Below are 72089 nucleotides of genomic sequence, written 5' to 3'. Positions count from 1 at the left end.
CTCCAGGGATAGCCCCACCAAAATCTGGGGCAAAGGGGATGAGAAAATACAAACTAAACAATCTCATGTGTAAGCAAAATCTAACACTGCAACCAAAGAAGGTGTGCCTAACGATAAGGTCAGAGATATGGGACTGGTCAAGCTTAGAAGGAGCTAAAATTGCCCTAAGTAAAATCCTGAGAATAAGCATAGTCCATATCTGTCAGGGGCTCAGGAACAGAGGTACAGGGGAGAGAGGAAATGGAGAGCGAAGGGGAAGAATCTGAGGGCAGCGTAGGGGAGTATGACAGTGGCCCGAGAGATTCCATGAGCTTCTCCAGCGAATCGGAAGATTCCCAGAAGGAGGCGCCAATGGTCAGGGCAAGGGGGGTCCCAGGGGAGACACACCAGAAACAAGGGGCCAGCGGGGACTCCCAAAGCAGCAGCGGGAGATCAGAACCAGCTTCCCCACCAGAGCGTAGTGGGGGGGAAGAGTCCCATGTGTCAGGGCCAGCGTCTCCTCCAGCAGGGAAAGAAGATGAGGCAGGGCTGACCACGCCTCTATCGGAGAGTGGGGGAACGGAGGGGAGGTCAGGTCCAGCTAGCCTCCCCGAAGGGGGAAGCAGTGACAGGAGCAGTGTAACGGTCAGGAGGAAGGTTGCCGGCTGGGCGCGCGCGCCAAGTTCGAATGTACAGGCGCGTGGGACAGCAGAAAACCCGGATTGGGAACCAGGTCCTAAAGCCCGCCGGAGGCAGGGGGAAGACTCAGGGGACTCAGCGTCAGAAGAGTCTAGGAAGGGTGAGACCCCAGCTGACAGGCGGAACCAGAGGAGGAAAGAGCAGAGGAAGAGGTGGAGCAAGGCTAGAGTCTTAAACTGGTGTCTGGGGGGAGGAGATTCAGACGGAGCTTCGGCGGTCTAGAGTTTCAGACGTAGAGCTGCACGCTGCCGCTGTGAAAGCGAAAGTGAACTTCAATAAAGACTTTTGTATATAACAACGAACTGGCGTTGGTCCTTTGTGAGCTGGGACCTCGGGCAGCTCTGACAATATCGATCTTCATGCCTTACTTCCGCTAACTCAATCAAATGGCCCTTACAAAGTTCTTTTAGCCTTCCGTTCGCTGAGATTACCCTTACTAATAATAAGACAAAAATGGAAATTCATAAAAACAAAAATCTTACCCACAAGGGCTTTTGCGGACAGCATAGTAAAACCACTACTTGTGGAAAAAGAAAAAGAGATATTAGATTCAGAAACAAGCTCTATAAAATCACCAGACAAAGAGAGGTTGCTTTCCCCACAGAGAACGGAGGAGATTGCCTGCAGTCCACAACCAGGAATGAATTTGGGTAGTTCCAGAATATCCAGTGATGAAAGCGCCCTTACGAATTCATTTGACGAATTACAATCACAAGAAAAAGAAAAAATAATAAATAAATTAGACAAATTAAGAGAGAAGATGGTTCAGGCCAAAAGTAAAATAGGAAACAAAGAAATTCAAACAAACAGGGCCATTGAAGGCTCAGTGGACCTTCTCAAATTTAGCCCACAGCCCCAAAATAGGTCTATAAAATCCAATGCAATGATACAGACAATCTCTGTTCCCTTAGGTGATAAGCTCTCTGATAAAACAAGGGATTTCAGAGAGGAGACCAGACCAAACCAGGACACTACCCCTATAGGATTGGGCGAGCAGAGCATAATTATAAACAACTCAAGAGGCACACCTGCGTCAAAAGGAGAGAAGTCATCTACTATTAGTCAAAGGAAAATTACTGACTTCTTTAAATCTGACATCCCAAGATCAGCGTTCCTCCCTTCTCCATTGTGACTACCCAAACCCCAGTCAAATCTCCCCCCCCCCCCCGTTCTCCTTTTTAAGCTGGAACATAGCAGGTTGGAAGGGGAAAAAATCCGACCCGGACTTTGTAAAACTAATAAACTTACACCAAGTAATTCTTTTACAAGAAACATGGGAAGAGGGGAGAGTAGATATTAATGGTTTTGATGTTACATCATTACCGGCATGCCCGTCTACTAAAGGAGGCCGGCCTAGTGGAGGATTAGTTATAGCAATTTCCTTGAAAATACAGGCAAAACTCACGCTTGTAAATGCATCCACCTTTGCAATTACAGCCCTGATTACGGGGAAAATTTTTGAACTTGTTATAACAAATGTCTATCTTCCTCCTGGAGGCAACACTGCAGACTTATACAATAAATGGGGAATTTTGGAGGAACATCTTACTCTTTGTCTCTCCAAATACCCCAATATACCCAATGTTATAGCAGGGGACTTCAATGCTCACATTGCAACAAGCTGGGAGTCTTTAATCAAAGCCAAATGGTGGATAACCCCAGAATTCATTAATGACCTCGCCCTCCATACTCAAAGACTCTCCAAAGACAAAAGGGTAAATGAAGCAGGAACCCTTCTTTACCAATTGGTACTACGTCTAAACTTAGTGATTCTAAACGGGAACTGCCCGCCAGACGTACCAGGTGATTTTACACACATAAGCACCTCTGCAAAGAGTGTCCTGGATTATATGTTAGTATCTCATGACATATTCCCCAAATTTTCCCATTTCAAAGTTGAAAATATTCAACTGAGCGACCACCTACCGTTGGTCGCCACAATGACTATAGACTGGACCCCAGATGGAGACAGGCACCCAACACATCTGATTACGGACTCAGTACTGCAAATCAAAAGTGTTAAATGGTTCGAATTACAGGCCCAAAAATACTCAACATATTTCCAACAAGAGCTAAAACAAGCATATTCAGGCTTAATCGAAGATTATTACGATTATGACCAAACTCTAAGACTATTCTCGAATCTGTCAGAAGATCTAACGTCCTTTTTCTCTGTTCCGACGCATAAAATAAATCAAACACAAAGGAAGATAGGTGCATTGTGGTTCAATAGTGCTTGTAAACAGGCTAGACAACTTCTTGGTAACATCTACAAAGAGTATAAAGCCTCCGGGGCAACGGTCCTGCCAAAAGAATATTTCCAAGCAAAATCGGCCTACAAGCAAATTCAAAAGGGAGCTAGACATGAATGGCAAGTGAATCAATGGCGGGCAATCATAGAAGCCTCATCATTACGGAACTCCAGACAATTTTGGCTCCTGGTAAATAAAAGAACTAAAAGATACTGTCAGAGTTGCTCCCCGATCCTAGCTCACAGAGGATCACGCTAGCCAGCGATCATTTAGTAAAAGTCTTTATTGAGTTACAGTTCCCATTCTCAAGCTGCTGCGTGCAACTCTACGTCTTATGGTTAGATCGGCGAAGCTCTGTCTGGGTCCCCGCCTCCTGTACACCAACTTAATATCCTAGCCTTACTCCACCTTTTCCGCCTGACTGTTCTTCTCTGGGTCCCTCTGCCCCCCGGGGTCTCTTCCTTCCGGGACTCTTCTGACGCTGACCCCCCGGACCCTTCTGTCTCCTTGCGCCGGGCTTTAGGACCTGGCTCCCTTTCCGGGCTGCTTACTGCGCCACCTTCCTGTGCATTTGAACTTGGCGCGCGCGCCCAACCTTCCACTTTCCGTCTGACCGTTTCTTCGCTCCCTGATGGAGGTGTGGCCACTCCTGACTCGTGCCCTCCCTCCTGTTGTGAGCTGCCAGCGCTTGATACCTGACTCCCTTCCTCTCCCCTGCTCTCTGTTGGTGACGCTGGTCCCGATTTCCAACTGCTCCCCTCTGAGCTCCCTCTGGCCCTTTCCTCCTGGGGTGTCCCCCTAGGCTCCCCCCTTGCCCTGGCCACTGGTGCTCCTTTCTGTGAATCTTCCGATTCACTGGAAAGACTCGGAGATCTCGGGTCGTCGTCATCACTCATCCTTTCTTCTGCCTCCTCCCCCTCGCTCTCTGTTTCCTCCCTTGCCCTTGCCTCTGCTCCTGAACCCCTGACATCCATCCCCCCCTCGAAGCCCCCTCTTCCCCCCTCCCCTCCTTCCGGTGCGGGAGCTGGGTGCTGCCGTGTCATGGGGACGAATGTCGGATACAGTTCGCTTCCCGTGGCGGGCCTGCATCTGAAGTCTTCCGGTTCTTCCTCCCTGCTCTCGTCGACGACGGTCACTTCCGCTTCCATCTCTGTGCCGCCGTGCTCGAAACCCGGGTCGTCCCCAAATACGTCCATGTCCGTCTCTCCCTCGCTTCCTCCTGGGGGCGTTGCTCGGCCTGGACCCTCCAGCCACTTCCTGCGCCACTGCTCCTCTGGTCTATCGTCCCACCAATACGAAGGTTCTGAGGCAGATCCCGAGGGTGACCCCTCCGGGGAACGTGCGTCGCGTGTCGGTTCCTCATCCGAGTCGAACCCCCGGAACGTGCTGGCTGAAAGCGTGGGCGTGAAAAGCCAGTCGTCGAAAAAGTCTGCTGGCATGGGCCTGTGTGGGAAGAGGGCATGAAACTCTTCTTTGAGCAGAGGTTCGTCTAGAGCGTAGCCTGGCACCCAGCTGTTGGCACTGGCCGAGGTGCCCTCCTTGGCGAGAAAGTATTCTACCCCCTCTTCCCCCCATCTAGAGTCCAAAATCTCTGTGACTTCGTTGATGCGCTCCTCCTGTGCCACTCCCCCTTGCTCGGTTCTCTCTCGGAGTGGACTTGGTGCCGTGCCTGGTTCCTGAAATCTGTGAGGTGCCTTGTAGGGAGTGAGCACCGATCTGTGGAACACCGGATGCATCCTGGAACCCTCCGGAAGCGCCAGCCTGAAAGCCACCGGATTGACCTGCTCTTCGACTTGGTAGGGCCCCAGTTGCTTATGCCCTAGTTTCTTCTTCGCCAACGACCTGGCCGGCACTGCGTGGGCTGCTAACCAGACCCAGTCTCCCACATGGATCTCTTCGCCAACCCTTCTGTGTTTGTCCGCTTGTACCTTGTATGCGTGTTTGGCCAGCTCCAGGTGCCGCCGCAGCTGATCGTGGACCTCCTGCAACTCTGACGCGAACGCATCTGCTGTCTGCGGCTCCCCCTCCCCCATTCTTTCCAGTCCCGGGAAGGTTCTGGGGTGCCTCCCGTTGTTGGCGAAGAACGGCGTGACCCCCGTGGACACGTGCTTCGTGTTGTTGTAGGCGAACTCGGCGAGAGGCAGGTAATCCACCCACGTCGCAGGCTGTTGATTCGCATAACATCTCAGGTACTGCTGCATGATGGCATTGACCCGCTCCGCTTGCCCGTTGGTCTGCGGGTGTCTAGCCGACGCCAGGTTGATCTTGACGTTCAGGAAGCCCATCAGCTTCTGCCAGAAATTCGAGATGAACTGTCGCCCTCGGTCGGACAGAATAGACCGCGGCAGACCGTGAACCTTGAACACGTGGTCTATGAACAGTTTGGCGGTTTGTTCCGCCGTGGCCACCTTAGCACACGGAATGAAATGTGCCATCTTGGAGAACAAGTCCACCACCACCAGCACGGCCGTCTTGCCCCTCGAGCTGGGCAGATCCGTGACAAAGTCCAGGGCCACTCTCTCCCATGGTTCGAACGGAGTTTGCAGCGGTTCCAACAGTCCGGCCGGCGGTCTGTGCACTGGTTTGGCCCTCTGGCAGGTGTCACACCTCGCCACATAGTCCGCGACTTCCCCTCTCATTCCGGGCCACCAGAAGTCTCTGGCGACTAATTCCATCGTCTTCTCCTTGCCAAAGTGCCCGGCAGTGGGCGCGTCGTGCAGCTGCTGCAGTACCTTGGCGCGAAGTTCGTCTCCCGGCACGTAGATGGCCCCTTTATGGATGAGCAATCCATCTCGCAGCTGGAACTCGTCGGTCGCTGCCGTGCCCCTGTGCACCTCTGCCATCTTTGCTTGCGCGAAGGAGTCATCCTGCAACGCTCGTCGCACCGCCTCCAGGTCAACTGTTGCCGCAGCGCACGCCCACACTGTTGGTGCGAAGATGTGCATGGCGGCCGCTGGCGTTGCCTCCTCCAGATACTGCGGCTTACGGGAGAGAGCATCCGCCATGATGTTGGTGTCCCCTGGGACATACTCTATTCGGAAGTCGAAGTTCGCAAAGAACTCAGCCCAACGTATCTGCCTCTGGTTCAGGAACTGTGCCGTGCGCCAGTGCGCCAGATTCTTGTGGTCCGTGCAGACCTGCACCGTGTGCTTGGCGCCGATCAGGAAGTGCCTCCACGCTTTGAACGCTGCATGAATGGCCAGCAACTCCCTGTCCCAGATGGTGTAGTTCTGTTCGGACTTGCTGAGCTTCCTGGAGTAAAACGCTCCCGGCCTCCAAGCCCCCTGCGGGTCTTTCTGCAGCAGGACTGCTCCCACGGCTCTGTCCGAGGCGTCTGTCTCCACCCTCATCGGCCTGCTGGGGTTGACATGAAGCAGCTGCTCTTCCGACGCGAAGAGCCTGAAAGGACTGCTCCGCCTGCTCTGTCCAGATGAACTTCTTTTTCTTGGAGCTGAGCGTGTCCGTGATGGCCGCCGTCTGCATAGCAAAGCCTTTGATAAACTTGCGATAGAAGTTCGCGAAGCCGACAAACCGTTGGACCTCCTTCCGGTTGCGTGGGCTTTTCCAATCCAACACTGCTCGAACCTTGGCGCTGTCCATGGCGAGCCCCTTGTCAGACAACTTGTAGCCCAGGAAATCCACCTCCGTCACGTCGAACTGGCACTTCTCCAGCTTGGCGTAAAGCCTATGCTGCTGTAGCCTGCTCAGCACTTCCTTGACGTGTCTGTCATGCTCCTGCTGCGATTCCGAAAAGATCAGGATGTCATCCAAGAAACAGACGCACGTCTTGTAGAGGAGCCCCGCCAACACGTGATGCATGAACGCTTGAAACACGTGGGAGCCATTTTGCAATCCAAAAGGCATAACTCTATATTCGTAGGTACCCAGGGGCGTGAACATGGCTGTCTTCCACTCATCTCCTTCCCGCATGCGAATGAGGTTGTACGCCCCTCGCAGGTCCAACTTGGTGAACACGCTGCCCTTCCGTACCTTTGCGAGGAGGTCGTCGATTCGGGGCATGGGGAAGTCCGATGGCTTGGTCACACTGTTTAAGATGCGATAGTCCATGACCAGCCTTTTTTGGGGCGTGTCCCGCTTCTTAACAAAGAATACAGGACTGCCCCCCGCTGCCTTGGACTCTCGGATGAAACCGCGCTCCAAATTATGATCTATGAACTCTTTGAGTTCCTGCAGTTCGTCCTCAGACATGGAATACAGCTTCCCTTTGGGCAGCGCCGCCCCCGGCAGCAGGTCAATTGTGCAGTCATATGGTCTGTGGGGGGGTAGCCTGTCTGCCTCCTTCTCGCAGAAAACCTCCAAAAATTCTGTGTACTTGTGGGGAACCACTTGCAGCGTGCCTAGCTGCAGCTGTGACTCCTCTTCCTCTCCTTCCTGCCGGGGCACGATGCAGTGTTCAGCACAAAAGGAAGAGCCGAAGGTCAGCTGCCTCTGGTACCAAGCCAGCGTCGGGCTGTGCTTGTCCAGCCAACTCATGCCCAATACAATGGGCGTGTCCGATAGTTGAGTGACGTTGAAGCTGATGATTTCCCTGTGATTCCCAAGTCGCATCACCATTGGTGGCGTCTGCTTCACCACTTGCCCCCCTAGCAGCTCCCTGCCATCCACCGTGACAACCTGCAGGGGCAGCGTGGCAGGCAGCAACTGTATGGCGTGCCGGTCGACAAAGTCCTGCCCTATAAAGTCTGCATTGCTGCCTGAGTCGATGGTAATTGGCACGTCCATGGTGATTCCATTGGGCAGCTGGAGCGATGCGGTGAGCCTCACTACTGGCTTGGGCGGGAGGGGGTCCATGGGCTGTAAAATCTCTGGGGACTGCTTCACTGACACGTCTGGCTGGGCCCCAGTGCCTCTTCCTCCAGCCAGACTGCGTCGTTTCCCTGCTGTGGTTCTCCGTGGTGCGTTGCTGCAGTTACCATTGCTGAGGCTGCAGTGTGCTTGTGGAGCCTCCGGGGACACTCTTTCGCCATATGCTGTGGATCATCGCAGATATAACACTTCCTGTTCCCTCTAGGAGGCTTCGCTTTCACTGCTCCCGGTGCTAGGGCTCTGGCTGCTGACTGAGCCCTTGCACCTCCAACCTCCATAGGTTCCGCTCCTCCTCCTGGCGGAGGCGTGGATTGCGCACGCGCTGCTTCTCTGGGAAGGAAGGAGGAGCCCCTGGCTGGTTCGCGCCCTCCACGCCCTTCGTCCCTGCTCCACGGACGTTCTTCCAGCCGCACCCCCACCGCCAGCGCCCTCTGAACGATCTCCTGCGTGGTCCGGGGTCTCTCCCCCCTCGCAATTTCATCTTTAACCGAGCCGTGCAATCCCTCCCAAAACAGGTCTCTTACAGGAGCCGAATCTCTGTCCCATTCCAGGGCACTGACCAAAGCGAAAAAGCGGGCATGGTACTGCCTTACGCTGGCCCTCCCTTGCTTCAGTCCATGTATCTGCTGCCGAGCAAGATCCACGTCAATGCTTGATAAAAAAACACCCATCCATCGCTTTAATAAAGGCATCCGCATTTTGGAGCGCCGGATCCTTATCCCTCCACAAATTGCGCAGCCATGCTTTAGCATCTCCATGCAAATGGGACATGATGAACCCCACTTTCTCTTGCTCATCTCTAAAGTCTTTGTTCAGCAGTTGCAGTGCACACATTACATCTGCTCTAAAGTTGGGGTACTGTTGCAGATTCCCATCGAAGTGAGAGACCAGACGGCCTGTTCTTCTTCCCAATCCAATCCCCTCCCGTCTGGGTGTCAGTTCCCCTTGCTTCGTAAGCACTTCCAACCTGACCTGGAGATCCCTGTAGGCGGCAGCTGCGTCCTCCTCTCTCTTCCTGGATGCAAGTGCCTCGGCATTCAGTCGTGTCACTGCTTCTCTGAGTTCCGCTATCTGCTGTTCAGCCGTCATGTTGTCTGCCGTTCGTGAGCTCGCTAGTAGGCACCCGCTTTCTCTCCTCTCCGTGAGGCCGTAGATGCCCACAATTTAAGAGACAGAGCTTACTGTCAGAGCTGCTTCCAGATCCTAGCTCACAGAGGATCACGCTAGCCAGCGATCATTTAGTAAAAGTCTTTATTGAGTTACAGTTCCCATTCTCAAGCTGCTGCGTGCAACTCTACGTCTTATGGTTAGATCGGCGAAGCTCTGTCTGGGTCCCCGCCTCCTGTACACCAACTTAATATCCTAGCCTTACTCCACCTTTTCCGCCTGACTGTTCTTCTCTGGGTCCCTCTGCCCCCCGGGGTCTCTTCCTTCCGGGACTCTTCTGACGCTGACCCCCCGGACCCTTCTGTCTCCTTGCGCCGGGCTTTAGGACCTGGCTCCCTTTCCGGGCTGCTTACTGCGCCACCTTCTTGTGCATTTGAACTTGGCGCGCGCGCCCAACCTTCCACTTCCCGTCTGACCGTTTCTTCGCTCCCTGATGGAGGTGTGGCCACTCCTGACTCGTGCCCTCCCTCCTGTTGTGAGCTGCCAGCGCTTGATACCTGACTCCCTTCCTCTCCCCTGCTCTCTGTTGGTGACGCTGGTCCCGATTTCCAACTGCTCCCCTATGAGCTCCCTCTGGCCCTTTCCTCCTGGGGTGTCCCCCTAGGCTCCCCCCTTGCCCTGGCCACTGGTGCTCCTTTCTGTGAATCTTCCGATTCACTGGAAAGACTCGGAGATCTCGGGTCGTCGTCATCACTCATCCTTTCTTCTGCCTCCTCCCCCTCGCTCTCTGTTTCCTCCCTTGCCCTTGCCTCTGCTCCTGAACCCCTGACAGATACCCTTTAACTATTATTCCTGCCCCGGTTTGGGAATCTTAATTTAAAAATTATTTTGCCACAACTGACTGTATTGCTAACACAAGAGATGAATTCCAAGAACAGCTTCCCCTCTGGCCCCCCACCGATCCGGAGGACATCCATGATTTGATCGTTAAACTCAAAACAGGGAAAGCGCCTGGGCCAGACCTGATCCCGGCAGAAGCTATAAAATACCATGCGGACTGGTGGGCTAAAGTCCTGGCGACTATTTTCGATGCCGTTAGCAACTCTGGAATGATCCCGGAAGTATGGAAGGACGCTATTATTGTTCCAATCCACAAAAAGGGCTCACCAGACGACCCAGGAAATTATAGAAACATCAGTCTGCTCTCAATAGTGGGGAAACTGTATGCCCGCTCCCTGTTGAACAGACTTATCCAATGGGCCGAAGAGAAAAAATTAATTGGGCCCGAACAAGCTGGATTTCGCCCAAAACAGTCAACAATTAATCATATTCTAATTTTACAGCATCTCGCCTGGAAATACTCCACCCCAAAGGGTGGCCAACTCTGTGTGGCATTCATTGACCTAAAGGCAGCATTCGATAGTATCCCCAGGAGCATCCTCTGGGAAAAACTCACCCGCTGGGGCATCGACAGAAGGCTTCTCTGGCTAATAATCAAACTCCATGAGAACTCAGTGGCCAGGGGGACTTCCGGTGCTGCGCGATCTCGCTACAAGCGGGGGTTTTACCGAGAGGGAAACCCCGGGCTATTTTGGAGGATTAGGGGGTGCTTCAGGGCGCGGAAGCCCCCCGAAAACACCTCTGGAGGGTGTCCAGAGGAGCTGGTTCCCGTAGCGACCAAAAGCGAGCGGCTCAGCTGTCAGGTAGCTCCAAAAACGGAGCGAAGAGTACGGCGGTGTTGTTCAGCGGTCGAGGGAAGCCATTGCCGACCTCCACTTAGCGAAGCCCCGAGCTTGTCTGGAAAGCGTAGCGCTCTCACATCAAAGAGTGCAGAGAGTCCTTGAGGAAACGGCGGTTGAAGTAGACGAGAGCACTTCTCCCTTTTTTTTTGGAATGTAGAAAGAAGGGAAACCGGAAGAGAAGGCTCCATCGCCATTAAAATTTTCGGAGCGTGGCAGACTGAGAAAAAGTCTAAGGTGGAAGGAAGAAAGAAAGGAACACAACTACATTCACTCCTGTGGCGGGGAAATATATATATACATTGGACTTACTGCAAATACTTCCCCCCCCTCTTTTTTTTGCTCTTTGAGACGGTTTGACATGCGGAGAGACTGTATGCTTTTGGGACAGGATATTGCTATACCTCGCTATTGCTACACCTCGGGGAGCTAATTGGAAGAGACTTGGTGACCTCTAGTGGCGAGACTAAAATTAATTGACTTACAACTCACCCTCTCCCCCCTCCTGTTCCTCTGTTTCTTCTCTTTTTTTTCTTATGACACCCTACCTTTCTCCCAACTAATTGTGGATTGTCTGTGTATCTGACTGGGGGTGTTCTGAATGGAAAAAGGTCCCGCTGGGGAGTATTATATGATTGTTAAATACTTGAGCGGGGAATAGCGACCTTATACAGATTAAATAACAAAAAAGGGAGGTAAGGAGGAGGGAGGTATAAGCGAAAGGGCTATATAGAAACGGGGTGAACGGGGAAAATATAAGAATATAAGAATATAAGATGTCGCATACGGTAAAGAAAGGCACGAACGGGGGGACCCCTGGAGAAAGGAGGGGATCGAAACAAGAAACAGATTCTAAGGCAGATATTATGAAGATGCTAGTGGAAATAAAACAAAGTCAGAATAATTTAGAGCATAAGTTAGAACAAGTAGATAACAAAATCGGAAATATGGATAAAAAGATTGAGGAAACAGTAAACGAACTTAAAGGCCAGATAAAAGAGGTATTTAGAAGAACGCAAAATGTAGAGGAAGGGATGAAGAAGACAAGATTAGAATTAAAGGATATTAAACGGGATAAGGAAAGGATTAAAGCTGAAGTGTCGGACTTAAACAAAGCACAAGAGGAGATAAAAGATGTTATAGCCATGAATGAACTCCGGCAGAGAGAGACGAACCTTAGGCTGAGAGCCATCCCGGAATTACAAAATGAAAATATTAAGGAAAGACTGATAAAAGAGCTTGCGGCCTGGATGGATGTACCAATAGAAGAAATGGCCAGAAATGTTCAGAGTGCATTCAGAATGCGTGTAAAAACAACAAAAATGAAAAAATTTCCAGGAGACTGTCTGATTACCTTTAGGGATAAGGAAGTAAGAAATAGGATACTACAAATGAATAGAGAAAAAAGACTGAATATAGGGGGAAATTATATAATCATCTTCAAAGATGTTCCAATTAGATTACTTAAACGAAGAGACTTTTATAAACCACTAGCGCAGACTCTGAAGAGGAACAGAATTGAATTCAGATGGGAGTTCCCTGAAGGAATATCATTTGAATACAGAGGTAAAAGGCACAGATTATCAAATCCAGAAGAAACTGGGAAATTCTTGAGGAAATATAAGGAGCTGAAATCAGAGGAAGGTGGAACAAGAGAAGCAGAGGGAGGATCACCTAGAGACATAAGAACAGAGGACGAACAAGAAGCGAACGGAGGTGGATCGGAAGAGGAGGAAGAAGAAGAGGAGGAGGAAGAAAACACAGAAAACTAACAAGGGGAAAAGAGAGGAAAAAGAGAGGGGAAAAAGGGGGGGAGAGAAAAAGAAAGAGAAAAGTTAGGTGAATGTCAGGCATTATGGGATTAAAAATTTTGAGTTGGAATATTAATGGAATGAACGAGAAAAAAAAGAGGAATAAAATTGAGCAATTCTTGAAAAAGAAAAACCTGGATATTATTTGCCTCCAAGAGACGCATGTAGCTAAAAAACACAAAAAATTGCTAATTAACAAAAGATTGGGAATTGAATTCGAATCCTCCGACAGAGAAAAGAAAAAAGGGGTTGTGTTGTATATTAAAAAAAAGATTGAAGCTAAACAAATATTTAAAGATGAAGAGGGGAGGATGGTAGCTGTTCGGATTAATTGGCAAGGGGAGAGTATGGTTGTGATTGGGATCTATGCACCAAATAGCAACAAGACTGATTTCTTTAAATACCTTGAGGGGAAAATCTCGGATTATATGGATCAGAAAATCATTTTAATGGGGGACATGAATGGTGTGGTCTCCCTAGAAGCGGATAGACTCAGAGAAGGAGTAAGTAAAGAAGGGAAATTGCCAAAATCATTTTTCTCAATGGTGAAAAACTGCAATTTGATAGACATTTGGCGTCTTAGGCACCCATTGGATAAACAATATACATTTCACTCTGAACCACACCAGTCGATGTCACGGATAGATCAGGTCTGGATATCAAGCGAACTATGTCCGAGGGTTAAACAAATCGAAATAAAACCAAGAGTAATCTCTGATCACAGTCCGATAGAATGGGAACTGGAGAGTTACGAGAGAAGAACTTTTAGATGGAGACTGAAAGAATATCTCCTAAATGACCAGGGAATCGTAGAAAACGCATACAAAAAATTAACAGAATACTTTACGGATAATTGTGATAAAGGTACAAACATCAACATAGTCTGGGACGCAAGCAAAGCCGTAATAAGAGGATATTTTATCCAACAGAATGCGATTAAAAATAAGAATAGAGAGAAAGGAAAAGAAGAAATTCTAAGGCAGATTATGGATAATGAACAAAAATTAATTCGGAAACCTAACTGTCAGAAAACGAAAGAAAACATCAAAATTCTGCAGGCTCAATTCGCTGCAATATTAAATAGAGAAGTGGAGTGGAATATTAAAAAACTAAGACAAAAGAATTTCGAATTCTCAAATAAATCTGGCAAGTGGCTTGCGTGGCAGATTAAGAAGAGGAAGGAACAAGGTACAATAAATAGAATTATAATAGAAGGAGAAGAGGTTACTGACCCAAAAGGAATTAGGAAAGAGTTTCTAGAGTATTATAGAGGCCTCTATAAAAACAAAGAAAGAAACAACTCAAGGAGGATAGAAAGATTTTTGAAAGACAAAATGGTGCAGAAAATTCCAATGGATAAGAAACAACGATTAAATGAGCCAATTGAAATAGAAGAGATAGAGGAGGCAATTAAAGACTTAAAAAGAGGGAAGGCTCCGGGACCTGATGGATTCACAGCGGGTTACTATAAAGAGATGAAATCTGTACTTGTGAATCCTTTAAAGGAAATTATGAATAACATCTTAAGAAAAGGGGAAATCCCGGAGACCTGGAAAGAGGCGTATATTACCTTTATTCCGAAACAGGATGCAGATTTAACCCAGGTTAAAAATTATAGGCCAATCTCGCTATTGAATACGGACTACAAAATCTTTGCAGGAATTCTGGCGAGAAGACTGAAATCCCTATTGGCAGAAATTATCCACAAAGACCAGGCCGGGTTCCTCCCGGGCAGATATATGAGGGACAACATAAGATATATAATTAATATGCTAGAATTCCTATCGACCAGGATTGACAAGCAAGCAATAATGATGTTCGTAGATGCGGAAAAAGCATTTGATAATGTGGCGTGGGACTTTATGTTGAAGAACTTGGAACACATGGAAGTGGGTAGAAATTTCTTCAATGGTGTGAATGCAATATATAGAGAACAAAAAGCTAAATTGATTATAAACAACATCGTGACGGAAGAAATAAAGATACAGAAAGGCACAAGACAGGGATGCCCACTCTCCCCGCTGCTATTCATAATGGTATTAGAAGTTCTCTTGAATTCAATCAGGCAAAATGGGAAAATTAAAGGAATAACAATTGGGCAACATGCTTATAAGACCAAAGCATTTGCAGACGACCTAGTAATAATGACGGAGGATCCAATAATTACAACAGAAGAAATCCTAAAGGAAATAGACCAATTTGGGGAAATAGCAGGCTTCAAATTAAATAAAAGGAAAACAAAGATGATGGTAAAGAATATGGACCAAAGTGCAATAGAAATAATCCAAAACCAGTCACAGATACAGGCGGTCAAGAAAGTGAAATATCTGGGGATTTGGCTCACGCCTAAAAATATAGATCTATTCAAAAACAACTACGAGCCAGTGTGGAAAGAAATAAGAAAAGATTTGGAAGTATGGGGAGGACTGAGATTGTCCCTTTGGGGAAGGATTAATACTATTAAGATGAACGTGCTACTGAGGGTACTATTTCTATTCCAGACTATCCCCATAATTAAGGGGAGCCGAACGTTTAAAGAATGGCAAAGAGTGCTATCAAGATTTATCTGGCAGGGCAAAAAACCTCGAATAAAATTTAAACTGTTGACAGACAGAAGGGAAAGGGGAGGGTTTGCTCTGCCGGACCTGAGACTATACTATGAGGCATCATGCCTCTGTTGGATAAAAGACTGGGCCAAATTAGAGAATAAGGAGCTACTCGATTTAGAGGGCTTCGACAACAGATTCGGTTGGCACGCCTATCTATGGTGTGGCAAGAGCAAAACACACAAGGAGTTTGGAAATCATATTTTTAGAGGCCCACTTATCGAAATATGGGAAAGGTATAAAAACATCTTAGAACCTAAAATCCCGCATTGGCTCTCACCTCTTGAAGTGATGAGTGTTAAGAAAATTAATATGAGAAGTGACTGGGCAACATATGGCCAATTGTTAATGAAAGAAGATGGGAAATGGAAAGTAAAACCATATGAGCAAGTTAAGGAGTATGTGTATGACTGGCTACATCACTTTCAAGTTAGTGAGATGTTCAGAAAAGAGGCCAAAGACAGAGGGTATGCAGATAAAGACTCAAAATTTCAGACGGAAATTATAAATAATGAGGTGAAAACAATATCTAAAATGTATAAGATGTTGCTGGATTGGAATTTGGCAGATGAAGAAGTTAAGACAGTAATGATTCGATGGGCTAGTGATGTAGGCCATGCTATACAATTTGAGGACTGGGAGAATTTATGGAAAGAAGGTCTGGATTTTACTGCGTGTATGACGGTTAAAGAGAACGTCATGAAGATGTTTTACAGGTGGTACATAACACCTGCGAAACTATCGAAAATGTACAAAGTAGACAGGAAATGTTGGAAATGTGAAAAGAAGGAGGGCTCCTTTTACCACATGTGGTGGGAGTGTGGGAGGGTGAGAGAATTCTGGGAAGAAGTCTATGTCGAATTAAAGAAGGTGCTAAAGTATACGTTTATTAAAAAACCTGAAATCTTTCTGTTAGGGATGTTAGGGAATGAAATAAAAAAGAAAGACCATAAATTTGTTTATTACGCAGTCACAGCAGCAAGGATAGTTCTTGCCCAGAAGTGGAAAAAAAAGGAAATGCCAACAATAGAGGAGTGGAGATTGAAGTTATTAGACTACGCGGATTTAGATAGATTAACAGGGAAGATCAGACACCTAAGAGACCAAAAGTTCATTAAGGATTGGGGGAAATATGTAGACTATCTGGAATATATTAGTAAAGGTCAAATAACGTTAAGGGGATTTAGAGAAGCACTGTGAAAGACTAAGAGGTATTGTTTAAGGAAAATAGAGGAAGAGGAATGCGTAATGACAATACAAACCAGGCAATGTGTAATTTTGATTTTGACTATGGAAGATTTACGGGCGAGCTGAAGGAAGTCCAGAAAGAGATGACAGAGATGACAATGTTAATTTGATAGGTAAAAAATTCTTTTTTATTGTGTATATTGTACACTTGTTTTGTGCTTTGTTGCTATTTTTCTTTTTTTCTTATTCTGCTGTTGTGGTCTTTTTTTCTTTTTATTTTTCTTTTCTTCTTTTTGGAAAACTAATAAATATCTATATTAAAAAAAAAAAAAGAGAACTCAGTGGCCAGAGTGAGACTCACCCCGGAGGGCGATCTCACCAATTCAATTCCCATTAACAGAGGTGTCCGACAGGGTTGTATATTGGCTCCATTCCTGTTCAATTTGTTCATAAGTGACATGAGGACTCCCCTAATAGAGGCTCAAGAAAGGATTCATGCACCCCGCCTAGCACTTTATCGCTGCCCTTTGTTACTATATGCGGATGACGCAGTCATCCTTTCCTTTTCTGGAGTAGGTCTCAGGAGGGCCTTAAATTTTTTTGGATCATATTGTAATACAAACTCCCTTACAATTAATCATGGAAAATCCAAGATTCTAGTTTTCTCAAAGAGCCGGAAACTCCACAATTGGAGAATTGATGGGAGAGTCATCTAACAAGTTTATAGATTCCAATACTTGGGAGTTTGGTTACAACATAACCTCAGATGGAAGGCCCATGTAGCTTATGTTACAAACAGAGCCAAAGCTATCTCCTTGGCGATCTTGCGATTCTTCGTCACCGATGGAGCCCTCCACATCCCATCGGCATGGAAAGTGTTCAAGGCCAAGGTGATCCCGACAATTGCTTATGCCATCTCAACTTGGGGGACTTTTGTCAACCTATCTCACCTAGAGGTTATTCAAAATCAGTTTTTAAGAGGGATATTGAAACTGCCCAACTGTGTAAGTAATACAGCGTTACGCATGGAACTTAATATTGTATCCCTGGAAAACGCCCTGTGGAAGCACATACTCTGTCACTGGTTATTTCTATGGCACAATCTCCCAAACTTGTATTTGATACAATGTATGTGGAGAGAGGATTTCCAGAGCCCATGTGTAAAAAAATTACAACTGAAAATTACGGCAATGGGAATCTCCCCATCTAAATTACTAGAGCAGGACATAGTTCCAGCTAAAAGAACAGTAACCTGTAAACTAGAGGAGATAGACTTGCAGCAGAAAATGGTGTTGGGCAATGGTACCTGCTCACCTCAAAACCTCGGTTTATTACCCCTCTTAAGGATCCCAAATTATTTGAATTCCTTAACTTCTTCGGCTCATAGATACGCCTTCATAAAGGCAAGATTCAACACCTTCCCATCGAACGTGCTGAGAAATAGATTTTCCAATGGACAGATATCGCTTTTATGTGATTGTAATTGTGGGACACCGGAATTGTTGCACCACATAATCTTGGACTGTGCTTTTCACTCATCGGCCAGGAGCAAGTTTCTTGATCCATATCTAAAGGGAATTCCTGATGATTCGAATGAAGCCAAACTGAGATATCTACTAAATGATGAAGACCCCCTAAGATCACTCACGGTTGCCAGATTTTTGATCAGCGTCCTATCCCTAAAGAAGAAAAACGGACTCCTGTGTGGCTCGGATAACCCTTTTAAACCATGATCTATGTTTTAGGATGTAACTAGGTGATATCACCTCTGATGTCTTTTATTAATTTATGAGCAGAGGGCGATGTTTATGTTGCAAATTTATTGTAATGTATGTGTTGGTCTTTTGCTTATTTTGCTTTGGTTCTTGTCTGTTTTTTGTAAGTTTTTGGCTGCTTTTAAATTTGGAGGTTTAAGTATATATATGTTGGTGGGAAACTGTCGTGTGACGGGCCAATGGCCGTAATAAATATCAATCAATCAATCAATCAATCAATCAGCTCCAGTACGTTTGTCTCTTGCTGGGTCACGAACTGGGAATAAAGCTGGTGCATATCTCAGTGTTAGTACTGAACTGCATTGTTTCCAATATGATGTGCTTCTGAATGGGTACTCCTCTTCATCTTTTAGCTCATCAAGCCATACTTTAAAATGGTGTTTACATGTGACTAGGGTTGGGTAAGGTCCTTCCCGTCAGGATGTTAATACTTGGATGCTCAGTTGAGGTTTATCCCATTCTCTTCAGCTGTTTAAGGACTGCCTTTGTTTCTGATTTACTGCCGCTGAACTTTGTGCCATCTGCAGATTTCAACATGCTTCTACTTAACGTGACCCAAACCATTGGTTGGCTTTCATTGAGTTCTGTGGACACAGCAAAAAAAAGCTGCCATCTGGTTTCTCTCTGGATGTTCGGATTGTTGAACATAGATTTGCTCTCCACCGTAACCATGTCTCTCAGCATACCACTTTATTTCCCCCCAGATAGGTGGCTACTATTCACTTGTAGGAAGATGTGCTTACTGAGATTACAACATTGCAGTGGGAGCAAAAGCCACCTTTCTTCTCTCAAGAGGGTTAGTCGAGTTTCTGTTGTTACGGAAAAATCCAGGTGGGAGGCTGCTCAGAGCCCGTGGGTCCCTGCGGAACAAAGAAGGAGTCCAGCCACCAACCGGAGCAAATAGCGGAGACCAAAGTTTATTGCACAACAGGTTCAGAGAGGAATTGAACCCCGAGAACGGGGTGACAAGGACTTTTAAAAGTTCCTATCTTATCCCAGCAGACAGTTCGCTAAACATCACCACTCCATCAGAAAAGGGGAAGGTTATACATGATTCACATAGGAGGAATGTGTTGGGGTAACATGCAAATACAGGATATGTCTTGGGAAGTACATTCTAAGCACCTACTGCAAGAGGACAATAGAACTTTGGTTTGCATAGTCTGCCGGCTGGGTAAGTCCAGAGGAGAGCTTAAAAGTAAAGTACCTTCCTGTGAGTAGGTGACCTCCTGCTTGGGGAATTCTGGCGGGGACCGAGGGGTTCCCAAGTGTTTGGCCAACGAAGCAGACTGGGGGTGGAATGAAGAAAATCAGTGAAACCAGTGATTTTCTATGAATTTCCAAGTGTTTTTAGGCTTTTTAAATACAGACGGTTATTTTCGGAAGTTGCCTGGCCTGACATTGCTACATTTTATCTAGCTGTCTCATAAAGAATGGGTGCTTTTGAATTCTGGTGCTGGAGGAGACTCTTGAGAGTCCCATGGGCTGCAAAAAGATCAAACCTCTCCATTCTGAAGGAAATCAGCCCTGAGTGCTCACTGGAAGGACAGATCCTGAAGCTGAGGCTCCAAGACTTTGGCCACCTTATGAGAAGAGAAGACTCCCTGGAAAAGACCCTGATGTTGGGAAAGATGGAGGGCACAAGGAGAAGGGGACGACAGAGGACGAGATGGTGGGACAGTGTTCTCGAAGCTACCAGCATGAGTTTGAGCAAAGTGTGGGAGGCAGTGGAAGACAGGAGGGCCTGGCGTGCTCTGGTCCAGGGAGTCACACAGAGTCGGACACGACTAAACGACTAAACAACATCTAGTTTTGATTGGATTAACAGGGTAACGATGTTTCGATTGACTCGGTCCGTTGTTCTCGCAGCGGGAGCTGTCATCACCTTGTCAGCACTCAGTGGAGCGTGCAAAACAGCCAGAGCTGAGCTGCCTCTGCAGAGCCATAGCATTGCTGCGATTGGCTGAAGCGCTACATTCAATGCCATCTGATTGGCTAGAGCGCATCCTCATGCAAATACATTGTTCATTCATCAAATACATCGATCTTGTATAGCATCGGGATACGGGGTCAGAAATGGCGCTTTCTTCTCGGGGTTTTGGACTTTTGTGCGGTGCTTGGTGCAACATTGTGACGGGGCGAGGGGAGCCCTAGTGTGGCAGGGTTCCCTCGAGGTCATCGCCTCGGGCTCTACGTCTCTTACTCGGGAGTAAGACTTCGTTCATATGCCCTCCCCCCTCCATTCCGTAACACTCTTCATATGGACTTCATGGAGTGTGCACTCTTGCAGGGTCTGCTTCCAGAAACTACTATTGCAGATGTATATATTTTGGCCGAAATGGTTTACAAATATGCACGATGGCAAGCAGGCAGACAGGAACAGTTGCAAAGCAACCTTGGTCCTGCCTAGCCTGGAAGCTGTTTCCAACTAGTGAACTAGAAACCTTTCAGCAACCTTTACAACGATCTATAAACCCCGAAGTTTGTAGGATTCGCTTTTTTCAGCTGTGTCTTGGCTCTGTGCTCACAAGTGTTCTAGTGACTTTCAGGTAACTTGGAAAGCATGGTAATGATGTCTTGGTTCTGAAGAATGATATTCCCCCCAGTCTGACTTAGTTATCCTGGTGATGATTCAGCTAGATGTTGTACACGCTGATCATATTCCAGAAGGGGTTTGTTGTCTTGGCCTTGCTTTGGCTTACTGAGATCTGTCTTCTCCCTATAGGTGCTCATTCTAAAATGGATAATTGTAACGTTTGACTTCATTGATCAGAAGGAAAATATGAATGCTCTCTATGGTTTCTTCTTCCACTTCTTAAAATATGAGAAATTGGTAAGATAAAAAGGAATGCGTTATTTTGAAGGAACTCGCTTTTATTCTGACATTAACCCAAATCAAACAATGAAGAGTAGTTTCCGACCAAACAACAGGACACCATGTGAAAAGTGGGGCCTTACAAAAACCTTTCCCATTTCCTTCCTTTTCCTGTCTTGTTCCTTCCCAATGGGCACCGGTCGCAGCGCACCCCGGGGGCACGGCATGTTCAGGCACGCAGGCAGGCAGGCAGCTATCCGATGTCGATCCCGCCCGTTCCTCCCTCCACCCCCCTCAAAGACAGCTGCGCAGGCAGCTATTCGATGGAGGGAGGTTGGGGGAATCCTGTTCTGCATAGCTGTCAATTCGGGTGTGATAGTCTTATGTTTGCATACTTATGGGAAAATAAAACTAATTTATTTTAGAACTTGTATTTGTGTGTATTCGTGGTATTATTTGTAGACCCAGTAGATGGCAGTGTGGTGTGGAGAGTGTTTTTGGCAGCTCTTGAAAGGATAGAGGGTGGAACGTCGACCGTTCAAAGGCACTATAAGCAATATATATATATATATATCTCCACATTTTCCTAGCTACGTTTTCCCATAAAAGTATACACTCGAATACATTTGAATCAAATATATTTGGAACAAGTGATTGTTACATTTAAGGAACATTCTCTAGGTGATGAGATTGGGGAGAAATACAAAAACCCATTTGGATACATTTGGATACATTTAGAAAAGTACAGCATTTTGAGGAAAAATACATTTGAGTCGAAAAATACATTCAGATCCATTCTTAAAGTCAATGAGAAAGATACAGCAAAAAGGATACAATTGGATACAGCGAAAAAGGATCCATTCCCCAAGGCACCGTTGACCTTCTTGTAGGGTGTGAAGGCAGAATACGATCTATTTGATATTGGTAGGGTCCTTCTCCTTCATTTCCCTCTCTGACCCTGACTCTCTTACGACACAGGGACCATCCCAGAGTGTGGTCACAACTTCTTCCAGTCCGGCCTGATCCAGTGCAGCGGGGAAAAAAGGAGGCTGGCTTCCTGTCGTCAAGGCCGAGTTGGAGTCCAGAGAAGGAGCCTCGTCCGAAACCGGCAATTGGCTACCTTTGTCGAAGTAGCCAAGACTCTCAGTCTTCCAGAGGGAAAGGAGGAGTCTGTGAGAAGCACCAGGAGCCCCTGAAACTCCTTTGCAAGGAGGATGAAGCCCCCATCTGTGTGGTTTGGGGCAGATCCAAGAAGCACAAACACCACGAGGTAATTACTCTGGAAGAGGCTGTCGAGGAATACAAGGTATCTTGAGGGGGAGAAATAGCTGTGTGTTCTTCTTGGCAGGTTATCTTCTGAATTCTCAGATCCAAAGTAGGCATGGTATTCATTGGTGGTTGTTTATTACGTTAGAAGCAGCCAAGGGGAAGCCTGAGGGCTGCTGGGATGGCTGGGATGGCTGGGAGGAGGGAGTCGAAGTCTTTCTCTCTGCCAGGGGGGCCAAGGGATCTTCCCTTGAAATACAGCAGCTTCAAATATTTGGGATGGGACCATGGCAGGGAGAGAAAGGGTTAACCTCCTCCACATCCCCCAGCAAGGTTGCTTTGTACATATTTAGAACACTACAAATGTGAATTGCACATGTCTCCTTTGGCTATGATACGGAAAGGGGGGGAGTACCTTCCTTCACCCCTCCTTTGGTACGTCCGAGGAGATGACCTCGAGTGCACCCACTGCACGTTCACCCTTCAGCCCCCTCACCGTTACACAAGCACCACACCAACCCAAACCCCAAGGACCCGGGCGAAATAAGCCCAAACTCTCAAGCCTCTTTCTCTCCCTCTCGCTCCATCTTTATCATGGGTTGACCGTATCAAACTGCATTCCCATTTGCTTCAATGGAAGCTGCGTTCCCATTTGTTTCAATGGCCGCGTTCTAGCCAATCAGAACCATGCATCCGCTCTGCAGAATCAGCTCAGCGAGCCTCTGCACGCCTCATTTAACCTCTTGACAAGCTACTGACGGCTCCCCGCTGGGAGAACAATGGAATCGAAACTCGTGAACTCATAAAAGTGTCAAAACTTGCAACAATGTATCTATTTTATTTCCGACTTCAATTATTACTATAGGGATGGACTAGAACAGGCTAAAACTTCTAAAATTCGTATAAAATCAACCACAGCTCCAATTTCCTTGGTTTTGGTGTCAATCGACTCAGTTTCTTCACGACTCCACGACACCTCCTCGGCCTCCATAATCCCTCGAGCGAGGAGTCACGTACTCAGGAAGACCCTAATCTGGTCAAATCACTCTGCCCAGCCTTTCCTCCGGGCAATGCCAGGTGACAGTCTTTGCATACTTGGACTATTGTCTTCTCATCACCGGTACTCAGGAAGCGCTTATCCGCGCATATCTCCACCTCTGCATATCCCCCCCCTCCCTGATCCATATGTTAATCCTTGTAACCCAACCTCTTCCTAATGTATTCATGATGTCACCTGTGTAACCCAACCTATTTCTAATGTATTCATCATGCAATTATGATGTATTTTCCACTGCATTCTGGGACATGGAGGGAAGTTTCAAAAAATCCTGTCACCCCTTTCTCGGGGTTCAATCTCGTCTTGAACCTGTTGCGCAATAAACTTGGATCTTCTCCAGTTTGCTCCTGTCTCCGGCTGAGCTCATTTTCTTCCGCAGTGACCCGCGGACTCAGTCCGACGAGCTGGGTGGCAGAGTAACCCCGCACCCAGATTTTTCCGTAACAGCTAGCAGGATGCCTCCTCAATGCCCTGCAAAGTAGATAGCAGCAAGGGGTCAGCTGCAAGGGGGTGGGGACTGGGGGCCAGTGTTATAAGGAAAAAACGGCTCCTTTTCCCTTCTGGGGTACCTCAGAGCCGATATAGAGTCCTTTTGTAGCTTCTCTATTGGTAGGAGAAAATAACAGAGGCCAACCAGAGAATATTGAGAAGCAAAGCAGCTAGTAAGCCAGATCTTTATTAACTGTTGCAACAGGGTGCTCACCCCCCCCCCCCCACGCAGGAGGGAGGAGGAGACCCCGAACCAAGTCCTTATATAGACATTTGAAATTGCCCACCCTGGAGCCCAAGACCACCCCTCCATACATCATACATACATCACAGAAGGGGCGATCTACAACAAACTCCTGTCTGGCAGGAAAACTGTTGATGGGTTTACCTGGCTGTTCATCGGTTTACCTGGATATTCTTTTGTGATGAGAACTACTTACGGTATTTATGTATGTGTTCTGTACTTTTTTCCCCTCCAGTCAATTACTTTGCTATTATAGCAAGGCCACTGGACCCAAGAAGCCACTATAATATTCATCTTCTCTGTTTTTGTCTCAATCAAAGCTGAATTTTCCCTTTTCTTGTCAGGGAGAGATCTGACGCCGCCTGGAGATTTGGAGGAAAGAGAGGGGAAATTCTGGCCTATCAAGCAGACCTGGACAAGGAAAGCAAAGACCTCCTTGGAAGTGTCCCTATTGTTACTAGTGAGGGAACAAGCACTTCAAGAAGCAAGTCCGGACTGAGGAGGGATGGGGAAATCTGCCCATTTCAACTTCTCCCCATTTCTCCTTTCTCCATATCGGTTTGTTATTTATTTATTATTCTGAAAATGAATCAAATGCTAGGGTGGCTACCTTCTCGTATAAATATGTTGATACGTGCTTAACCCCCATAAATTCATTTTTTGTGAACATTACCTGGCTGGGTCAACCTTGAGAAATTCAGAGGTGTGAATTTCAAAAGATTGCTGTTTTGGTCTTCATATTTTTCCAAGAATTGCGAATTAGGTAATTTCGCCTTTGAATGCCGCTAAATGGAGTTTATTTCCCATTGTTGTTTATTATGTGAAAAGCAGTCAAGGAGAAGCCTGAGGACTTGTGAGCTGAGAGGGTGGAAGCAGTTCAATCCAAATCCTAATTCTCTTGCTGATATTTTGAAGACGGACCATCTTCCTCACTCCGACCTCCTCAGAGCCGGAGAGGCTGAAGACTGTGGAGAAGTTGAGACAACTGCGCCAGTTCCTGGAAGAAGAAGAAGAAGAAAAGCGTCTGCTGAATCATGTGGAAGAGGTGGGGAAGGAGATTGCAGGGAGAAGGGATGAGCAGCTGGTCAGACTCTGCAGGAAACTCTCCTCTCTTGAGAGGATCATCCAGGTGATGGAGGAAAAGGGTCAGCAGCCAGCGAGTGAACTGCTGCAGGTAAGACGGCTCCAGGAAAAGGCTGCCTCCCATCCTTTCTGTGCCCCTTTCATATACGCAAGGAATGTAATAATAATAATAATAAATAATAAATTTTATTTATATCCCGCCCTCCCCAGCCGAAGCTGGGCTCAGGGCGGCTAACAACAATCAAAATAGTCCAACATTCTAAAACATTCATTATAAAATTAATTAAATCAAATTAAAATCAAATTAATGGCAACCATCAAGCAAAATTTTGTGCAGATTGCCAGAGGAGGGGGTCAGGCTGCGCCCTGACAAAAGGCCTGGTGGAACAGCTCTGTCTTACAGGCCCTGCGGAAGGATGTCAGGTCCTGCAGGGCCCTAGTCTCTTGTGACAGAGCGTTCAACCAAATTGGAGCTGCGGCCGAGAAAGCCCTGGCTCTAGTTGAGGCCAACCTAACCTCTCTGTGGCCTGGGATCTTTAGGGTGTTTTTATTTGCAGACCGTAAATTTCTCTGTGGGACATACCAGGAGAGGCGGTCCCGTAGGTACGAGGGTCCTAGGCCGTATAGGGCTTTAAAGGTTAAAACCAGCACCTTAAACCTGATCCTGTACTCCACCGGGAGCCAGTGCAGCTGGTATAGTACCGGATGGATATGATCTCGCAGCGAAGACCCCATAAGGAGTCTCGCCGCGGCATTCTGCACCCGCTGGAGTTTCTGGGTCAGTCTCAAGGGCAGCCCCATGTAGAGCGAGTTACAATAATCCAGTCTGGAGGTGACCGTCGCGTGGATCACAGTGGCTAGGTCAGGGCGAGAGAGATAAGGGACCAACTGCTTAGCTTGGCGGAGATGAAAAAATGCCGCCTTTGTTATAGCTGTAATCTGCGCCTCCATAGAGAGGGAGGTATCAAAGATTACACCCAAACTCTTAACGGACGATGCTGGCACTAATTGCACCCCCGCAAGAGATGGGAGTTGCCCCCTCAATCCCATATCGCTCCGTCCCAGCCAGAGGACCTCTGTCTTCGGAGGATTTAACTTCAACCGGCTCCCACGTAACCATCCAGCCACAGCTTCCAGACATCTGGTCAGTGTATCTGGGGCCGAGTCAGGGTGGCCATCCATCAACAGATAGAGTTGGGTGTCATCGGCATACTGATGGCAACCCAGCCCAAAACTCCGGACAAGCTGGGCGAGGGGGCGCATAAAGATGTTAAAAAGCATCGGGGAGAGAATCGCACCCTGAGGCACTCCATGTGTAGGGGCTCAGTTGACGGAGCCTCGAGTCAGCTTTGTAATGGACAGGAACACCCCAGAGACATGGGATGCTGAACTCACCTGAAGGCCGACTAGAGATTCTTCAATCTTCTTGAGGGAAGGGGAGGGGATTTTCTGCTCCTTGCTGATGATTTGCCTCCGAATGCCTTCCCGCTGGGCGATGCTGCCTTCCTGCCCTGCCCTGGGCTTCGCCAAGGATGCAGTCAGGCCTCCTTCTGACATGAGCCAGTCTCTAGACCAGGCTTCTCTTCCCGTTCCCTCCACAACTTCTGGGTGGATCCCCTTCCCCATAGATCCTGATCGGCCCAAAATGGTGCTCGGTCACAGTGACCAAAGAGCAAGACAGAGGGACTCATCCAGACTGCGCCACCTTCTCCACTCACAATCCCATATGGCCAGACGTACAAGTGCTTCTGAACGTCCTCTTTAAGGAGGCTGAGAAGGCTGACATACTGGCAAAGGCAGGAGAAGCCCTATTATGGGATGATTACCAGATGTCTCCGTCTCCCGGGGACAGTCCCCGGATTTACAAATCTGTCCCCAACAAAATCCGTCCCCGGAATGTCCCTGGATTTCATATAAGGCCCCCAGATTTATATTTTAAGTATTGTAGATTTATTAGTAGGGAAGGAATGTTGCGTGATTGGTTCAACGGCACAAGACACATCATATGGGGACTTCCGGCGAGGCAAACTGGCGGGTGCCACGGCAATGAGCAGCTCCTGAAGCCAACCAGAGCCAAGTGCACTACCAGGCTGGCTCCGGGCTGCTGAGACTGCCGCTACCGCTGCCACTGCCGAGGGGGAACCAGGGATGCCCGGCGCGTCAACTGGGGGAACCGCTGACACACACCCCAGGACCCAAATCGAGGCGGGAGCGAGAGCACCCGGCCATGTGGCCGACTGCCCAGCGGCGCTCCAGGGCCAGTAAAAACCCCGGAGCCAACCCAGGGAGGAGGAGAAGGAAGAGAGAGAAAGAGGAAGGAGAAAAAAGAGGGGAGCCCTGACCTTGCCGCACTGCTGCCGCTGAGGAAGAGAAGTAGGAGAGCACCAGGAGGGCAAGGACACGGGGCCGAGCCCAGGCCCAACCCGAGCCTACTCCAGGGCAGATAGCACTCCAAGAGATCAGGCTGGGGCCCAGAGGAAGGCCACGTGACAGAGGAAACCCAGAAGAGAAGATATTACTTCTTATTTTTTTAAAAAATGATTTAAGAAAAAATAAAATTTGTTTCTCTTTTGGAAAAAAAGAAAGTGTCCCCGGATTCTTTGAAAAAAAAATCTGGTAACGTTACCTTAAATCCTAACCTTCTAATTCCAAGTCTCTTCTTTCTCAATATCCCCATTCCTTTAACCACACCAAGCAACAAGCTGTAAAATACAAGTTTAAAACACAAGCTTTCCTTTGCATCTCGCAGAACTTTAAATGTAATTCGTGCTTTTTTTCAACTGTCCTCCAAACTTAGGTCTTTTTTCCATTCTTTAAATGGGAACTCAGTAGTCAAGCCATACCTTTTGGTAAAACGTTCGTTTGGATCCCGGAAGTCCTACCTGAGAAGAACAATGGGAGTTTCTGCCAGCGCCAGCCACTTCTCCTTCTGCAAGCAGCGCCACCCGAATTCCCACCTGGGATGAGCCGCTAAACTGAGCCGCTGGAGAATGACTGGGGCGGGCGGCAAGTGGGAGGGGGAAGTCATCAGGGGAATCATCAGAGCCACCTGTGCTGCAGAGGTTCTGGCTGAAAGGCGACTCATGGAGATTTGCAATGACTGCTGCAATGCACCCCTAATGATTCAGATTGTATCTGTTGGGTGTAGTGAAGGGTTAACCTTCTGTGTCTCGAGGCTGAGAGGAGGCGCTTACAAGGGAAGTAAGCCAGGACGTGACGAAAGCAGCTTGGAATGCTGTGAGCTGAGTGAAAAGTGAAAGCAGTTTTGTTACGCAGCTGCAAACAGAGGGAGAACATGCAGCTTGAATCAGATGGAAGTGCTTGTTTGTAAATATGCTACTTTTGAGCAAATAAAGAGATATTAGGACAGAAGAAACGTGTGGGACTTAATTCACTGCTCTTTCAAATCACACGACCGCTGTGCAACTCTGCTATCTGCTAATTGCTTTACGACCTGCAGAGGCTGGCAGGGGGAAGTGTGCTGGACGCCGAACTCTAAAGCAATAAATCTACCTAACAATGGTTATGGGTCGATGTGAAGCGTGTGAGAAAGGGCTTTGAAGCTTTATCTGCTGGACGTCAGCTTGATCGACTGCCAAGGCTTCAAAGGGCAGATCGGAGGAGGCTGACGGAGTGGGAGCTGAGAGCCACATCGTCCGGAGTGCCCAGTTTGGCTGCTGAGTGAGTACCTTTGAAAAAGCCAACAGAAGGGAGGCAATGGCTCAGCCCTGTGAACATGGCTTTGAGTTTAAACTGCCATGTTAGAAACTGACTAGCCAAAATTGGTTGCAGTGGAGTTTCCAAGTGGAGCTTTTGCTGGTTGGGGAGTAGCTGTGGAATGTAATTCACCCCACACAGAATGAAGCAGAGGCTAAGAGGGCTGCAGAGCAAAGTGAAGTTGAGAAGTGTGTGCTTGCTTTTTTGGCAGAAAGTGTGGATGCTCATCTGGTGCCTGTTGTCCTGGGTGCAAGAAGGCCAGAGGCTGCTTGGCTAGCACTCCAAGAAGCTTGTGGAGCTGGGGTGGGAAGCAAGGGCCAAGAAGTGGCTGCATCCGAAAGGGAGAGGCAAGATGGCGCCGGCCACATTCTTGAGAGCCGACACACAGCTGGGAGGAGCTGTGATCCCCCACAGGGGGGCGAAGGGACTGTTGCTGTTGTTGTTGCTAGCAATGCTGCTGGTGCTTTTGCTGAGCCTGGGAGCTGTGTGGATGCTGCAACGTGTCTGTGTGAGAATCCTGGAGAGAGGCCAAGTGTTGGGAGCCCTTCACCCATCAGAGGGGGTGCAGGAAAACGTCCTGGAGACCCCGTGAGCAGTGGGGGGGCAGTGAGCAGTGAAAGCTCAGAGACGTCTCTTTCCCCAAAAGCTGCCAAGAGTTGTTTACGTCGTGAGTCAGAGCCTGGGAAGCTGAAAAGAGCTAAAGGCTTCAAGGTCGGCCACCTGCAGCAAGTAGAGATAAGAGCTTCAGAGTTATGTGGGAACGCTGAGACAAGTCTAGTCTCTATGGCAACTGAGAGAGTTGCATCTACAGAAGCTGTGAAGGTCGTGGGCAAGTCTTCCTGCTGGGGGGAGTCTGTTGCCATGACAACCAGAGAGGACATCTGCAGAAGCCCCAAGAAGGGAGGTAGTGAGGAGATTGTTGCCCTGGCGACCCAGAAATGTCAACAACAAGACTTTCTCACTTTAATAATAGACTCTGGTGCAACAAATTCACTAGTGCCATCTAGCAGTCTTTTGAGGAATTGCAGGACAGTAAAAACTGAGAAGTTTGTCACGATCGCAGATGGAAGCAGAAAAAGGCTAACAGAGACAGGACTTTTCTTCTGTCCTTTCCTTAAGCATGAAGGCAAAGCTTATGCAGTGCCTGGTTTAACTAACTGTTTGTTAAGTGTGCATGATCTACTTATCGATGGTTTTCAAATTTCTTTTGCAGGTGACAAATGTGAATTCTCCAAGGATGGGAAACACGTGTACACAGTGCAGTCTAAAGATAATTTGTTTGTTGTAAATGTGCCTTTTTCCACAGGAGAGGATGACACCGAAGATGCAAAGGGCCAATGTGTGAATGTAGCGCTCCACCCTGGTTGTTCACATATTTGGCACCGACGCTTCGCCCATTTGAATTGGAAATATCTCCAGAAAGCACCAGAGCTGACACAAGGCTGCAAATTTAATGTTTGTGACAAATTTTTGGATTGCAATGCATGTAAACAGGCGAAAGTTGTGACATGCTCATATCCAAAGTCAGAGAGGCAGACCGCACAACCCTTTGAATTAATTCATGCAGATTTGTGTGGACCCATGTCTGTTGAGTCACTGGGAGGTTCGAAGTATTCTCTGCTTTTGATTGATGATTTTTCGAGGTCTGCTTGGACCTTCTCTCTGAAAACGAAAGGGGAGGCGGCTAAAATGATCAGGGATTGGATCACCGCAGTTGAGGTAACCTTTTCCACCAAAGTTCGTGGTTTTCAAAGTGACAGAGGTTCTGAATTCACTGGTTCTGCTTTACAGGATTTCTTTAGGGAGAAGGGGATTAGCCACAGACTGACCGCTCCTTACTCTCCGCAACAGAATGGGCTGGCAGAGAGAAGGAACAGGACGGTGCAGGAAGCTGTGTCTGCGATCCTGTGGGACGCAGGGCTACCCCAGAAATATTGGTCTGAGGCCTGGCGCTATGTGGTCCATACGCAGAATAGAGTGTACAACTCTAGTGTAGGAAATACACCGTATTTCTTACTGCATGGACCGAAGCCTAAGGTACACTACCTTCGTGTGTTTGGTTGTGAGGCTTGGGTGCTTATTCCAAAGGCTCTACGCAAGAAAGGTGAGCCAAGATCTAGAAGAATGATCTTTGTAGGGTATGAGCCTGGCTCAAATGCCTGGCGTTTTGCGTACCCAAGTGGAAACCAGTCTAGGTTGGTTATCAGCAATAGTGCTGAATTCTGTGAGCAAGCTGGTTGGAAACGTCTGCACGCTAATCCAGACGTGATTCCACAGCAGTTCTATGACTCAGATGTTGAGGAGGAAGAGGAACTTGGTGCTGGGGACCACGGTCCAGAGCGACAGAGTCCAAGTCAGGGACAACTCAGGATCCCTCAAAGGGGGGAACCTAAAACACCTCCTCAGGCAAGTGTCAAGTTTGAGCCAAAGAGTGAGCCTTCTTCACCTGCTGGACCAGTTGTAAGGCCCAAGAGGCACAGCAGGTCAGAGGGGGAAGACACTGAAGTTGAGGATGATTTAGCTGGACCAAGTGAAGCAGCAGGGTCACCAGGATTCACACTGAGGAGATCAGCGAGGACAAGGAGGCCTCCTGATAGGTACGACGCTTCAGGCGTCTGGGTAGGTTCAGCCAGATGTGAACCTGAATCCTTCGAGGATATTCAGAGTTTACCTGAGGAAGAAGCAGGCAAGTGGCACAGAGCAATGGACAAAGAGATGAAGTCCATGAAAGATCTAGGTGTGTTCTCACTCACAGAGTTGCCACCGGGCAAGCAGGCTGTGAGTTCCAGGTGGGTTTACCGCTTGAAACCCACTGACGCTGGAGAGCCGCAGTATAAAGCCAGGTTAGTTACTCGAGGATTTATGCAGAGGAAGGGAATACACTTCACGGAGGTGTATTCGCCAACGTCACGAGCGGAGACGCTGAGAGCGCTTTTAGCTTGTGCAGCACAGAGAGGCTGGAAAGTAAACCACTTTGATGTGGATGTTGCCTACCTTAACTCAGATCTCCAGGAGGAGCTATACATGATTCCTCCTCCGGGGTTTGAGAACTCAAGGCAGGATGTTGTGTGGAGATTGCACAAATCCATCTATGGATTACGTCAATCTGCTAGAAACTGGAACGTGTGCCTGAATGAAGCCTTAGAAGAGCTAGGTTTCAGGAGAAGTGTTGCTGATAGTTGCTTTTATTTGAGAGGTTCAGGAGCAGCACAAGAGTATTTGCTGATTTATGTTGATGACGTGCTTTTCTTCTCAGAAACAGATAAACAGGCGGAGAAGTTTGCCAAAGAGCTAGGTAAACGATTCAAGCTTAAACAGCTTGGTGCTGTCAAAACCTATCTAGGTGTCAGTGTTGAGCGTGCACAGGATGGAAGCTTTTTGCTCAGCCAGAGAGGTAAAATTCAGCAATTGCTTCAGAAAATGAGGATGAGTGATTGTGCAGGAGTGAGAAGTCCTATGGAGACTAGTTTTGTGAAAGACAGCCAGCAAGCAGAACGCGCTGCGTTCCAAAATACTGAAGTGTTTCAGTCAGCCCTAGGGAGTTTGTTGTACTTGTCCCAGTGGAGCAGACCTGATATAGCGTTTGCTGTCAATCTGCTCAGCAGGGAAGCATCAAACCCTAGTGTGCAAGCCTGGAATGGCATCAAGAGAGTTCTGAGGTATTTGCAGGAGACCAAAGACTTTTGTCTTAGGTTGCCAGCACAAGGAGAAGTCAAACTGACTTGCTTTGTGGACTCGGATTGGGCTAATCTTGAGGATTGCAAGTCTGTGTCTGGCCTAGTTGTGAAGTTTGGGAACTCAGTAGTTGGATGGAGGTCCAAGAAGCAAAGTCTTATAGCACTCTCATCCACTGAGGCTGAGTTTAGTGCTCTTTCAGAGGTGTGCAGAGAAGTAGAGTTCTATGCTTGCTTGGTGCAGGAACTCTGCGAAGTGGATTGTCAGCTGATACGTGTTTTCGAGGACAATCAACCATGCCTGCGTTTGGCAGAGTCAGGTCAGTTCAAGGCCAGAACTAAACACCTAGACATTCGCTTTCGGAATGTGTGCCAGAGTGTTCAGGAGGGATTAGTTGCGCTGAAGTATTGTCCCTCTTCCAAGAACCTAGCTGATGGGTTCACGAAGCCACTCACCTTCCAAAGACATGGGGAGTTTTGTGAAGGTCTGGGTTTGGGACGACCAAGGGTCGATTCTCCCCTCAGGCGCGAGACAAGAGGGGGTGTTGGGTGTAGTGAAGGGTTAACCTTCTGTGTCTCAAGGCTGAGAGGAGGCGCTTACAAGGGAAGTAAGCCAGGACGTGACGAAAGCAGCTTGGAATGCTGTGAGCTGAGTGGGAACCGAAAGCAGTTTTGTTACGCAGCTGCAAACAGAGGGAGAACATGCAGCTTGAATCAGATGGAAGTGCTTGTTTGTAAATATGCTACTTTTGAGCAAATAAAGAGATATTAGGACAGAAGAAACGTGTGGGACTTAATTCACTGCTCTTTCAAATCACATGACCGCTGTGCAACTTTGCTATCTGCTAATTGCTTTACGACCTGCAGAGGCTGGCAGGGGGAAGTGTGCTGGACGCCGAACTCTAATGCAATAAATCTACCTAACAGTCTCATTATAGCCTCATTGTGTTTATTTGTTGTTGATATATTAAATTTGTATAACCTTAGAAGCGGTGTGGCTGTGAGTACCATGAAGGGAGCCTGCACTTTTCTGATTTGCCAGGGCACTACTGCAGGTTAGGAAGGAGGAAGAGGCAAAGATCCTTTCCCCAGTAAAACATGTTTGCACCCAGGGTGTTTCCAGACTGTCAGTATTTTGTGGGAAGGATTCAGGTCCAGCCCAGAACTTCAGCTTTTCCAATGTGAATGGATTAAAGCACTCTGACCATTCCCTTTGTAGAGTCTAACCACTGTGTTACGTTTTGGGTAAGCAAGACATGAATGCAAAACAAACAAGTGGTCGTCTCCTCCGGCGGAACCCCTGCACTTTAAATATATTGACAGCACACTTACAGGTCTTTGGCATCGGCATCCCAGAACTGTGAAGGTTGCCTCAACTGTTGAGCAACACAGCCAAAGAAAAAGGAGTGGAGTGTCTCCGGGGGGAGCATAGCTCCCATTCCCTTCCAAACACACAGACAGCACAGTGTGGTGGCACCCAGGGAATAGTTGCAGCAGCCGGATGGCTGGCTGAAACACACATCATTGCACTATTTTTGAATGGGATTCACTCTGAATCAGCCAGTTAGTGAACTTGGTGCTCCTGTGCAACAAACCCACTACAAAATTGCTCTTTCTCTCACACTTCCAGGTCCCTCCAGCTGGGCTTTTTCATAGAATCATAGAGTTGGAATAGACCACAAGGGCCATCGAGTCCAACCCCCTGCCAAGCAGGAAACACCATCAGAGGACTCCTGACATATGGTTGTCAAGCCTCTGCTTAAAGACCTCCAAAGTAGGAGACTCCATCACACTCCTTGGCAGCAAATTCCACTGTCAAACAGCTCTTACTGTCAGGAAGTTCTTCCTAATGTTTAGGTGGAATCTTCTTTCTTGTAGTTTGGATCCATTGCTCTGTGTCCGCTTCTCTGGAGCAGCATAAAACAACCTTTCTCCCTCCTCTATATGACATCCTTTTATATATTTGAACATGGCTATCATATCACCCCTTAACCTCCTCTTCTCCAGGCTAAACATGCCCAGCTCCCTTAGCCGTTCCTCATAAGGCATCGTTTCCAGGCCTTTGACCATTTTGGTTGCCCTCCTCAGGACACGTTCCAGTTTGTCAGTGTCCTTCTTGAACTGTGGTGCCCAGAACTGGACACAGTATTCCAGGTGAGGTCTGACCAGAGCAGAATACAGTGGCACTATTACTTCCCTTGATCTAGATGCTATACTCCTATTGATGCAGCCCAGAATTGCATTGGCTTTTTTAGCTGCCGCGTCACACTGTTGGCTCATGTCAAGTTTGTGGTCAACCAAGACTCCTAGATCCTTTTCACATGTACTGCTCTCAAGCCAGGTGTCACCCATCTTGTATTTGTGCCTCTCATTTTTTTTGCCCAAGTGCAATACTTTACATTTCTCCCTGTTAAAGTTCATCTTGTTTGTTTTGGCCCTGTTTTCTAATCTGTCAAGGTCGTTTTGAAGTGTGATCCTGTCCTCTGGGGTGTTAGCCACCCCTCCCAGTTTGGTGTCATCTGCAAATTTGATCAGGATGCCCTTGAGTCCATCATCCAAGTCGTTGATAAAGATGTTGAATAAGACCGGGCCCAAGACAGAACCCTGTGGCACCCCACTAGTCACTCTTCTCCAGGATGAAGAGGAACCATTGATGAGCACCCTTTGGGTTCGGTCAGTCAGCCAGTTACAAATCCACTGTGTGGTAGCATAATCAAGACCACATTTTACCAGCTTCTTTACAAGAATATCATGGGGCACCTTGTCGAATGCCTTGCTGAAATCAAGGTAGGCTACATCCACTGCGTTCCCTTCATCTACCAGGCTTGTAATTCTGTCAAAAAACGAGATCAAGTTAGTCTGACATGACTTATTTTTCAGAAATCCATGCTGACTATTGGTGATCACAGCATTCCTTTCTAGGTGCTCACAGACTGTTTGCTTAATGATCTGCTCCAGAATCTTCCCTGGTATTGATGTCAGACTGACTGGGCGATTTTTGAGTGTGATTGATTTTTCTCACTCCAGAACAGTTTGTCTTTAAGCTGAGGGACACCAGGAAAGCAAGTGAGACTAAAAATATTGCATTTGTTGATATAATAAGGTTTTAATAACTCTAATACAATCTGAATCATTAGGGGTGCATTGCAGCAGTCAATGCAAATCTCTACGAGTTGCCTTTCAGCCAGAAGCTCTGCAGCACAGGTGGTTCTGATGATTCCCCTGTAAGGAAGGCTTTGGGGCTTTGCGAGAGGGGGGAAAGTGGGGACATCATAGAAGTATGCATGATGTGGGAAAGGGGCAGAGCGATGTTTTCTCCCTCATAATATCAGAACCTGGATCTGGGGCTGAACCCGGGATCTGCACGCCAAGGCTGGAGTAAGAAAGAGCCCTTGCCAGCTGGCCACGTGGGGCGCCTGCCTGGAGAGTGGAAGGACATCGTGCTGCTCCTGGCAACCCCCACCCAACCCGACGTCCTCCTTGTGGGAATGTTCTGGGGTGCAGGAGAGGATATATTGACTAATTATATCCTTATCCAACTTGTGCTAACAAGTTCCCAAAATATCAGCAGAGTTTATAGACATTCCCCTTTAAGTTCGCAACGGTAACGTGTGCACAGATTCGCTAGAACCTCTATAATAATTACTCTGGTAATTTCCCCTTTTGTTCCCTCTTAAAATACAAGACACAACACAGTTTTTATAAAAGTATAAAAGAGTTTACTCACGTTCTGTTCACAATATGATCCCAGAAGGCAGACAGCTTAAAAAGGTTACATACATTCAGAATCTATCTTGTAGCAAGATAGTCCTTATCTCCTCTCTTGGCTGGGAGCCAAGAGAGCATCCTTAGATGTTTCCTCATCGAAGGAAGATGGCAGAGAGAGAGTGGCTGCCTGCCCTGTGATTTTGTCATTACCTGCACAGGTGAGGCCACACCCACCTCTGGTCACATGCGGAGGAAGTCCGTCCCCAGGAAGTTTACCTGCTTGCTGGACTGACATCCCTCCCCATGTTCTAACATGTAAACTCTAGGAATGTTGTCATTGACTGCTCCTGTGTTTACATCCCACATACCCCTTCTCAGGCATATACAAAACATAAACAACTTTATTCAGCCACCCAGAGTCCCAGCTTGACACGTAGATTCTGGAAACTCTCTTGGTAGGGGTTTCATCAGGATGTCAGCAGTCATCTCTTGGGTGCTGCAGTAGGATAGTTCCGCAAGTCCATCCTGGATCATCTGGCGTATGTATGTTAGTTTCAGCTTCCTTCACTGTGCAGCGAAGTGCTTGTCACAAGACAATGTTTACATTCCACAGTCAGAGCACTGTTGGGTTTTCCCACGGGAATGGGAAGCTGGATGTGACGTACACTGGTTTCCTGTTTTTCACTGTTCTCTCGGTGTTCGTTATTCCGAGGAGAAGAACGGTTGCTTCTCTGCTCCCGCAGAGGCAAGATGCATGTTTGTAATTTCTCAATACTGAACTGAGAATAAAGCAACTTTAAGCATGTGGCACGTACTGTTCATCATTCCGTTGTGCACAGGAGTCTGCAATATCAACATTTTGGTTATCGGGCCCAGAAAGACGTAAATCAAACTGAGGAATGCCGGCAGAGGAACAGAGGAACGGATCGCGTTATCTGCTCTGCGCGTCAAGTTTGATTGATGAAGGTATGTGCTCATGCTGCCCGGAGCAGCCTGCCAGTTTCTAATTTATGGCTTTATGTCTGGACTTTGAACTTTTAAAAGCCGTTTTGCCGCGACACAGGCTAAGGCACAAGCTCACAGGCTTGGATGGCTGGGGAAAACGAAAGTACTTTTCACAAGTGCTTTTGGATGCTATACAGTGACGCAGCTTGTTTAAAGCAGCAATGATGGCTGAAGCAAAGCTGGCTGAAGCTTTTGGGATTCCTAAGCTCAATAAGAAAAATTACACGGAGTGGGTGCAGTATGCAGAGGCAATTCTGCGGAAAGAAGGTCTGTTTAATGTTATTACAGACAACCCCCCAGCTCCAATTACAGCTGAATGGACTGCTAAGGATTCCAAAGCACGGGGAACGCTTACATTGATAGTATCCCCAGAAGAGCTCTGTCTGTTGCGTGGAAAGACCACAGCCAGAGAAATTTGGGAAACATTAAGAGAAGCGCACTTGAGGACAGAAGCAGGTTCCTCAATGTACTACTATGCCAAGCTGCATGGCATGGCTCTTACTGAAGGTGGAGATGTGCGTAAACACCTGATGGAGATGCAGAATCTGAGACATGAGTTGCAACAGAGAGGTCTCAACTTTCCAGAGGCTGTGTATTCCTTTATGATACTACATTCTTTGGGTCCAAGTTGGGAGTCCGTTGCCACTCAGATTGCTGTTCAACCAACTGCTCAGCTCACAGTAGCCTATGTTACTGCCGTGATCCAGAATGAAGCAGATCGCCGGGGTGCTAGCTGCATGGGTAAGGGGGAGTCTTCACAGACATCATCCCAGAGTGCAGTGGAACCACCAGAGGGCGCCAAAGCTTTGAAGGCAGTGAAATGCTACTCGTGTGGACGTCTAGGCCATATGAAGAGGGAATGCAGAAATCCCAGGGCCAAGACAGAGCAGCGCAGCGGAAGTTCATCGTGTGGAAAAGGCCAAAGCAAAGGCAAAGGTCCGGTGTCCAGGACAACGCAGCACAAGGCAATGGTCTCACGCTTCACTCCAAAGGTTGCAAAGGTCCAGAAGACGTCTAGATCTTTCTTCGTGGTTGATTCAGCAGCTACCCACCACATGTGCAACGACAAGAGACTGTTCGTGTCTTTTACACCGCAGGAAGGTGCAATTCACCAGGCGGATGACCACACGATTCCCAGTCAAGGCTACGGAACTGTTGTTCTTCACAGTTTGGACTTATCGATACATGATGTACTTTATGTTCCAGATGCCACACACAATCTTCTAAGTGTGATGCAGCTGAATGAACGGAACATTGACGTTTCCTTCAAGAACAAGAAATGCACCATCACAAAGAAAGACGATTATGTATTGCATGCTGAATGTGTTGATCGTTTGTTTGTTTTGTATTATGATGATGTTGTGCAGAATGATACTTGTTGCATTGCAGGTTCTAACAAAAGTTTGCATGCAGGATGTATTCATGATTTTCACAGGAAATTTGGTCATTTGCATTTTGAGGCAGTATCTAAAATGCCTACTTTGGTTGAAGGTATGACTATTAAACCCTGCAGGTACCACATGAAGTGCAAAGCATGCGCAGCAAACAAGGTAAAAATGGCTGCGAAAGGTAAGGTGTCTAGTAGGCAAGCTACAGAACCATACCAGGTTGTTCATGCTGATTTAGTTGGTCCACTATCGCCCTCTTTGGGTAGCAATAGGTTCTTCATGGTTCTCATTGATGCATTTTCCAGGTATATTTACGTGTACAATCTCAAACAGAAATCAGAGGCTTTTCCAAGGTTCAAGGAATTCTGTGCTTGGTTAGAAAATGTGCATGGTAAGAAGATAAAAATTCTTTTCACAGATCGCGGGGGAGAATTCACTTCTCAGCAGTTTGAAGCTTTTCTGACTGAGAAAGGAATTCAACACGATTTGTCCAGTCCTCGCTCGCCATGGCAGAATGGGCTTTGCGAAAGGGCAAATCAAACATTGCTTCAAGGGTTAAAAACCTTGCTGCATGATGCCAATCTTCCAGAGAGTTATTGGGCCGAAGCTCTCTCATGTTTTGTTTACAGTTACAATCGCAGGTTATCTTCAGCGATTGGTTGTACCCCGTATGAGAAGATGTTTGGTAAGAAACCATACATCAAACACATGAAAATTTTTGGTTCTGACATGTGGATTCACTCGCCACAAAGCTCCAAGTTAGGCAAACGTGGTTTGCATGGTATTTTTCTAGGTTATCAGAAAGGTTCTTACAGAATAATGATGACTGACTCTAAGACAATTAGGCTCACAAGAAGTGTTGAGTACAATGCCAAGTGGGGGGAGAATGTGGGAATTTTCCAATGTTATCCTGATGACAGTGATGAGACTGAGGATAAGCAACAGCAACCCACACCCACTGATGAAGGTTCTGATTCTGAGTCTGAAACTGAATCGGATAATTCAGAGGATTTCAAGAGTGCGAAAGCCTCTATGCGACCCTCTGAAAGCTCTGATCAGGAATTGGAAGAACCATTGTTCACAATAGGCCACTTTTCTCCTAAGAAGGAAGAGGAGAGTGTTGAAGACCAAAGGCTGATTCGCAGGTCACAAAGAGCCACAAAAGGCAGACCTCCAAAGAGATTTGCTGATGAATTTGCTAAGACAGCAGTAGCAGCTGTTAAAAGCTCCAAGAAGGTATTTGAACCTTCAAGTTTCCAAGAAATCCAGGATTTGGATTCTAAGGAAGCTGAGCCATGGTTAAATGCAGTGAAGGCTGAGCTTGATTCCTTAGAAAGGAACAAAACTTGGGAGCTAGTTCCAGTAGTTCCAGGAATGAAACTGCTTGGAAGCAAATGGGTCTTCAAAGCGAAGACAGATCAGAATGGCAAGATAGTCAGACACAAAGCCAGATTGGTAGCCAGAGGTTTTGCACAGGTACCAGGTGAAGACTATCACGAGACCTATTCACCCACTGTGAGATATGAGAGCATTAGGCTTATGCTCAAGCTAGCTGCAGAGGAGAGTCTACACATTAGTCACCATGATGTGAATACAGCGTTTTTGTACGGATCTCTAGGTGAATCACTTTATATGCTTCCACCTGATGGCGTACAGGTAAAACAGGGATTTGTTTGTGCTCTGAAAAAGTCCCTTTATGGTCTCAAACAAAGTGCACGGTGTTGGCACACAAAACTCACTGAAGCATTGTTTTCTCTAGGTTTTCAGCAAGGGAAAGCTGATCCATGTGTGTTTGTCAAAGAGGAAGGGCAAAAGAAGCTGTATTGTTTGTTTTATGTTGATGATATTTTATTCTTTTGGAAAGATGTCACAATGTACAATAACGCCCTAGCTCAACTGAAAGAGCACTTTGACATGAAAGATCTTGGTGAGGTAAACAACTACCTATCTCTGGAAATAGAGAAAGATCAAAGTGGTAACATTCTAGTACACCAGTCACGGAAAATTGCTGATGTGTTAAGCAAACTAAACCTGATGGATGCTAACCCTGTAGACACACCGATGACAACAGGTTATCAGGTAGATGACACTGAAGAAGCATTTTCTGACACTACACTGTACAGAAGTGTGCTAGGCAAGCTAAACTTCATTGCCAGATGTTCAAGACCTGACATTGCTGTTAGCTGTAATTTGCTAAGCAGACAAGTCAACAATCCTACTGTTAAGGATTGGAAAGCTCTGAAACGCATAGCACGCTATTTGAAAGGCACTATGCATTACAGACTGAGATTTAACAATCAAAAGTCTGGTGGTCTTGAGATTTTTGCAGATGCAAGTTTTGGAAGTGACACTATAGACAAGAAAAGTACGTCTGGAGTTTGCTACATGTACAATCAGGGTCTATTTGATTGGTCATGCAAGAAGCAAACAACAATTAGCTTAAGTACTTGTGAAGCTGAACTGAATGCACTGTCTTATTCACTTAAGGATTGTGAATGGTTGTTACAATTGTGCAAAGACATGAAAATTCCTGTCAAATGTCCAATCCAGGTTTACCAGGACAACAAAGCATGTTTGGCTTTGCTGAATTCGGAAGGTTGTAAGCAAAGCACGAAGCACTTGCAATTGAAGGTGCAGCATGCTAGGGAATATATTCAGAAGGGACTCGTAACGGTGTCCTATATGCCAGGTAATGAAATTCCTGCTGATGTATTGTCCAAGATTGTATCAAGGGATCAACACTGTACCTATGTACAGAAGTTGGGTTTGTACTGATATTGTACGAACACGCTGCCCAGTGATGTTCACAGAAAGGGGGAGGATGTTAGTTTCAGCTTCCTTCACTGTGCAGCGAAGTGCTTGTCACAAGACAATGTTTACATTCCACAGTCAGAGCACTGTTGGGTTTTCCCACGGGAATGGGAAGCTGGATGTGACGTACACTGGTTTCCTGTTTTTCACTGTTCTCTCGGTGTTCGTTATTCCGAGGAGAAGAACGGTTGCTTCTCTGCTCCCGCAGAGGCAAGATGCATGTTTGTAATTTCTCAATACTGAACTGAGAATAAAGCAACTTTAAGCATGTGGCACGTACTGTTCATCATTCCGTTGTGCACAGGACTCTGCAATATCAACATTTTAGTGATATTTAACCCCAATGTGTTTTGTTCTGGCAAGGAACGTCTCGCTCTGCGTCAGCTTCAGGCAACTTTGATTGTCCTCTAGCAAGCTGACAGGCCCTTTTCTCACCAACCCAAAGTCCTTTATGAGTTGATCAAGCCAGGAGATCTCTCTGCAGGCTTCTGTTGCTGCAACGTATTCTGATTCTGTGGAAGATAATGCTACACAGCTCTGTTTATAACTGCCCCATGAGACAGGTTCATCACCAAACATGAAAACATGACCACTTGTTGATTTATAATCAGCATTATCCCCAGCCAAATCCGCATCAGTATACCCAACCAACTTAGGGTCTCTGATGGCTGGTAACAATAATTTACAGTTCATGGTACCCTTCAAATATCGCACCACCCTCTTTACACCTGCCCAATCATGCTCAGTGGGAGAATTCACTTTTCTGCTAAGAATCCCCACAGCATTAGCTAATTCAGGTCTACATGTGTTAACTAAATACAAAAGTTTACCAGTCGCCAACCTGTAGTCATTGTTGTCTGGCAACTGCTTTGAATCCTGCTGATTCTTCAGGAAGTCAGTAGCCATTGGTATAGCAACTGGATGTGCGTCTTGCATCTGCATGTGCTCAACTAGCTCGTGGATCTTCTGTCTTTGGCTGAGAAGAAATGAGCCGTCCTCTTCTCTTTCCACCTGGATCCCGAGGTAGTACTGGACATCTCCTAGCTCCTTGACCTCCACCTCTTTGCTAAGGTGTTTTACTATCTGTGTATAGTCTTTCTCACTTGCTGTGGCAATAATCAGGTCATCAACAAAAGCTAAGATATATGAGAATTGTCCATTATTTGACTTACTGTACAAGCATTTGTCAGCGTCGCCTTGTTTGTACCCAAGTTGCGTCAGCATTTTATGCAACTTCTGGTTCCAGGCTCTAGCAGCCTGTTTGAGTCCATAAAGTCCTTTCTGCAGTTTGCACACTAGATGTGCCTCATGTGGTTTTACAAAACCTCTGGGCTGTTTCATGTAAATTTCTTCAGAAATCTGCCCATGTAGAAAAGCGGTAGCAATGTCAATGTGATTTCCGGTCGGCGCCATCGGCTAATGGCGGATTTCCCTCCGAGCTCCGGAGGGGGTCTGCTTTACGAGTTCGGGTCCTGTCGCTATGGCGAAGCAGGGACCCTTAAAAATTACAGGCGTGGAAGCCTGTAAGCAAGGAGACTCGGCGGGCACCATCGCGCCCCCCTGAAATCGCAAGATAGCCTTTTTAAAGGCTCCAGAACGGCAGCGGGGGTGAAGCGCGGTGCTGAGAGTCGTCACCCAGCTCGTGAAGCGAAGCCGCATCACCATAGTCGGAGAGCGCTGATTCCTTCTTGAAAATTTGGATTACAAATTAAAAACCCGTGAGTAGGACTTAAAAATCAATCTGGAATTTACAATTATTTTAAGGAAATTTGGCCGGAAACAGGACTGGCTTAAAGCAAGGAAGTCTGCCTTCCCGGACTGCAAAAGTACACCGCAAAGAAAATACAAAGCTGTAATCATAGAAAGATCGTTAGGAACTAAGTGAACTGGACATTTGTCTAAAAAACCCCCTCTTGCTGGCAGGAGCAAAAGGGGGGGGAAAGTGGACTTTGAACCTGCAGGAAAAAGGGGTTTGTAAAAGTTTCTGCCGCTGTGTCAAACTCCCCTGAAACGGACTGCCTGAAATAAGGATCCTGGAAAGAGAACTGTCAGTTTGTTAAATTGCTACTTGGAAGGTTACTTTGTTTTGAGTTACTGGACTCTGGAAAGATACTAAATTACTGGACTGCTAAATTTTGGAAATACATTGGGGAACTGTTGCAATTGACTTTTGGGAAGATCTAGGGGGATTGGATTAAAGTACATTTTGTTGCAGAAGTTCTGGAAATTTCCCCCCCTAGAGGACTCTGCAGAAATTGCTGCAAAGTGGACTATAACTTCTAAGCTAGTGGAATTTTCCTCTTAAAAACAATTTACAGGCGTGGGAACGACCTTGACTGGGACATGAGTGGTGCACCAGAAGAGACAACAACTAGATCTGGCAAAACATACAAAGTAAAAACTTTACAACAGTGAAGAGTTTCGGTCTCAGGCACTCCAGTGGCCCCAGTTGCAACTGGGCAGACAAAAACAATAATGTCAACAGACCCTGTGACACAAGCTCTAGTTAAAATAAATGAGTCTTTGGAATCTCTGACAAAGCAAGGTGCGGAAAACAGTAATTGACAGAGCTCTCTACAAAGCTTGATCAGAACACGCAAAGTGTCAATGAATTAGGGAAGAGGGTGACCTCTAATACAGAGTCTATTAACAAACTTCTAGAGGACTCTGTTACTACACGTAAGATTGCAGAAGAAGCCAAAGTTTCTGCGGACGCCACTCAGGAAAAGATAATACCAGTCTGTAAAAAGTTAGAAGATCACGAGCTGGCTTTGTCCATGCTTGAAATGCAAAGGAAGGAGAGGAACTTAAGATTGAGAGCAGTGCCTGAAAGTGAGAAGGATAACTTGGTGGACTTCCTTTCTAAGGAATTCTCGGATTTTTGGCAACAGGAGTTGGAGAAGAAAAAAATTAAGATAGTGTCTGCGTTTAGACTGGGCAGAAGACAAGGCAGAAAGAAGCCAAGGGACTGCTTGATAACTTTAAGATCAAAAGAGGAAAGAGATAAAATATTGAATCTGCATTTTCAAAGAACTTTGGAGATTGAAGATTCTTTTGTGGAGATTTTTAAAGATATACCAAAATATATTTTGGATGCAAGAGCCCAATACAAAGAGTTGGTTGAACTACTGAGAAAGAACGAAATACTATTCAGGTGGGAATTCTCCCAAGGCCTATCTTTTAAATACAAAGGCAGGAAAATTAGAATAAGATCTGTTTAAGATAAAGACCAATTTTTACGAGATAACGGGGAAGACCTCCTGAAAGGAGTGGTGGGAGTAGAATCAACACAAGTGACAAAAGAAGCAACAGACATTTTGAATTTAACATTTGGACTGAAATCACCGACAGAAGACGAACAACTACTCGGAGCGACAGGAGGTAAAAGTCAATAGCAACAAGATGGCTCTGCAACTTCTAAGCTGGAATTGTAATGGCTTGAACCTTCCTCGCAAGAGGAGAAGTGTGTTTCATTTATTGAAAAAAGAACATTTGGACCTGATTTGTTTACAAGAAACTCACGTGACAAGACTGCATAGAAAACTACGCATCAACAAGAGATTGGGACAAGAATTTATTTCATCTGATAAAGTTAAAAAAAGAGGAGTGGTTATCTATGCAAAGGAAAAACTTTCTCCGAAATTGATGTTTAAAGATGAACAAGGAAGATTTTTGGCAATTGAAATTCAAGCTCAAGGTGAAAAATTTTTGATATTAGGAATCTACGCACCAAATGAAGGGAAGTCGGAATTCTTTAAGAAGTTGCACGAGATATTATTGGACTATTTGGACTACAATTTAATTATGATGGGAGACATGAACGGAGTAGTATCTACAAATATGGACAAATCACAAAGATTGGTAGTTTCCAAAGATGGGAGACTACCAAAGACCTTTTTTGAAATGACTGAAAATATGGACTTGATTGATATTTGGAGAACAAAGAACCCTCTCGAGAGAGAGGGAACTTTCTTTTCAGAAGCTATGATGACATGGACTAGAATTGACCAAATATGGATCACTAGTGGGATGGCTCCAAAGATAAAGAAAGTGGAAATCTGCCCAAAAACCTGCTCCGACCATAACGCCATAAAGATGGAGATGAAGTTAACAACAGCTGGCTCTTTCAGATGGAGGATGAATGACACCCTATTTAGAGATGAGGAGGTCTACAAAAAGGCCCAAAAAACTTTGAGAGACTATTTTGAAATAAACTTAAAAACAGATGTGGAAAAAAGAGTAATCTGGGATGCAAGTAAAGCTGTTATGCGAGGATTCTTAATACAACAAAATTCAATAAAGAAGAGAAACCAAAATGAGAAGAAGGATAAGATCATGGAAAAGATAAAAGAAGGAGAAAAGAAATTGAGATCCAAGCCAAAGTCCCAGGAGATCTTGAGAGAAATTAAGTTACATCAGACACAATACATGGAATTGATGAACCAAGAAATAGAATGGAAGGGCAAATGAGACAAAAGACATTTGAATCTGCGGATAAATGTGGTAAACTTCTGGCTTGGCAATTGAAGAAAAGGCAAAAATTAAATACGGTTACAAGCCTAGAGGTGGAAGGAAAGAACATTTATAAGCCAAATGAGATTAGAAACTGTTTTCAGAGTTACTTCAAAAATTTATATTCACAAGGGCCGCAGAATGAAAGGGACATAGATGAGTTTCTTAAGAAATTTGGCTTACCAAAAATCTCTCACCAAAGTAAAATAGACCTAAATCAGAAAATAACTGAACAAGAGATAGAAGGTGCCATTCAAAATATGCAACTGGGCAAATCTCCAGGACCAGATGGGTTGACTTCCAGATACTACAAAGCTTTGAAGGAGTGGTTGCTACAACCTTTGAAGGAAGTCTGCAATGAGATTTTGGAGGGGGGAAAGGCACCAGAATCGTGGAAAGAAGCGTATATTACACTCATACCGAAAACAGAGACTGAAAAGACTCAGCTTAAGAACTACCGCCCTGTATCTTTACTTAATGTGGATTATAAAAATTTTGCAGACATTTTGGCAAAAAGATTGAAAAAAGTATTGGCGGAAGAGATTCATAAGGACCAAGCAGGCTTTCTCCCAAGAAGGCACTTATCAGACAATGTGAGGAACATAATAGACATTTTGGAATTATTAGAGGTGAACATAAACACTAAAGCAGTTTTGATATTTGTGGATGCGGAGAAAGCCTTTGACAACATTTCTTGGAGTTTTATGAAGAAGAATCTACATGGGATGGGGGTAGGGCAAGGATTTGAGAATGGTATGGGTGCAATATATTCAGAACAAAAGGCTAAATTAATTGTAAATAACGTAATAATGGAAGAATTTAAAATAGAAAAAGGGACACGACAGGGGTGCCCAATTTCCCCACTACTTTTTATATCAGTACTGGAGGTTTTGCAAAACATGATTAGAAGTGACCAGCTGGTTAAAGGGGTTCAGGTCGGAGCTAAACAGTATAAGTTAAGGGCCTTTGCAGATGATTTAGTACTTACCTTACAAGAGCCAGACACTAGTACGAAAAGAGTTTTAGAGCTAATTCAAGAATTTGGTCAAGTCGCAGGATTCAAGTTGAATAAACATAAACTAAAGTTTTGGGGAAAAAACTTAACAGCCATGGAAAGGGAGAGGTTCCAGAATGAAACAGGTTTGACAGTGGTTAAGAAGGTGAAATATTTAGGGGTCAATATGACAGCTAAGAATGTGAATTTGTTTAAAGATAATTATGAGAAATGTTGGTCAGAAGTTAAAAAAGATCTAGAAATATGGTCAAATTTGAAGCTTTCCTTGTTAGGCCGAATTGCAGTTATAAAGATGAATGTATTGCCTAGAATGTTATTTTTGTTTCAAGCATTGCAAATCCTTGACAAGATGGACTGTTTCAAGAGGTGGCAGAAGGACATTTCGAAATTTGTCTGGCAGGGCAAAAAACCCAGAATAAAATTTAAGATTTTAACGGATGCGAAGGAAAGAGGGGGATTTGCCCTGCCGGACTTAAAACATAATAATAATAATAATAATAATAATAATAATAATAATAATAATAATAATAATAATAATAATAATAATAAATTTTATTTATATCCCGCCCTCCCCAGCCGAAGCCGGGCTCAGGGCGGCTAACAACAATCAAATAATCAAACAGTAAAATAATTACACAATCTAAAAATATTTCATTATAAAAATTAATTAAATCAAATTGAAGGCAACCAATTAAGCAAAATTCTGTGCAGGTTGCCAGAGGAGGGAGTGAGGCTGCGCCCTGACCAAAGGCCTGGCAGAACAACTCTGTCTTGCAGGCCCTGCGGAAAGATGTCAGGTCCCGCAGGGCCCTAGTCTCTTGTGACAGAGCATTCCACCAGATTGGAGCCGCAGCCGAGAAGGCCCTGGCTCTAGTTGAGGCCAGCCTAACCTCTCTGAGGCCTGGGACCTTGAGGATGTTATTATTTGCAGACCGTAGGTTTCTCTGTGGGGCATACCAGGAGAGGCGGTCCCGTAGGTACGAGGGTCCTAGGCCGTATAGGGCTTTGAAGGTTAAAACCAGCACCTTAAACCTGATCCTGTACTCCACCGGGAGCCAGTGCGGCTGATATAGTACCGGGTGAATGTGATCTCGCAGCGAAGACCCCATAAGGAGTCTCGCCGCGGCATTCTGCACCCGCTGGAGTTTCTGGGTCAGTCTCAAGGGTAGCCCCACGTAGAGCGAGTTACAATAATCCAGTCTGGAGGTGGCTAGGTCGCATGGATCACAGTGGCTAGGTCAGGGCGAGAGAGATAAGGGACCAACTGCTTAGCTTGGCGGAGATGAAAAAATGCCGCCTTTGTTATAGCTGTAATCTGCGCCTCCATAGAGAGGGAGGTATCAAAGATTACACCCAAACTCTTAACGGACGGTGCTGGCACTAATTGCACCCCCGCAAGAGATGGGAGTTGCCCCCTCAATCCCATATCGTCCCGCCCCAGCCAGAGGACCTCTGTCTTTGAAGGATTTAACTTCAACCGGCTCCCACGTAACCATCCAGTCACAGCTTCCAGACATCTGGTCAGTGTGTCTGGGGCCGAGTCAGGATGGCCATCCATCAACAGATAGAGTTGGGTGTCATCGGCATACTGATGGCAACCCAGCCCAAAACTCCGGACAAGCTGTGCGAGGGGGCGCATAAAGATGTTAAAAATCATCAGGGAGAGAATCGCACCCTGAGGCACTCCACACACCAAGGAGTGGCGCGATGACAATTCCCCCCCAAGCGCCACCCTCTGTCCCCGACCAGAGAGAAACGAGCGCAGCCATTGAAGGACTGTGCCCTGGATCCCCACGTCGGCAAGGCGGTGGTCCAGGAGTTCGTGATCGACCATGTCAAAGGCTGCTGACAGATCTAGGAGAATCAGCAGCCCCGACCCGCCTCGATCCAGCTGCCTACGGAGATCATCTGTTAGGGCGACCAGAGCCGTCTCGGTCCCATGACCAGCGCGGAAGCCGGACTGGAATGAATCCAAAGCAGATGTTTCATCCAGAAACCTACCAAGCTGTTCAGCAACCGCTCTCTCAATCACCTTACCCAGGAATGGAAGATTCGAGACCGGGCAGTAATTGGATAGATCTGAGGGATCTAATGATGTTTTCTTTAAGAGCGGACGCACCACCGCCTCCTTCAGTTCCCCTGGGAATATCCCGGTGCCAAGGGACAAATTGATGATATCCCCCAGGGGGGCCCGCACCTCGTCTGGACACGCTCTAATCAGCCATGACGGGCACGGGTCAAGAGGACAGGTGGTGGGCTTTCCAGCTTGGAGGAATCTGTCCACATCGGCTGGAGATATCCGGTCAAAGTGGTCCAATACTGGACCCGAGGACAGTCGAGGGGCCTCCAGTTCCTTTATTGTATCCAAATTGGCAGGGAGGTCATGGCGGAGCAACAGGACCTTCTCCGCAAAAAAGCTCGCAAATGCCTCACAGCTGTGTGTCAGATTGTTATTTAAATTTGGCTGTCCTTCAAGGGACGTTAAAGACCGAATTATACTAAATAATTGCGCCGGGCGAGAGCTAGCGGATGCAATGGAAGCCGAGAAGTAAGACTTCTTGGCGGCCTTCACTGCCATCTCATAGGTTTTCATAAAAACCCTATAAGATGTTCTTGAGGCTCCGTCACGGGCACCCCACCATATTCGCTCTAGCCGTCTGAGGTCCCGCTTCATTCTCCGAAGCTCCTCGGTAAACCAGGGAGCCCGGTTTCTGCGGGGTCGCAGAGGGCGCTTAGGTGCGATCTCATCGATGGCTGCCAGGAGCTGGGTATTCCAGCCCTCAACAAGCTCAGTCAATGAGTCGCCAGGGGGAGCAAGGTCCCGCAAGGCTTGACGGAATCTATCAGGGTCCATCAGCCTCTGCGGGCGAGCCCAAATCGGCTCGCCACCTAAGCAGGGTGGGGGTGGAAAGTCAATCCTGGCTTTCAGAGTGTAGTGATCAGACCATGGCACCTTCATCGAAGGAGACATGATCACATCTATACCGGTGCCAAAGATCAAATCCAGCGTGTGGCCTGCTTGATGTGTGGGGCCCGAAACAAATTGGGAGAGCCCTAGTGTCGCCATGGAAGACACCAGGTCCAGAGCCTGTGAGGAGGGAGTGGCATCAGCGTGGAAGTTGAAGTCTCCCAATACCAATAGGTTAGGGAACTCCAAGGCCCAGCCAGCCACCGCCTCCAGCAGGCCTGACAGGGTGGCTGCTGGTGCGCTAGGTGGCCGGTACACCAGCCAGACAGCCAAGCTCTCCTCGGAGCCCCACACTAGCCCTAAGACGGGGGCGGAAACAGTACTTAAGGATGATCAAGCATTGCGTATGAAGGTCCAGGAGTCTGAAGAAAAACTCCAGGCGTTGCCTGCAATACTCCAGGAGCCGCAAGGAAGAGGTTTTTTTGAGAAAAGGGGTGGGGGTGGGGTGGAAAAGTAGATATATATATAGAATTCTTTAATGAGAAATTAAAAAAACATTTTTTAAAAAAAGAGAAAAAATGAGTAATAATAATGAACATGAATAAATGAGTAGTAAGTGAATAGAAATGGATGAATAATGAGTAATAATGTATTAATAAAAAAGGGAGGGTTGTGTGTATAAATAACAAAGAAGGAGGAGGGAGGGAGGGAGGGAGGGAGGGAGAGGGAGAGAGAGAGAGAGAGAGAGAGAGAGAGAGAGAGAGAGAGAGAGAGAGAAGGGAACAAGAAAAAGGGGCAGTTTGAATTCTCCTGTGGGACCCCCTGGGCTTTGTGTCAGGTCCCTAGATCAGGGCTGAGGCGGCCGTTCCAGGAAATGGGCTCCAATGGTTCAGGCCGCCTACCTGGGTTCATAGGGTTCTAAAATATTGATAAGAAATGGATTGAAAATAAACTCAATAACATAAAGCATGGTTTTTGCTGTGCCCCCCTGCACTGGCAGGGGAGGGTCCATGGCGCGTTCTTCTAGCCCCCAGCCGGTCCCCGGTGCGCGGCTCCTCTGCTCTTTTGCTCCAGCCGCTGGTGATATTGGCTTGGGGTCGGAGCTGGGCTAGGTGGGGCATTCCTTCCGGGTTTCCCTGTCTCTCCCGATCCCCTCCTATCCTTACCAATACAGTCGTACCTTGGATCCCAAACACCTTGCGACTCGAATGTTTTGGCTCCCGAACGCCACAAACCCGGAAGTGAGTGTTCCGGTTTGTGAATGTTCTTTGGAGCCCAAATGTCCGATGGGGCTTCCGCAGCTTCGGATTGAGTGCAGGAAGCTCCTGCAGCCAATCGGAAGCCGCGCCTTGGTTTCCGAATGTTTTGGAAGTCAAACGGACTTCTGGAATGGATTCTGTTTGACTTCCGAGGTACCACTGTATATCTTCTCGGAGCAGGGGCAGTTCTGGTAAAGCTAAGAATTGCTTGTGCCGCTCTTGATGCCTTCAAGGCTGAGTCTGTCATCTGATGAGACCCAGTACTCCTATCAGAGAAGCAAATCCTCAAATACAGTCATACCTGTTGTTCCGCTCGGTTCAGGTTATGTCTTTTCAGGTTGCGTCCTGCGGCGACCCGGAAGTAACGGAACGGGTTACTTCCAGGTTTCGCTGCTCGCCCATGTGCAGACTCTCAGAATGACGTCACGAGCATGCGCAGAAGCGGCAAATCGCGACCCGCACACGCGCAGACGCGGGTTGCGTTCTGCTCATGATGCGAACAGGGCTCCGGAACGGATCCCATTCGCAACCAAAGGTACCACTGTAGTTGAAATGCCTGGCTTGTTCAATGACTTGTCCATTTAGGAGCCATTTCTGCTTCCTGGGCTGTGCCCCCAATACTACGGCTTTTGTCTTGGAATAATTTGTACTCAAATCTTTGTTACGACACAGTCTCCCAAAGTTCTTTAGTAATCGCCTCATACCCACTTGCGTTTGTGCTAACAACACCGTATCGTTGGCATGTAGCAAAATGGATACATTCTGGGATAAAACTGAAACAGGGAAATATCTGGCCATTTGTGTTCCTTTATTACATCATTTACATAAATGTTTAAAAGCCGAATTTTAGAAAGTATTTCAAAGTGTTTAAAATGATTTAGGAATTACAAGGTTAACTTTTTTTAAAAGATATTAAATAAGTTTTAAAAGCCTGTATGTGTAAGTGCTGATGATGTTGGGGGGTGGCGGCAGCTCAGTGGGGCTCTGATGAACAAGTCCCACTTTGGTGCAACTTGACCGGAATGACATGCTCCCTTCTTTTTCTCAGTGATAGCAGCTCTTTTGGCTGAGGTGTGGCAAGGAGCTGAAACAGTATTTAAGGAAGCTCAAGTATTCCTTGTGAAGCTCCAGGAGCTTGAAGAGAAACTCCAGGCGTTGCCAGCAACACTCCAGGAGCCGCAAGTATTTTTGAGAATCCTGTCTTCACATGGCCCTCCCTCCCAATGGGTTTCAAGTCCCATCATCCATGATGAGCACTGGCCATGTTGGCTGGGGCTTAGGGGAGTCCCACCACAGTCTGGAGCCCAGTTCAGTGCCCCTTTGTGGGCAGCTGGTAGCCATGCCAGGGTCGCCTTCGCTGCGTGGAAGGGGTGGCCTCCCCCCCCACCCCCACCCCATGCGCAGGAGACCAGAGGCCAGTAGCAGACTGCACATCTGCCTCTGAAGGGCACAAAGGTTTGCTGCCTCCTTGTGTGCCCATTTTCTTGCCAAAAAGAATAAAAATACAGCATATGGTTGCACATACCAGGCACCAATTTTAATGGTGGTTCTTTGGCTTTTCCTTCAGGTGAGGAACACGAGGAGGAGGAGGAGGAGCAGCAGCAGGAGGAGGAGGAGGGGAAATAAAGAAAATGGGGGGGGATATGTATATTCCTCTATATTTCTATTATTAGTTCTATGTATTGCTTCTTTATTTAATAAAATTTATTTTAAAAAGCCTGCAAAGTGGTTTCCCAAAGCAAAAAACAAAAAAAACCACCACAGCAGTAAAATCAAGAAAAATCAACAATCCTACTTTAAAACATACAAAAGCTAAAATATTAAAAGAGATTAAAATTACTTCAACTTCCTAAGCTTCTAGGTATGCTTGCTAAACAAGAATACTTTTAGCAGGTGCCTGAAAAGTGTCTACCAAAGGCACGTGCTTTGTTGCAAGAGGCGGGGAGTTCCAAAGGGCAGGTGCTGCCACACTAAACAATGCAGTACAGATATTATGCGGAACCTGTGGTAGTGCTTGAAACGGTTAGAATTCCAGCTCCATGATTGCAGTCATGGGATTGTTGTCTATGTTTTGACTCCACAGAGTGGGAAGTGACGGCGACAGGATGTTTGTGTTCCTGTGTTCCGTGAAGTGGGACTATTGTCCTTTGTTCTTTTTCTCTTTGCTGTCTGATGCTCGAGAGAGAGGGAGCCATGTTGCAGTGCTCCGTGTGTGTGTTGACATGTAAATAAAGTCGATTAGCCAAAATGCTGAGTTGCTGAGGTCTGTCACGCATGATGCACAAACTCTGCAGATCCCTAAGTGTGCCGGTGTCGCTTGGCATCGGTCACTGTGATGTTCGGGCTGATGCAAGCTTATGAAGCTCCCAAACGATCGACCAGGAGGGAGGGAACATGCCAGTCGGGCACGTGTCTCTGCCAGGGTGCTACTCGAGTGTAGGCTGAACTCCTGACAGAAACTACGGAAGGGGAGGTTTTAGTTATGGGGATTTCACCATGCTCTGGAAAGGAAAACATTGATTTCAACAGCAGCAATCTACTCGCCTGCGAGTCTCATCATGATCAGTGGGACTTCTTCCCGAGCTGGCGGTGCATAAGTTGGGCTGCACCCCTTGCACCCAACTTGTACCTAAATTCTGCACAAGCCTGCACCAGAGAAGAGTGGAGCTGGAAGGGACCCCTGAGGGTCATCAAGCCAACCCCCTGGGGCAATGCAGGAATCTCAAGTAGACTATCCCTGACCGATGTCCTCCCGTCTTCTGTTTTTCCTCTCAGCCAGGACCCACAACAACGGAGACTGGAGGTGGGGGGAAAGATACATTTTGACGAGGGAAAGGCAATGGGGCCGATTTGTCAGGCGCACACAGGCACAGCTTGAAGACTTTACGCAGAGAGGAACCCCACACGGGAGACACAGATACACAAGCACACAGAAGTCAATAACCCAAGAGTGGCTTCTAAGTGGGGGGTTGGCTGAGGACAGGGTGGGGCGGAAACATGTGGAGCTTTGCAGAGGGGAGGCAGAAAGCGTTTGTCAGAGGGAAACTCACTCTCCCTTTTTGGAAACCGGCCAAGATCCCTTCTGCATTTGCAGCGCTGCCCCCAAAGTGACCCTTTCAATCTACTTGATAGTCCAGCTGTAGGCGCTGGTCTTCCAGGCAGAATGAAAGGTGTACCCACCGATCCCGCTTCCTTCCTCTCCCCTTCCTGGCCCCCCACCCCGTTCTTTGCTCACCTGCCTCCTTCCTGTCCTCTCCCCTGCCTGCCTCCTCCAGCCGGGAGCGCCCACCCACGACCCCCAGCTTCCCAAGCCACCAGCGAATGTCCCTCCCCCCCCCCGCAGGATGACACCCAGTGCGGACCGCCCCCACCCTGCTCCGCCACTGCTCTGGAAGAAGCTGTTCTGCTGAGAGCAGGACATCTCTGAAGACTCGGCTGGGGTTCTGTAATCTCTGGTGATACAACCCACTGGCTGAGGTGTGGTGAGCTGCAGACTGACTCCCACAAGTCACCAGCTGAGAGGTCCATGGTCCAGATGCCACTACACCCCTAGGTGCTGAAAAGTACCAACTTGAATGGCTCTGAAAGGAAATCAGACAAATTCAACGTTGAGATTTCTATGCTGCCCATCGGACTGGGTTGCCCCAGCCATTCTGGGCGCTGCCAGCAAATTGAAACATCCAAAACAGTAAAACACCCCAAAATCTTTCCTGTACCGAAGCCAATTGGATTGACTGCTGAATCTTCTTCCAAGTACTTTGGAAAGGACAGGAGCTTTCCCTGCACTTGAGAGCAGTCAGCTAACGTAGGGGTACCGGCCAGGCCACAGGCCACTCCCAGCTCAATCCCCTCACCTCAGCATCGGCCGCCTGAGGCAGCTGCCTCACTCTGACTCATCAGAGGTCCGGCCCTGCTTGGGAATATGAGTGGGAGAGGGCCATTGCACTCAGGTCCTGCTTATGGGCTTGTTGTGAGCCTCTGCTGGGCAACTATGGGGAACAAGGTGCTGGACTAGATCATCCATTGGTCTAATCCAGAAGGACTGTTCTGACATCCGGGCTGGACTGGAGGCAACTCCAACTTGCAAAAAGCCCTGGAACACCAAGAATTGCAGACTCCCACACTCACAAGCAAATGAGCTATTGCTTCGCTTCTTAAACCAAAAGAAAAAAACAAACCCCTTTTGCCAAGCTTGGTGACCACGTCCAGTAGCAAACGGACCAATGAAAGTTGCATATTATTTCCCTAATATTCCTTAATTTTTAGCCAATTCCCTAAATAAAAAGTTTCCTTTATAAATTTTCTTCCAATCTTCATCCAACGTCTCATCTTCCTGGTCTCGGATTGTGTCAGTCCTTACTGTCCAATCCATCTAGTCCATCAACCTGGAAGCCTTATGTCCGAGGCCCTTAAGTCTCTTGCATGTCCCTTCTGCATTTCTTCTTGTTTATACTTGCCCTTTTCCTTGTCTTTTGTTGGTCTCTTTCTTAATTCCTTTCCTTTCTCATTGAGGAGTAGTTCTCTGGGGGGTTCCAACCCAGAATTGTCTCCATCTCACTTCATCAAACCCACCCATTCCCCAAAGTCCGACTCCCCACAGTCCTCGATAAAATCCAAAAAATATTTAAAAACATATTTCAAGGTCTCTCCAAAGTTAGGAACCTCCTCAACACCAGATTCCCCCTGGCCCATTCCAACTTCAATCTTCAATGACAGCGGCTTATGCTCCTGTAGGGCCTCGGGTCTCTCCATTTGTATTATTTGAGGTGCAACCGCATCCTCCTCCATTATCTTCTGTTCTTGCCCAGTCAGTACTGATTAATGAGTTGGTCCCTGAATAATTTCTGTATCAATGTTCCCTGTTTGTCCACATTTATTAACCACAACAGTCAAATCCATTTTTTCATTCATCAAGTCCATCTTCTCATGCATCTGTTCCAACAGGGCACTTGTCTTGCATAAGGCAAGCACCCAATCTTCCTCCCAGCTCATCTTTAGGCAAGGTCAGAAAAGACTGTTCCCACGGTCTTAATCTCACAGCTGTTGAGTCCTCAAGTATACTGCTGCAACAATTTAACAAGCTCCCTCTAGAGGAGACAATTTCTATTTATATCCTTTTTTTTTTAAGGCAAGTCCAACAAAGGAAAATTACTTTCGTTTTTTAGATATTTTCTGGATATTTTGTTTCTTTAAGATGCAAAAGGCAACATTGGAATCAGCTTGTTTCTCTTCTTTAACTATCTGTCAAAATGTTCCATTCACAGTCAATGAACCTACAATTTCTGTCTCTGACACCCCGTTCCCAGGTTAGAGACGGTGGAAACTCATCCTTCTCGCTCCCTCTCCTGCAGGGGTTAAACAACCCCCCCCTTTCTCCTGTTTACAAGGGGGTTTCAGTAGTTCTGAATGAAGGAAATTTAGACCTTTTTGACAGCTTTCCAGGCTTTAGCTTATGAAGTTTTTGCTTTAGTCTATATACAAAAAGCGGAAGGTGGACTTCCTGTTTTGAACCTTCCCGCTTCGATGCCAAATTAAGATATTTCTTGATCCAATTTTCTGTTTCTATTCATGGGTACTTGTTTTAAATCCAAATGTCCACAGGAAAAAGTCAGCGCTCTCCGGCAATGGCTGTGCGGCTTCACTCCGTGAAAGTAGCAATCAGTTCTCAGCACCGCGCCGCTCACCCCGCTTCAATCCGGCACCCCAAAAAGGGGTTCCCGGTGAGTAGGGGGCGCTTCTGGTGCCCTGCCGAACCCCATGTTCCCAGGCTTCCTCCGCCTGGGATTTCTAGCGGGTCCCCGCCTTCGCCACGGCGGGAAGACCCAGTTTTCACGGAGCTAGTTCCTCCAGTTGGAGGAACTCCGCCATTCGCCGATGGCGCTGACCCGGAAGTCGAAAGTTGCATTTTTGCGTGGGTAGGAAGGGTGTCATTTTCCTTTGGCTGATTTAGGTCCTCGGCTTTTAGACTCCAGAACTGGCACAAACAGGGATGGAACTCTGCTTCAGTTCAAAGGGAGGTATGATTGGCAGGCAAGGTGACACAGCCAGTTATGGGGAAGGGAGGAGGAGGAGGGTGGGGAGGTCACAAGGGAGGAAAGAGCTCTGCACCTCAGCTCGGAATTCTTTTGGAAGAGTGGAGGGGAACAGAGGAAACCTTTCTTCCCTTTCAGTCTTTTCTCTCCCCCCCCCCTTTTTTCCTTTTTCCTTTCTTTTATAAGAATATGCTATACGGAATTTCCGAGGGGGAAATTCGCTAGGGATCTCGCCTTCCCCAGAAACCCCTCCACATACCTAGGGCGTGAGACAATGAGCTCGAGAAAGCCCTTTCCTTCCCCTGTCGCACCAAGCACCACATCTTTTTTATGAATAAAAGACCCTGCTTCCCTCTTTCTTGTATGAAAGCGTATCAATATGAACGGGGACTTGGGAATTAACTCTGTATTTACATACTGCTGCGTATAGCCCAATCAAAAGCATCGGATTTGGACAGCTAGCCAATAGCGCTTAGCGGCCTCTAGTGGACAGAATCTTTCTTGTGCCGCTGCCTGTTTCCGTTCTGCAGAGCAGCGGAGCTTCGCCAGCTTGACTGAGCTCCTGAGTGGCCGCCTGCTGAGAGAACAATGGACTCAGTCCATCAAAAGCCCATTAACTGGTTTCTATTGCAAAAAGTGATCCTTTGTTGCAAGAAATCTGTCAAGCCACTTCCCTTATGGACTGCCGGCTTAGGAAAAGCCCCTCACGTCAGAGAATCCTCGAAAATCAACCTCCTGCATCAATTTCCTGCATTCCAATGCCATTCTTGCCCTTAAGGAAAGGACTCTTTCTCCCTCTATCTCCCGCCATAATCCCTCAAGCGTGAGGACACGTGTACACCCCACCCCCACCCAGGGAAGTGCCCAAAGGTGACACTTACTGAGCAGTTAGTTGGCCAAAGAAACCAAGAGCCCATCCCCAGACTTGCCCCAGGGTATGGATGTGCAGAAGGGACGCGGGTGGCGCTGCGGTCTAAACCACAGAGCCTAGGGTTGTTGATCAGAAGGTCGGCAGTTTGAATCCCCGCGACGGGCTGAGCTCCCGTTGCTCGGTCCCTGCTCCTGCCAACCTAGCAGTTTGAAAGCACGTCCAAGTGCAAGTAGATCAATAGGTGCCGCTCTGGCGGGAAGGTAAACGGCGTTTCCGTGCGCAGCTCTGGTTCGCCAGAAGTGGCTTAGTCCTGCTGGCCACATGACCCGGAAGCTTTATGGCGGCTCCCTCGACGGCCGATAAGGTGAGATGAGCGCTGCAACCCCGAGTCGGTCACGACTGGACCTAATGCTCAGGGCTCCCTTTACCTTTAGCTTTACTTAAGAGGTGCCTGGACATGTTTGCCTGTGTTCAGCTTGTACTGAGTGAGAAGTCTGGACATGTTTGCCTATGGCCTGTCCACCGTCCCTCAGACCTGTGGGAATGTTCAGGGATGCAGGAGAGGATATATTGTCTGATTATATCCTTATCCAACTTGTGTTAACAAGTTCCACAATTTAGCAGAGTAACATTCCCCTCTTCTAAAATTTGCAGCGGATGCGTTTGCTCAGGCTCGCTAAAGCCTCTATAATAACTGTTCTGGTATTTCCCCCTTATTCCCTCATAAAAGATAAGACATGACACTGTTGGCTATTTGCAGTTTGATAGCGCTGCAGAGGAGACCATGCATTAAAAAGGGACTCAAAAATAACTTAAACAAGGTTTTAATTACAAAAAAACAAAAACTCCTTTTACACTAAATACATTAACAAACAAACATGACCCAACCACCAACCCATCCCCCAGGGTAATGGGAGAGCTAGCTGCTGCTCCTTATATACTACACCCAATTGCTGACACAGCTTAATCAATACAACTCAGCAGCACCTGCTATGTTTCACAGCTGTAAAGCTGGGTCTCGTTATTTTGCTCTGGCCCTTGCTCTGGCCCCTTAAAGACATATACATCGAGTGGAACAATGATGAACCTTTACATTTAAAGAAAGCATTCAACAGACACAGTCTGACAACTAATTAACAATGGCTTTGAGAATACTGTCATGGAATGTGAATGGACTTAACAATAAAAATAAGAGAAATCAAATTGCACAGGTGTTGATTAAAAAAAATCTTGACATAACATGTTTGCAAGAAACACACGTTGCAAGAAAACATAAAAGTGTTCTAAGTAATAAAAGATTAGGAATGAATTTCGTTGCCTCAGATAAGAACAAAAACAGAGGAGTGGTAATATATATAAAAGAAAAATATGACCCAAAATTAATTTATAAAGATGAAGAGGGGAGAGTGATAATAGTACAAATCACTTTCCAAGGGGAGAAAATAAATATTTTTGGAATCTATGCTCCTAATGATAACAAATCAACCTTTTACTCAACATTGGGAGACAAGTTGTTAGAATTGATGGACCAACATCTGATAATGATGGGGGATTTCAGCAGAGTGACTATATCGGACTTGGACAGATCAACAAGGAAAAAAGAAACGACCGAAGGCAAACTACCTAAAACCTTTTTTGAATTGGTGGATAATATGGGACTAATTGACATATGGAGATTCAAAAATCCTACAACAAAACAGTTCACCTTTTTCTCAAACCCAAATCAAAGTTGGGGAAGAATAGATCACATCTGGATCTCGAAAGAATTAATTATGAGAGCTAAGAAAGCGGAAATTCTTCCACAAACATTATCTGATCACAACCCGGTCTATATGGAGTTAAGAAGAAAAGACCCCGCAACCTTCAGATGGAGAATGAATGAGAACTTGTTCAATGATCAGAAGATAATAAACAGGGCAAAAGAGACAATTGAGGAATACTTTAAATATAATTGAGGAATACTTTAAATATAATTTGAATAAAGGAACACCCATATAAGTAGTCTGGGACGCAAGTAAAGCAGTTATGAGGGGTTTTTTTAATTCAGAAAAACAGCCACTTAAGAAAGGGAAGAGAGAAAAAGAAAGAAGAAATCTTGATACACCTCATGGAGAGCGAGAGACAGTTAGCAATTAAACCAGAAGATGAAACAATAAAACAAAACATAAAGATGCTACAGGCCCAATTTTCCATGGTGGTGAATCAAGAAGTAGAATGGAGAATTAAAATGATGAGGCAAAAAAAATTCAAATCAGCTAACAAAATTGGGAAGTATTTGGCTTGACAATTAAAGGAAAGGGGGAAAAAACAAAATATAATAGGTAGAATAAGGGATGGAGAAAAGATAGTGGAAGACCCCAAAGAGATAAGAAAGATGTTTCAGAAATATTATAAAGAATTATATAGACAGATAATGGAGGCATACAATTTGGACAAGAAAATCGGCTTCCAGGTGGAAAAATCAAAATTGGAAACAGAATTGTTAGAACCCAAAACTAAGACTTTGTCAAAGATGTATAACTTGCTGTTGAAATGGAATACTCAGGATGAAACGGTGAAATCTGTGATGATTAAATGGGCACAAGACGTTGGAAATAACATAATGATGGCTGACTGGGAACAGTTATGGACCACAGGTATGAAGTTTACGGCATGCAATGCCTTAAGAGAGAATATTATGGAAATGATATACAGGTGGTACATAACCCCAGTCAAACTTGCAAAAATCTACCATTTGCCCGACAACAAATGTTGGAAATGTAAAGAAACTGAAGGTACATTCTTTCACCTTTGGTGGACGTACCCAAGGATTAAGGCTTTCTGGGAGATTATATATAATGAATTGAAAAAGGTATTTAAATATACCTTCTTGAAGAAACCAGAGGCCTTTCTCCTGGGCATGGTCGGCCAATCGGTGTTAAAGAAGGACAGAACTTTCTTTATGTATGCTACAACAGCAGCAAGAATACTTATTGCAAAGTATTGGAAGACACAAGACTTACCCACTCTGGAAGAATGGCAGATGAAAATGATGGACTACATGGAATTGGCGGAAATGACTGGCAGAATCCGAGACCAGGGAGAAGAGTCGGTGGAAGAAGATTGGAAGAAATTTAAAGACTATTTACAGAAATATTGCAAAATTAATGAATGTTAGAATGATGTTTGATTGAAGTTAAGTGGTTTCTAGCTGTAATGATATAAAAGAATATGGAAAAATTGGATTTTTAATAGGTAAAAATTTAATGCTACAATATATTAAGATTAAAGATCAGGATAATAAGGAGGGAAAGAAATTGCTGAATTAACTAATTGAATTGGAACACAAAAAAGGGAGGTATGAGGAGGTCAGGGAAACAAGGATATGAATGTAAGGCATGGAAAGATTGGTTCATTATTTTTCTTTTTTTTCTTTTCCTTTGTAAGTGTTTTTACTTTTTTATTCTGTATTTTGTATTTTATATTTTTCTTGTATTTTTATTTTTGTCTTTTATTCTTGTATTTCTTGTTTTTATGTAACTCTTTTCTCTGAAATTTTAATAAATATCATTTAAAAAAAGAATTATATAAAAAAGAGAAAGAGACAGATAATAGAATAGAAGAATATTTGGAAAAATACCAATTGCAACAGATTACGGAAGATGAAAGAGAACAATTAAATCAGACAATTACAGAACAAGAAATTCAGAAAACAATAAAAAAATGAAAATGGGAAAGGCTCCGGGGTCAGATGGCATTTCATCTAAATATTATAAAACATTATGTGACCAAATAGTCCCAGTGTTATGCGAGGTCATGAATAACATCTTAAAAGAAGGGGAAATCCCAGCCACGTGGAAGGAAGCTTACATTACCTTGATCCCCAAAAAAGATGCAGATGGCTTAGAAGTTAAAAACTACAGACCCATCTCCTTGTTAAATAACGACTACAAAATATTTGCTGATGTATTGGCGGAAAGATTAAAAAGACTTTTAAATGGGAAAATTCACAAAGATCAAGCAGGCTTTCTTCCGGGAAGACAACTGAAAGATATTGTAAGAAATGTCATAGACATTATTGAATATTTAGAGAATAGGATAGACAAGCAAGCGGCATTGATATTTATCGATGCCGGAAAAGCATTCGATAACATCTCCTGGAGATTTATGAAAGAAAATCTAAAAGCAATGGGAGTTGGAGAAGGGTTTGGAAAAGGAATTGAAGCCATATATCAAGATCAAAAAGCCAAACTCATAATAAATAGCATTATATCGGAACCTTTTGATATCGCTAAAGGGACTAGACAGGGTTGCCCCCTATCTCCCCTGTTATTCATAACAGTATTAGAGGTTTTTAACAAGAGGCTAAGAGAAGCATCAAAAGTGAAAGGGATCAAGGTAGGAAGTAAAGAGTACAAAATTAAAGCATTCGCGGATGATCTAGTGTTAACATTAGAAGAGCCAAATAAGAGTTTACAAGAAGCCTTACAGAGACTAGAAGAATTCGGCAAGGTGGCGGGACTCAAACTTAACAAGAATAAGACCAAAATGCTGACAAAGAACATGACCAAGGAAGAGATAGAGGAACTACAACAAAGATCTGGAATTACAGCAGTTAAGAAAGTTAAATACTTAGGAGTATGGATTACAGCAAAAAATATAAACTTATACAAAGACAATTATGAGGCAACATGGAGGGGTATTAAAAAGGACCTAGAAATATGGGATAGATTAAAGTTGTCATTCTTGGGGAGAATATCTGTGATTAAAATGAATGTTTTGCCCAGAATGTTATTTCTATTTCAAACTATTCCAGTAATTAAAGGGCTAAAACAACTTAAAAAATGGCAAAAAAACATTAGTAAGATTTGTCTGGCAGGGAAAAAAACCGAGAATAAAAATGAAAATCTTGGTGGATAAAAAAGAAAGAGGAGGTTTTTCCCTGCCAGAACTGAGTCTATACTACGAAGCGGCTTGTTTAACATGGGTGAAAGACTGGATAAAATTAGAAAACGCCGATCTCTTAGACTTAGAAGGTTTTGATAATAGGTACGGGTGGCACTCGTACCTATGGTATGAGAAGGTGAAAGTTCACAAGGGTTTTCTAAACCATATAATCAGAGGATCAATATTTCAAGTTTGGGAAAGAAACAAAGACCTATTGGAAAGGAAAACCCCTTGGTGGATTTCACCAATAGAAGTTTTAACTATCAAAAAAGTTAATATGGAAGGGAAAAAAGCTACTTATGAAGAACTAATCAAAAAGACAGATCAAGATATAAAACTCAAACCGTATAAAGAGGTAGAGAATTTATATACAGGGTGGTTACAGTATCACCAAGTTAATGATCTACTAAAAGAAGATAAAAGGAAAAAGGGATTCGAGGATAAGAAATCTAAATTTAATATTGATATTCTAAAAGGTAAAAATAAATTATTATCAAAAACATACGATTTATTATTGGATTGGTATACGAAAGACGAAGAGATAAAGGAAGCTATGGTTAAATGGGCTATTGATTTCGGCCATAATATCGATTTTGATGCATGGCAAGAACTATGGAATGTAAACATGAAATTTACGGCTTGTACTGCTTTAAAAGAGAATTTGTGGAAAATGATCTACAGATGGCATCTAATGCCGGTAAAGCTAGCAAGGATGTATAGAACAAAAAATAAGAAATGTTGGAAGTGTGGAGAGGTAGAGGGTGACCTCTACCATATGTGGTGGACCTGTAGTAAAGTGAAGGGCTTTTGGGAACTAATCTATAACGAACTTTTAAAAATCTTTAAATATACTTTCCCAAAAAGACCTGAAGCTTTTCTACTGGGATTAATTGGAAAGGAAATTGAAAAAAAAAAGATAAAAACCTCTTTTTATATGCCACGACAGCAGCCAGAAATATGTTAGCTCAGAATTGGAAAACAGACATAATACCGAATATAATGGACTGGCAGGTTAAAATGATGGACTACGCAGAACTGGCCAGACTATCAGGAAAATTAAGAGATCAGGACGAGCAGAAGTTTCAAGAAAATTGGAGTAAATATTTGATGTATATAAGAAACACTTGTAAATCTTTGAAGACACTGGTAGGGTTGGAATAACTCTTACAGCTTGTGGTTGATAATAAGATATATAGAGTACGTGATATTAGAACTTTATTTGATACCTAGCAAAGAAATGGAGGGAAGTCAGAGGCATGATAGAGCCTAAGTTAAATATGTAACCTATATATGTGTAATTTATGAATGTATGTATGTGTACTGAAAATCAATAAAAATTTAATTTGCAAAAAAAGACAGTCTTCTATAAAAGTATAAAAAGAGTTTACTCACATTCTGTTCACAATTGGATCCCAGAAGGCAGACTTAGCTTTGAAAAGTAACCTACACTTGAAAACTATTCCATAAGAAGACAGTCCCTTTGTCCTCTCTTGGCTGGAGGCCAAGAGGGCATTTTGGCTAAGCAGATGTTGCTTCTTCGATGCATGTGGTGAAAGAGAGAGAGATATGGCTGCCCTGCCCTGTGCTTTTGTCGTTACCTGCACAGGTGAGGCCACACCCACCTTTAGTCACATGTAGAGGAAGTTTGTCCCAGCCCAGAAGGAAACAGGAAGTTTACCTGCTGGCTGGACAAACATTCCTCCCCATGTGTAAACATGTGCACTCTAGGAATGTTGTACTTGACTACTCTTGTGTTTCACATCCCACAAGAGCATGTGGTGGGCCGGACTATATTTTGAAAAAATATAGTAGGCTCACACCCCGGAATTTTCCTCATCAATGCCAACTCACCCATAGAGGCAGAAGAGGAAGCCAGCCCTCCAGGACTTGCTCCTCTGCTGTAAACATAGTTAAAGTTGAGCTGCAGCTAGTAAGACCAAGCACTGGGCGCCTCTCACAGAATCAAAGGCTAAAATTGGGTCGAGTGCTTCTCTCCAGAATCTCTTTCCAGGATTATGGCTTCACATGCCTCCTTCTAATAGCAAATTCATCTGGGGAGACCCGACAGGCGGCGGCCAAACACATGGAAACCACATTTGAGGAAACTTCCGGTGGAGCGCGATCTCACCGCAAGCAGGGATCTTACCGAGAGGGAGACCCCGGGCTATCCTGAAGGATTAGGGGAGCTCCAGGGTGCGGAGACCCCCCAAAATACTTCTGGAGGGTGTTCAGAAGGTCCGGTTCCCAGCGCGACCAGAAGCGACCAACCCGGCCGCCAGGTAGCTTCGGAAGAAGTGAAGAGAGCGGCGGAGCGGTCTAGCAGGTCGAGGGAAGCCATTATCCACCTTCAGGTAGCGAAGCCTGAGCTTGCTGAGAGAGCGCTACGCTCTCAAATTAAAGGACTCCGAACTTAAAACATCTAAAATATTGTCGCAATAACAACAAGGAAGTCTCGGAGCAACAAAGAGAAGTAAACGGAGTTTAGCTGAAAGCCGAGATCAAACCCGATGCAACGCGACCCCAGTGCTGGGAAAAGTGAAAGTGAGTTGCCTTAGTGGATATGTTGTTTCTCCTCGTGTTTCTTCCCTAAAAAAGGTAACACTTTAAGTAGGAACTTTATACTAAGAGAACAGAGGGAAGAGAAGGGGGGCCAGAGACAAGGTATTGGAATTCAGAATTCTTGGTGAAACGGAGGGTGCGAAGAGGAGGAGGGGTGCTTCCCCATCTTTGTGTCTGAAGTGTAAGAAACACTGAAACCGGAAGAGAAGGCTCCGTCGCCATTAGGAACTTTTGAGCGTAGTGAGCTGAGAAAAGTAAAAAAGAGGACAATTATATCTACTTTGGCTGCGAAAAATACATATATGCTGGGATCCCTGCGCACGCTATCTTCTTTTCTACTTGTTTTTTTTCTGGGACTGGCAATTTGGGACCCTTGATTTGTATGAGAGACTAAACCTCCGGAGAAACAAGACACTGCCACATTTCTGGAAACAACGCTATCTCATAGAGACTTGGTGACCTCTAGTGGCAGGATGGAGATTATTTGACTGCCGATTTGCTCTCTGCTTCTCCTGCCCCTTTTCCTCTGTTAGCTCTTTTTCCCCCTCTCTCTTTATCTCCCCTCTATTAATTTCTCCCGTATGCCTACCTAGCAACATGGAGTAGCCTGATTGGAGGCGAGAAGAACCGCCGGTAGTGGAACAGCCCGAGTGGAGATAAGAAGAATTTACAATAAGAACCTTATATTGACCTTCTGAAAACATATATATGTAAGGGGTTGGTAATTTTGACCAGTACTAACAGTAAGAAGGACATCGGTAATGATAAAAACTAGAAAGGTAGCATAAGGAAAACTGATTAATTAGGAAACATAAAGTAAAGTATTAGAAAAAAAAATTTGGTGGGGAAGGCATTGTATGGGCACGGGGGGAACATAAGAGTTTAAGATGTCACATACAGCGAAGAAGGGAGTGAATGGGGGGACCCCTGGTGATAGGAGAGGTTCTAAACAAGAGACAGATTTTAAGACAGATATTTTGAAGATGTTTGCGGAAATTAAGCAGAGTCAAAATAATTTAGAACACAAACTAGAGCAGGTGGATAATAAGATTGGGAAAATGGATAAAAAAATGGATGAAACTGTTAATGAACTAAAAGGCCAAATGAAGGAAGTGTTCAGGAGAACGCAGCTCACAGAGGAAGGATTAAAGAGGACAAGGTTGGAGTTAAAGGATATAAAGCGGGATAAAGAAAGGATTAAAGTAGAAATGATGGATTTAAACAAAGCACAGGAAGAGATGAAGGATGTTATAGCGATGAATGAATTGAGGCAGAGGGAAGTGAATTTAAGATTTAGAGCTGTGCCTGAGACACAAAGTGAAAATATTAAGGAGAAACTGATAACAGAGTTAGCGGAATGGTTGGGCTTACCAGTAGAGGAAATGGCCAAAAATGTACAGAATGCATTTAGAATGCGTGTTAAAACAACAAAAGTAAAGAAATTTACAGGAGATTGTCTGATCACATTTAAGGATAAAGAAATGAGAAACAGGATTCTTCAAAAGAATAGGGGAAAGAGGCTGAACATAGATGGGAACTACATAATCATTTTTAAAGACATCCCAATCAGATTACTTAAGCGAAGAGACTCTTACAAATCACTACCAAAATCCTTCTTCTCAATGGTGGAAAACTGCAACTTGACAGACATTTGGCGCCTCAGACATGCGTTAGATAAACAATTCACCTTTCATTCCGAACCAAACCAGTCGATGTCACGGATAGATCAGATATGGATTTCGAGTGAACTATGCCCAAGAGTCAAATTAATAGAAATAAGACCGAAAGTAATTTCGGATCACAGTTCGATAGAACTGGAATTGGAAAGCTTTGAGACAAGAACTTTCAGATGGAGACTAAAAGGTTATCTCTTGGATGATCAGAAAATTGTAGAAAATGCAAAAAAGAAGTTGACGGATTACTTTACGGATAACTGCGATAAAGGAACAAAGGCTAATGTAGTATGGGACACAAGTAAGGCAGTAATAAGAGGATATTTTATTCAACAGAATGCAATCAAAAATAAGAATAGAGAGAAAGGAAAAGAAGAAATCCTAAAGCAGATAATGGACAATGAACAAAAATTAACTCAGAAACCTAACTGTCAGAAAACAAAAGAAAGTATCAAAATCTCACAAGCCCAATTTGCTACAATAAGGTGAATAATAAATGCTGGAAATGCAATGACAAAGAGGGCTCCTTTTACCACATGTGGTGGGAGTGTGAAAAGTGAAACAGTTTTGGGAAAAAATTTACACTGAACTAAAGAAGATCTTAAAATATACGTTTACAAAGAAATCAGAAATCTTCCTATTAGGGATATTTGGGCACGAGATAAAAAAGAAGGATTGTAGATTAGTATACTATGCAGTCACAGCAGCAAGGGTAATACTAGCCCAGAAGTGGAAGCAGCAGGAAATACCAACAGTGGAGGAGTGGAGATCAAAGTTGTTAGACTACGCTGAGTTGGACAAACTGACTGGAAAAGTTAGATATATAAGAGACCAAAAGTTCCTCAAGGATTGGGGAAAGTATGTAGACTATCTGGAATATATTAGTGAGGGACAAACAACGCTAATGGGATTTAGAGAAGCACTGTGAAAGACTAAGAGTTATTGTACAAAGAAAATAGGAGACAGAGAAATGTATAATGGCAATATAAGCCAGGAAATGCGTAACCTTAATTACTACTACGAATGATTTACGGACAAGCTGAAGGAAGTCTCGAAAAGGATGGCTATGTAAAATTGTTGATGTAAAACTTACAATTCTGTGTATTTTTTTCTTTTTTTTTCTTTTCTTTTCCTCTCTATTTTTTTCTGTGTGCTACTTTTTCTGTTTAACTATGTGTTAGTTTTTCTTTTATCTTTTTTCCTTTGGAATAAATCAATAAATAGTTAAAAAAACGAAACCACATTTGGTGGTGGGGAACAAGAGTGTGCTGCTCCACAAACCTTAAAAAGCACCCTCTCCAATGGCATGGCACTTGGATGACCCTGTGGTTCTACCCCTGGGGCTGAGGGTGATGAAACAATTACTGAGACAGCTAAAGTGCTGGTGGTGAAAAACCCACTTCAAATGAGACCAAACACGGGTTAGAGCTCAACGTCGAGCCTACCAAGTGGCGATAGCGACGGTGAGGAGGACCATTGTTGCTGGATCTGTTGGTGAAAACAGTACCAGGAGACTCTTTCAGGTGGTTCATAGTCTAACAGAACCACCTTTGCCATCAGGGTCTGATACAGAGTCCAAGATCTCCTGTAATGACTCCTGTCATGAGTTTTTCTGCAGATAAAAAGAGGTAGACTCCACCAAGGTAGGAGGGTGCCAGAGCTCTGCCTAGTCAGAGACATAGGATGGCTTGCCAGTTCCCGGGGCCACGTGGAGGAGGGGGTAGGAGGGAGGGAAGCAGACGGAGTATGCATGCGCATTCGACTGCCTAATGGCATCCACATCACCCAGATGGCCTGCAGGAGAATTTCCCGTCCTTAAAAGTAAAACTGAACTTTTTTGCATGCGCATTCGACTGCCTAATGGCATCCACATCACCCAGGGGATCACAGCCACAGAGATAAGAAAAGAAGAGCCATCCCATTGTCTGGAGAGGTCACTTACCTGATCGCATGGACAAGCCGTTGTCATCGGACCCCAGTGATGGAAGCGTGCAGCTGTATTGAGGCAGCACCAGGTGCTGAAATTGTGCGCCTCTAACAATTTTGTGCCTGGGGGAAACTGCCCCTGTGCCCCGCAGCCCACTATGCCACTGGGTCTAGTCAAGTAAAGTGAATTTGATCCTCCAGTGTGGGTTACTTTTGTTCAAAGCAAGATTCCTCTGGAGGGAGAGGATGTTGCAAAGTAAGTGTTTCCTGCTTGGCAGGGGGTTGGACTCGATGGCCCTTGTGGTCTCTTCCAACTCTATGATTCTATGATTCTATGATTCTATGAATCTAAGTCAGAGGCAAAGCAGCCCAAAGCCAGGTTCCGTGGTTGCACACATGATTTGCAGTGAGCCAAGGGCTGAATTGCTGCTGTTGTTTCATAGCCCAGAACAGCAGCTGTAGGTGAAAGGTCTAAAGTTAGACAACCAGGTCTTGGTCAAGGCATCTGATGACCAGCAGGCCATAGTTTCCTGCTTGGCAGGGGGTTGGACTCGATGGCCCTTGTGGTCTTTTCCAACTCTATGATTCTATGATTCTAGGAACGTCAGCATTTCAACTCTGAGCCAAAAGTTTGGCTTTTGCTATTTTTGGACACCCTTGGTCATGAGCCAAGTGTGATTCTCGAACTGTGAACGCTAACTTTGCCAAATCCATGCAGGCCCTTTTCATCTCTCATGCTCAGGAAGTAGCAGCTACAGCTCAGGAGAGGATTTTTCATTTGCTCCTTTTCCATGGGGTGGGGAAAACTCAACACTTTTAATCTTGTCTTATTTTTATGCAAATTGGGTGGTCCAAAACAAGGAGACTTATATCTGCACCCTCTCTTTAGCACAGATGGCCTGCAGGAGAATTTCCCGTCCTTAAAAGTAAAACTGAACTTTTTTGGCAGTGCAACTGCAGGGAAGGCATTGTCTGCCACGTTTGCATTGAAGGCAGAGCTTGGGGGGGGGGCAGGAATGTTCAGCAGAGGGCAACCAAAATTATCAAGGGGTTGGAGGAACTCCCAGATGAGAAACTAAAACATTTGGGTCTTTCTAGTTTAGGGGTGAAATGAGTAAGGGAGGAATATAATTTTTTTGCAGACATTTTGGCAAAAAGATTGAAAAAAGTATTGGTGGAAGAGATTCATAAGGACCAAGCAGGCTTTCTCCCAGGAAGACATTTGTCAGACAATGTGAGGAATATAATAGACATTATGGAATTATTAGAAGTGAACATAAACACTAAAGCAGTATTGATATTTGTGGATGCGGAGAAAGCTTTTGACAACATTTCTTGGAGTTTTATGAAGAAGAATCTACATGGGATGGGGGTAGGCCAAGGATTTGTGAATGGTATGGGTGGAATATATTCTGAACAAAAGGCAAAGTTAATTGTAAATAATGTGGTTACGGAAGAATTTAAGATAGAAAAAGGGACACGACAGGGGTGCCCAATTTCCCCATTACTTTTTATATCAGTCCTGGAGGTTCTGCTAAATATGATTAGAAGGGACCAGCTGGTTAAAGGGGTTACAGGTCGGAGCTAAACAGTACAAATTGAGGGCCTTTGCAGATGACTTGGTACTTACTTTACAAGAGCCAGACACTAGTACGAAAAGGGTTTTAGAATTAATTCAAGCATTTGGTCAAGTTGCAGGATTTAAGTTGAACAAACAAAAAGCTAAGGTATTGGAGAAGAACTTAACAGTTACTGAAAGGGAGCGGTTCCAGAATGAAACAGGATTAACTGTGGCAAAGAAGGTGAAATACTTGGGGATTAATATGACATCTAAGAATGTGAATTTATTTAAAGATAATTATGAGAAATGCTGGACAGAAGTAAAAAAAGATCTAGAAATATGGTCAAATTTGAAGCTTTCCTTGTTAGGCCGAATTGCTGTTATTAAGATGAATGTTTTGCCTAGAAAGTTGTTTTTATTCCAAACATTGCAAATTGTGGACAAGATGGATTGTTTCAAGAGGTGGCAGAAAGATATTTCGAAGTTTGTCTGGCAGGGCAAAAAACCCAGAATAAAATTTAAGATTTTAACTGACGCAAAGGAAAGAGGGGGGTTTGCCCTGTCGTACTTAAAACTGTACTATGAATCAGTAGCTTTCTGCTGGTTGAAAGACTGGCTACTTCTTGAGAACACAGATATCTTAGATTTGGAAGGGTTTAACAATGTTTTCGGATGGCATGCATATATATGGTATGACAAGGTGAAAGCTCATAAAGTTTTAAAAAATCACATTGTTAGGAAAGCATTATATAATGTTTGGATTAGATATAAAGATTTGTTGGAAAATAAAACCCCAAGGTGGTTGTCGCCAATGGAGGCTAAAGCCGTGAAAAAGCTTAACATGGAGGCCAAATGGCCAAAATACTGGGAAATTTTGGAACAAGAGGGTGATAAACGGAAATTACAGAGTTATGAGAAATTGAAGCCTAAATAATAATAATAATAAATTTTATTTATATCCCGCCCTCCCCAGTACGAGATTGGCTCCATTATTATCAAATAATGGAGGTGTGTAAACAGGACAGGAAAATTGGCTTCCAGGTGGAGAAATCAAAACTAGAAACAGAACTGTTAGAACCCAATACTAAGAATTTGTCAAGAATGTATAACTTGTTGCTGAAATGGAATACACAAGATGAAACTGTTAAATCAGCCATGATTAAGTGGGCACAAGACATTGGTCATAATATTATGTTTGTTGACTGGGAACAGTTGTGGACCACCGGTATAAAATTTACGGCATGTAATGCCTTAAGAGAGAATATTATGAAAATGATTTACAGGTGGTACATGACACCAGTCAAGCTTGCAAAAATCTACCATTTGCCCGATAATAAATGTTGGAAATGTAAAGAAACTGAAGGTACTTTTTATCACCTTTGGTGGACGTGCCCGAAGATTAAGGCTTTCTGGGAAATGATATATAATGAAATGAAAAAGGTACTTAAATGCACTTTCCCCAAGAAACCAGAAGCCTTTCTCTTGGGCATTGTCGGCCAATTGGTGTTAAAGAAAGATAGGACTTTTTTTATGTATGCTACTACAGCAGCAAGAATTCTCATCGCAAAGTATTGGAAGACACAGGATCTCCCCACTCTGGAAGAATG

The sequence above is a fragment of the Podarcis vaucheri genome (genome assembly GCF_965113315.1).
Source record: "Podarcis vaucheri genome assembly, chromosome: W".
In the NCBI taxonomy this organism is placed as follows: domain Eukaryota; kingdom Metazoa; phylum Chordata; class Lepidosauria; order Squamata; family Lacertidae; genus Podarcis; species Podarcis vaucheri.
Note: the sequence above shows the minus strand (reverse complement) of the source record.